Genomic DNA, 66,191 nt, shown 5'->3' with positions numbered 1-66,191 from the left:
AAACAGAGGAGGGAGAGAAAGAGAGAAAAACAAAAAGACAAAGGAGAGAAAGGGAGATAGAAATACAGAGAGAGACCAAGAGACAGAGACAAAAACACACAAAGAGACAGACAAACAGACAGAGACAGAGAAAGAGACTGAGATAGAGACAGAGATACAGAGAGAGAAAAAAGAGAGAGAAATGGGAGGAAGAGAGAGACAGAGGCAGAGAGACAGAGGCAGAGAGACAGACAGACAGACAGACAAAGACAGAGGCAGAGAAGAAGAGAAAACAGATAGCTAATATGGAAATTTGTTTTCCCTGGACTATGCAGCTATGTGCTGAGGACTTTATTTTTCTATATTTTTTATTTTATTTGTTCAGTGGGGAGTTGGATGGTAGCAGAGACAGATTAATTTTTTTAATGCTTAATTGAAAAAAAAACACAATAATAAACTAAAAAAGAAAAAGGAAGATACATAGTTGAAAAAAAAAAGTGGCTAAGTGGCACAGTGGATAAAGTTCCAGGCCTGGAATATGGAAGACTCACCTTTCTGAGATCATAACTGACCTCCGACATGTACTAGCTGTGTGACCCTGGGCAAGTCACTGAACCCCAATTGCCTCAAAAATATAAAGAAATTGCAAACCACTCCTGCATCTTTGTCAAGAAAACCCCGAATGGGATCAAGAAGAGGCTAACCATTCTATGAGATATGTCTCTAAACTATTCATATTGTTTGATCCAATGGTCCCATTAATGGGCATATATATCCCAAGAATGTCAAAGACCAAAATATTTACAGCCCAAATTTTTTATAGGATACCAAAAGCCCAGAAATAAAATGATTGATCACTGGGTGAGTGGCTGAAGGAATCTGTCATAGCAATGATGGAATAGGAATGCCATTGTACAAATATTGGTATATTAAGTATAGAATACTATTGTACAAATATGATAAATGACGTGAGACAACATGGGATGATATATATGAACTGATGTAACTGTCATAGGTGCTCTTTCTCCAACCCAACCTCCCCCAGCATTCCTAGGGCACCTTGGAGCTTGGCTTATTGGGCTAGAGAAGAACAAAAATGACTTCCCTCTTAGCTTGGGACCTTGGAAGGAAAAATAGCGGCAGCTAAAAGGGCTGGAAAAGGCCTCTTGATGACAGCCAAAGCCACAGTTATGGGAGATGGAGCATTGGGTGCAGGGACCGGTAACTACGACGGATTATGCCATGAAACAGTCAAACGATCTTTGAGTAAATCACCAAGCATTTATTAATCGCCCAGTACATGATGGGCACTGTGTTAGGTGGTGGAGACAGATACAAGGAAACCAATTCTGTTTTCAGAGAAGTTGTGTTCTAACAGGGAAATCAAAAACTCCATAAATACACAAATACAGATGAAATACAAACCAGTTAAAGAGAGGGAAGTTTGGGAAGGAGTGTGCCAACATTCAACAACAAAATTTGCAGGAGCTCCTGGAGGAGCTTCCTTTCTCTCTCTCTCTTTTTTTTTTTTTTTTTCAGTGACTCTCTATAGGAAAAAAAGCACCGTGCCTTGAAGTCTTCTGGCTCAGGGATAGATAATTAAACCAATATCACTATTACTGCTGCTGGGATTGTGAATTGCTGGCTGTTAAGGGCAAGTGTGCTTCCCAGGTCCCCACTCTGCTCATCAAACCTGCCCACACCAATTCCATCTGGACAGCATCCCTGTCCCATGTTTCCATTAGAAGGACACATGGGTGTCCTTTAGAATCACCCTCCTCCCCTGTCTATTGCTTATGTTCAAATGCATTCTACTCATAGAAATGACTCGAGATGGATTGGATATTTCATTTTCTCTCTAGAAATTATTTCTTCTGTCTGTATCAATTTCATCTAGACAGCATCCCCGTCCCATGTTTCCATTAGAACGCTCCTCCTCCCCTGCCTATTGCTTTTGTTCAAATGCATTCTACTCACAGAAATGATTTGAGTTGCATTGGATATTTCATTTTCTCTCTAGAAATTATTTCTTCTCTAATAGTACTGGAAGAGGAGGAATATTTTATTTCTGACCCCAGTGCCTCATTAGACAGCACTTAATAATGTGCTTTCTGAATTAAATTAGCTATTACTAACTGTTACATTCTATCTTCCCACCCCCCATAAAAATAAAGGATAAACACATATTTCAAAAGAGCCCATTTTAGCCTCCAAATGAATGACAGAGGTTATTAAGTGTGTAAAATTTTAGGAAACAATGGAGGGTATTAAGCTGACACAAAAGACCTCAAGTCAAAGGAAAAAAATGGAGGGATATTGCCTGAACCAATGAGCCCAGCTAGTCCTAACCTCTCCCTGGGGGTTTAGCCACATCCATCCCAGGGAATATGACCACTCTAGAGTAACAGAGAAATTTATCCATTCTGGACCCAGAGAGGGATCTACCCATCCTTCATCCAAGGAGGGATCTGTACCCCGATAGGGGTAAGTCTGCCCAGAAGAGTCTACCCACCTAGGAGCCAGGGAAGGGTCTGCCCATGCCAAACCTGACAAGTTGTCTGGCCAATACTGCAACCAGGCTGGGCCCTGGGAGTAAACTAACCATGCTGGGGGTGGTGAATAGCCTAACCAGGCTGAATTCAGTGGATATCCTGCCCCAGCAGGGTTGACTGGGTTTGTTGGGCACTCTGGCTGGGATCGGTGGGGCGACGCATCTGACCAAGCCTGGCCAGGCGGGCAGTCTGAAGAGGTCTGGTCCGATGAACGGTTTGGCCCGGTCTGATCTGATGGGTTGTCTTGGCATGTAGAATGTAATGAGGAGTCTGTTGCAGCCTTGTTTGGGATGGAGTCTGGCCAAGTCTGGCCCGGGATAAACTCTGGCCAAGTTTTGTTCTCAGAGGAATCTGGCCAGGATTGGCCCTGCATGGAGTCTGGACGGTCCACGGCCGAAGAGGAGTCACGCCAAACCTGTCTTAAAGAGAAATCTGGCCAGTCCTGGCTTGGATTAGAGTCACGCCAAATCTGTGTTGGAGAGAAGTCTGGCCAGGCTGGTACTGGACTGGAATCTGGACAGTCTGGTACTGGGCTGGAATCTGCATCGACTGAACCTGAAGCAAAGTCAAGCCAAACCTGTGTTGGAGAGAAGTCTAACCGAGCCTCGCCTGGATTGGAGTCTGGCCAGATCAGGACTGGACTGGAATCTCGAGGGGCTGCACCTGCCGAAGAGGAGTCACGCCAAACCTGTGTAGGAGACAAGTCTGGCCAGGCTGGGTCTAGACCGGAGTCTGGATGGGCTGCGCCTGGAGAGGAGTAATGTAAAAGCTTTCTTAAAAAGAAGTCTGGCCAGGCTGCACCTGGAGAAAAGTTATGCCAAACCTGTGTTGGAAATAAGTCTGACCAGGTAAAGGCTGGCTTGGAGTCTGGACAGATCTGGCACAGAGATGAGTCACACCACACCTGTTTTAGAGAGTACTCTGGCCAGGCCGGGGATGGAATGGAATCTGAACAGATTAGGCACAGAGATGAGTCGCACCAAACCTGTCTTGGAGAGGAGTTTGGACAGGCTGAGCCTAGGTTGGAGTCTGGCCAGGCCTGGCCTCGTTTGGGGTCTGAAGAAGAGTTTGCACAGACCTGGCACATAGATGAGGCACACCAAGCCAGTGTTGGAGAGGAATCTGGACAGGCTGGGTCTGGGTTGGGGTCTGAATAGATCTGGCACAGAGATGAGTCACACCAAATCTGTCTTAAAGAAGTTTCTGGCCAGCCTGGGGCCAGATTGGGGTCTGACCTTGTCACATCTGAAGAGGACTTTGGACAGATCTGACACAGAGAACATTCACACCAAACTTGTCTTGGAGAAAAGTCTGGACAGGCTGAGGCTGGTGTGAGGTATGAACAGATCTGGCACAGAGACGAGTCACACCAAACCGGTCTTGGAGAGGATTCCAGCCAGGTTGGGGCTGGATTGGAGTCTGGACAGGCTGTGCCTAGGTTGGAGTCTGGCCAAGCCTGGCCTGGATTGGGGTCTGACCGTGTCAGATCTGAAGAGATGTTTGGACAGACTCGGCACAGAGATGAGTCACACCAAAACTTTCTAGGAGAGGAGTCTGAACAGGCTGTGCCTAGTTTGGAGTCTGGCCAAGCCTGGCCTGGATTGGGGTCTGACCGTGTCAGGTCTGAAGAGGTGTTTGGACAGACCCGACATAGAGATGAGTCACACCAAAACTTTCTAGGAGAGGAGTCTGGACAGACTGAGGCTGGGTTGGAGTCTGGCCAGGCCTGGCCTGAATTGGGGTCTGACCGTGTCAGGTCTGAAGAGGTGTTTGGACAGACCCGGCACAGAGATGAGTCACACCAAAACTGTCTTGGTGAGGAGTCTGGGACTGGATTGGTGACTGAACAGGCTGGGCCTGGATTGGTAACTGAACAGGCTGGGCCTGGATTGGTGACTGAACAGGTTGGGCCTGGATTGGTGACTGAACAAGCTGGACCTGGTTTGGAGTCTGTTGATGTTGTTCCTGGAGAGGAGTGTGAACAGGCCTGATCAGGGGAGGATTCAGGACAGACCTGCTCTGATGAGGAATCTTTGGAGCATGGCCAGGCCTGATCTTTTGATGAATTTTGCCACAGTAAGTATGGGGAGAAGTTTGGCCAAGTAGGGCTTGAAAAGAATTGAGACCAGGTCAAAGGTGAGGAGCTCGATGATGAAGTGGGCTCCATGTGGCTTACTAAAGAGTCTGGCCTCTCAGGGCCCCGGGATATTGGTCTCTCCAGATTGAAGGAGGATACTGGATGAAGAGTCTGACCACATTGGCCCAGTGAATCTAAAATAGTTTGAATTAAAAAAAAAAAAAAAAAAGATTCAGAATAGCAATAGCGGAAAAAAGGAATATCTCTATTCCGCCTTTCAGAGAAGGGACACACCCAGATCAGGGCTGATGGAAGTGACAAAATGGCGGACGGATGTGACAAAATGGCAGATGGAAGTGTCAAAATGGCGGACGGAAGTGACAAAATGGCGGACGGGAGGGGAGGGGAGGAGCAGAGGGAAGGGAAAGGGAGATAGTTTCATAGCTAAAGCCTGAGGATGCTGGGAAAACACTAGAGGAAATTATGGGTATGGCTTCTGGAAGGCAGGAATGGGAGACAACAGGCCCTTCCCAAGAGAATCTTTCCCCGTGGGATTCAACTCACCAGAACCCTTTCTTGAAAATCCCCTCTCACTGGAAGGTGCAGTACTGGAGCAGAAACGTCTTTTTCAATCAGTTGACGAAGTCAAAAAATGTCTTAATCACCTCACAGTCAAAAAAAAAAAAAAAAAAAAAAAACGGGAAAGAGAGCAAGGGTGCGACAAGGACACTTTCCCCCACTCTTTTAACTGGCTCACTCTTTCCTTATCCCTCTAATTTGTTTGAGAGGGATCTAATCTTTATGGTCCCTTCCCTCTAAAGGCTTGCTGTCTATTATGCTTCTGGTCCTCCCTTTCCTACTCTACCCTATCCCCTACCTTTCTCATTCCACCAATCACACTTAAACACCATAACAACTCAGTCAAGGAAGGGGGGGGGGGGAAGACAGGGAAGTAGACCTGAGGAAAAAAAGGTGAGAGGTCAAGTATTACGCAACATCCCCCAACTATTCACACTATATTACGCTTACTTCCGGTCTTCTTTGTCCTCCCTTTCCCCCATCTCTCTCATGCCCCCAACTCATACTTACCGAAACTAACCAGTCAAGGAAGAAAGTGGGGGAGAGAGGGAAGTAGGCCTGAGGTAAATAAGGTGAGAGGTCAAGTATTAGGCAACATCCCCCAATAGTCACCATTTGTCCTCACGTTAGATTACGCTTACTTCCGGTCCTCACGTTAGATTACGCTTATTTCCGGTCTTCACGTTAGATTACGCTTATTTCCGGCCCTCACATTATATTATTCTTACTTCCGGTCCTCACATTCTATTATGCTTATTTCCGGTCCTCAGGTTATTATGATTACTTCCGGCCTTTATGTTATAGTATGCTTAGTTCTGGTCTTCCTTGTACACCCCCTTCCCCTCCCCCCCAACTTTCTCATGCCCGCATCCCATACTTACCAAAACAAGCCAGTCAAGGAAGAAAGAGGGGGGAAGAAAAAGAGTTAATAGGCCTAAGGAAAAAATGTTGAGAAGTCAAGTATTACACTGTGTCCCCCAATTACTCACATTACTTCCGGTTCTCCTTGTCCTCCCCTCTACTCCCCCACCTCTCTCATGCCCCCAACCCATACTTACCAAAGCAAGCCAGTCGAGGAAGAAGGTGGGGGAGGGGGGAAAGAAGGGAAAGTAGGCCTGAGGAAAAAAAAAAAAGAAAACGATGAGATGTCAAGTATTATGCTGTGTCCCCCAATTAGTCACATTATTTCGGGTCCTCCTTGTCCTCCCCTCCCCCCCATCTCTCTCATGCCCTCAACCTACACTTACCAAAACAAGCCAGTTAAAGAAGAAGGTGGGGGGGAGGGGAGAGAAGGGAAAGTAGGCCTGAGGAAAAAAACGATGAGATGTCAAGTATTACGCTGTGTCCCCCAATTAGTCACATTACTTCCAGTCTTCCTTGTCCTCCCCGCCTCTCTCCCCACCTTTCTCATGCCCCCCATCCACACTTACAAAACAAGCCAGTCAAGGAAGAAATGGGGGATGAGGGGGAGAGGCCTGAGGAAAAAAGAGTGAGAAGTCAATTATTACGCAACATCCCCCAACTAGTCATATTATATTATGATTACTTCCGGTCCTTCTTTCCCCTTCCTCCCCTCCCCCCACCTCTTTTATACCCTCAAACCACACTTACAAAACAAGCCAGTCAAGGTAGAAAGGGGGGAAGAAGGGGAAGAGGGAGATGTAGGCCTGAGGAAAAAATGGTGAGAGGTCAAGTATTATGCTACATTTCCCAACAAGTCATGTTATATTACTCGGTCCTCCTAGTCTTCCCCTACACTCCCCCCATCTCTCTTATGCCCCCTACCTACACTTTCACATCAAACAAGCCAGTCAAGGGGGGAAGGAAATAGGAGGAAGTAGACCTAAGGGGAAAAAAAGGTGAGAGATCAAGTATTATGCAACATTCTCCAACTAGTCACATAGTCTTTCCTCAGATTAATTCTCCTTGCATGATACTCCCAATCAGTCCATTTTTCTGTTCATGGACCTTCCACAGGTCATCATTGACAACCAAATTATTATATTCATTATCATTCTGATGTCCCAGACTCTCCACAATGACTTTTACCTTTCTCTCCATATTTATCTACAACTCCTTCTAAGTGTGCTTCATCCCCATCCCTCTACTCCAACCACATGACTCACTGTTCTCTGCACATTAGCCATGATTTACCATTTCCTTCAGTGTTGGCTTAGGTTTCTCTGCCCACCTGGAACAACCTTTGTTTTGTTTTGTTTTGTTTTTTTAATTTCCATCACTAAAGCCCTTCAAAGCTCATTTCGAACAAAATCCTTCAAGACTCATATCAAAGAGCTTATAATATAGGGGTTGGAAAGAGAAACACCAAAAAGGAATGAAATGTGTGCAGATCATGGTAATACGAGTTGAAAGTAGCTTCAGTGTATAGGAATGGCCAGGATAATAGAAGAGATTCAAAAAGGAATTTATGAATTCCAGCTATAGGAATTAAGGAAGGCTTTATAAAGAAAATAACCCTGACAGAAGGACATTGAAAGAGAAATTTCAATAATCAGAAATGTAGAAAGGCTTTTCTCACAAAGTGGCACATTCTGTGTAAATGTACAAAAGGAAAAAAATAGTTCAGTTTGGGGAAACTATAAAGTTTGAGAAGAGGAATTTTAGGCTGGTAAAGCTGGGAAAATTGATAGGAACCAAATAGTAGAGAGTGTGGAATGCTTATCTAAGGAGCTGCTATAATCATGTGGTAACTCTCTTTTCCACTCCAGGGATGCAAATAAAACATATATTCAAATATTCTTTTCAGATTCAAAAATTTTCTTAATATCCTTGACCTTTTGTTCTTCCAGATGATTTTTTTTTTTACTGTTTTTTCCAGCTCTATATAATGAGATCTTGGGTAACTAGGTAGGGTTGGCAAAGAAAGCCTGAAGTATTGATATTTTATTTCCTGAAGCAAACAGGGAAGGGCACTGATGGAGATCAGTTCAACCTTACAGGCCCACCCCCTGTGGAAACTTAGGTAAACCCATCTTACCATATCCAATAATAAAAGCCAAATGATGTTAAACCCCTGGGTGATAAATTCTCCTTACAAATCTGCTCATGAATATGACATCTTTGCTGAATCCTTTTGGGGTTAGCCCACCGTGGCATTCTGTCTCATGATGTCTTTCTTCCCACACCCTTTCCCATGCCTCATAGTGTCTTTCCTGTCGCTCTTTCCCATGCCACATGCCTTCTTGTAGCTACCACCAAAAAAAGGTGAAAATACTATGTTGTGATTTACATTCAGTCTCCATAGTTCTTCACTCAGCACCAGTTCATGCAAGCTTTTCCAGATTTTTCTGAAATTAATGTCCTCTTCATTTCTTAGAGAACAATAATATTCCATTACATTCTTATATCACAATTTATTTAGTCATTTCCCAACTGATGGGCATCCACTCAATTTGCAGTTCCTTGCCACTACAAAAATAGCTGCTACAAACATTTTTGTGCATTCATTAACCTTTATTAAAAAAATTTTATTTGTAAAAATTTAAAAAAAAAGAACCAAGGACCAATAATAAACAAGTCTATATCTTTACAATCTTTTGAAATAATGATAAAAAAAATTTTTAAATGTTTCCTTTATTGCACAACACTCTACATTTCATTACATCTGTAAGTAGAACATGGTTTCTATTGAAGGATAAATAGTGTCCATGTTTTCTTACCAATCATGAGCAGCTTGCTCAAAATAACAAGCTCCATTTCTAGGAGTTCAAAAAGTATGGAAATTATCACATTTTAATCTTGTAATGTAGCAGTTGTTACAGTATTGTGTGGCAATCATTAAAAAATTATTTTGTTGACAGTTGACATGGTACAGTCCTTAGGAATAACCCCAAGGCTACTTGGCCTTTGAAATAATGTAGTTAAGAATGATGTATTTCTTCCCTTAGGCTATCTTACCTTATATGTTTTCATTTTACCTTATATTGCCAGGACGTTGAGCTCAAAAGATTACTAGCTGTCAGATACCAGCCTGTTGGTCAGTGATAATGGGGTTTATGAGCTTAATGAACAACAATAATAATGTGTTTAAAGTTAATGAATAATATAAAATAATATATGATTATATACATATTACATATTATATATAATTAATGTGTTATAATAGGGATAATCACATTATCTATTATATTATATATAACAATAATATATATATAATAAAACTAAATAATATATAATATAAAATCAGGCACTCACTACTTGACCTAGTGACATATCAGGCATAAAAACACACTTCTGGAAGATTCCCTCTTCCACCATCCTTCTCCCTTTCTCTTCACTACCCCACCTCCACCCCCATGGCAGTTCTATCCAGGGAACAATTGGTATTACACTTGTGTGTGCATTAATCTTTATTATTATAGTATTACTACTGAAAATTTAAATCTGTATTTAAACAAAATTTTCTGATAACTTAGTCAAATTAAAGAGGACACATGTTTGTATCTCCCTTAATTAGATTAAATGTATTTGAGGTGTTATGTTGCTTTCTAAATTATTTATTGTATAATTTGTATAATTGTATGACATATTTTAAAATTCTGTCAGCTCTGCTGGACATGTGCTATAAGTTTTATGAAGTTTCACCCAAAACTATTTAGCTATACTCTATGCTCTGAATTTTTAAAAAAATCATTATGTTTTCTACCTTAAACAAAGAAATTTATTTAAAGGGACAGTAGGGGGAAAAATAGTCCTGAGAGTTACAATTTGATTATCCCTTCTGAAAATTCTTGATTAAAATTTTTGTTAGTTATATTCATTTGGGGATTGAAAAGTGTAGAAGTTGAGCTGGCTTTATCCAATGTGATTGAAAGAGTTACTCAAAAACCCTTGGAAATATCAGTTTTTGCTGCAAAAGAAGTGACCACAGCAATCCTTCATCAAGGACATAGTGTGGTCAAGTGGGTGACCCTCCTAACACAACCAGACCAAAGCCTTACTCCTTACCCAGTGCTTGTGGCTAGAATCTTATTAAAGGGCATTAAGTGAGTAGTACAATTATCTGGGATAAGACCCGACAAGATATACACCTTTTATACCAATGCACAAATTAATGCATGCTATGAAACCATCCCAGAGTGGCAAATTTTATTGGCCACGGCTCCAAATTTTACACATGGGTCTCCTTTAAAAATAACCCAACTATTACATAATTGCAATGGATTTTTTGAAGAAGAGGTTTCCTTTGAAGAAAAGGTAACCTTGTTAGGACTTTTACTTCCTCTAGATAGTCAGGTTCGACTGACTTCTCAGCGCTCCGCCAGGGCTGTGGGCCGACCAGCGGGGCCAATCCGAGGACCTCACTAAACCATCCAATCAGTAGTAGCGACGGGCAGTGTGTACAAAGGGCAGGGACTAATCAACGGAAGTTTATGGCCCGCACTTAGTGGGAATTCCTCATTCATGGGGAATAATTGCAATCCCCTATTCCCATCATGAATGGGGTTCAATGGGTTACCCGTGCCTGCCGTTGTAGGGTAGACACACGCTGAGCCAGTCAGTGTAGCCTGCGAGCAGCCCGGGACATCTAAGGGCATCACAGACCTGTTATTGCTCAATCTCTGGTGGCTGAACGCCACTTGTCCCTCTAAGAAGTTGGGACGCTGACCAACTAAGGTTTTTAAGGTTTTAAGGTTTCTCTTAAAGGACCAATTATCTTTACAGATGCATCCAAACCTGATATTTGTGCTGTATACACTTGTGACTTAACTATAAAGAGTAGTCAGAACTTCCTTTCAGTCAATTCAGAAGAATGAATTGTATGCAATCATTCTAGCTCTTATTTATTATCCAAGAGATGTAAATATATTTGATTGGGCCTCTTCAGTAGGTGTGGTACAAAGAATTGCCACCGCCCAAATAAAATTCGTAGCTTCTAAAATATATCAGCTCTTTCAGGAACTTCAAGAGCAAGTGAGAAAATGTGCAGGTATTATATCTTGCATGTCCACTCTCATAGTGGACTTCCAGGTACTGTTTTTTTATGAAAATTCAAAGGCAGATAGCCTTGTAACCATGTTAGCCAATACTCCTTTATTTCAGGCAGCCCAAGAATCTCATTCTAAATATCATCAGACTGCTCAAGCTTTACATCTGCAATTTGGGATAACAAAAGAGGAAACTAGGAGCATAGTAAAAGCCTATACAGCTTGCTGTCCTTTCTATGCTCCTACACTCCCTCCAAGGAAGAACCCTCATGGTTTGAGACTCAATGAAATTTGGCAAATGGATGTCACCCATGTTAAGAGGCAGAGCATCCATGTAGCCATGGATACATGTTCTCAATTCTTCATGGCTTCACTCCAATCTAGGGAAGCAGTAGGATGCTATTAGCCATCTTTATCATTGTTTTTCCATTGCGGTAGTCCCATGTGCACTTAAGACAGAAAATAGGCTAGCTTATCCATCTTCTGTCTTTTGGTCCTTCTGCACTGAATTTGGCATTGCCCATTCCATTGGCATCCCATATAATGGGAAATCAAGAAGAGAAGGATCAGATGATAACACTGTCCCCGACGCCGGCCCCAAAGGATCAGCCAGATGTCAGGAGCCCTTCAGACACTGATGACTTGTCTCTCCTGACCATGACACCAAAAACGACAAACACAGCACCAGTGTCACAGATGAATTGGACTGCCCTGGTTGATGCACAATGCCTAGAGGCTGACAAAACTGGATAATGGACTTAGGCACTTCTCCCACGGCCTCCCACTATTCATGTGGTGGGCTGGGGGGAAGCTATGCCCCACTTTTCACTTGTTGGCAACGCCTCCAAAGTAGTGGTTGAAAAACCAACAGACCCACCTGCCAAAATTAGTGAGGCAGTGGTACAGAATATGACCTTTCTTGTATTACCCCCCCCCACCTTTGTGCCTTACTTTGCTGGATGTCAACGAGTGTATACAATTGAAACCACAGAACTTTACCTTTTTTTGGGTTTAGTCACTGTTGAGCCCAGCTCTTACTATTTTAATTTTTGTATGCCTATTTTTATATACCTTGTAATCTCACTAATTAAGCGAGCCATTGTTGATGTTAAAGCCAGTTCGATGCTATGAGCAGACCCACTAAACAAGAAAAGGTAGTTGTAAGAGTCTGAAGAGGAACCTAACATGGTGCAACAAGGAAGCAAAAAAGGCCTTAGTGCCTGAGGCACCTGGAAGTGATCTCTGTAGCTAGCAGGAACTGCCAGAAGTGTGAAAACTCTGGCTGCATGGAGGATGCATCATTAACAGGACATGAATCTTTCTCTTTTTGGCTGTGCATGTGATCTCATAGATCCAATATAAGTAGTGGGGACCAGGAAGTAGAGTAGTGCAGGCTGTGATCACATACAATAGACTTGTGCTAGAAAGCTCCTATGTCCAGGTGCTCTGTTGAACAAAGAACTACTACTCAATGAGGCAGTGGCCACACATGTCTGAGACCTGGGATAAGGTAAGACTGGCAATCAGTGACCTGGGTGGTTACACAGGCCCACCCCATAGGATCTTGGGCAACCCTACCTTACTGTATCCAATAAGAAAGCCAAATTATGTCAGACCCCTAGGGTTAAATTTCCACTATAAATCTACCCATGGCCTATGCCATCTTTGCTGAATCCCTTTTGGCTTAGCCTGCCATGACATTCTGCCTCATAGTATCTTTCCTTCCATCCCTTCCTCATGCTTCATGGTGTCTTTCTCCTTCTTGGAGCTCACAACTCTCTTAGGGTACTAAACTGCTCTATGGATCTAGCCTGCTATTCAGTGGTGTACTCGTACCTCATGAAATATTCCCTTTCTCCTGATTAATTGTGAGTTCTACTGGGAACTTGTCTTTTCCTTTGTTAATTATTTAAAAAACAACAACTCTTTCCTTGCTAATTATATGCTCCCCCAAATCCATTTCATATTTACTACTCCCAGTGCCTGTTTTACCTCTTCATTTTGTCTGGAATCTCTTCTCATAAATAAATAAATAAATGTGCCTTTTGGCAAGGAGAAAGTTCTATGAGTTCTTCAAATCAGAATTACTACTGAACCCCATCATTTGGTGCCATGTCCCAATATTTGCTACAAATTGCTTCCCTGAATCTCATCATATAAAACAATTTTTGGTCATTTGATTACTATGACACTGAATAAATAAATTCATTTAGGTAGAATTGTCATTTTTATTATAACGGCTCAGCCTACCCATGAGTAATTAATATTTCTCCAGTTGTTCATATTTGGCTTTGAAAAGGTTTAGTAATTCTGTTCATATATTTCCTGGGTTTGCTTGGCATTAAACTCCCAAATGCTTTATATTGATTTCCATTACTTTAAATGGAGTTTCCCTTTCTATCTCTTCTTGTTGGACTTTGTTGGTAATATTAGAAAATGCCCATGATTTATGTGGATTTGTTTTATGTCCTTTATATACTTGCTAAAATTGTTAATTATTTCAATTGGTTTTTAGTTGATTCTCTAAGTATATCATGATACCTTCTGCAGAATGATAGTTTTGCTTCCTCTTTGCTTATTTTAATTACTTCAATTTCATTTTCATCTTACTGCTATGGATAGCACTTCTAGTACAATATTAAATGATAATAATGATAATGGGCACCCTTGTAGAGGGCTAGTATTGAATAAGTCCATGAACAGGAAGAGTCCAGTCGAAGTATTATTTGAGACCTGCTCTCTATAAGGGCTCAACTCAAAGCATTGGTTCACCACCTTCTTAACAATGTATGAAAGACATTTAATTTAGAATAATTTTCATGGAGAATGCATGTGACAGGAACAAGGCATCACAACTATGCTATTTATAATAATGTTTTGATAAATACCTTGTTATTGATAATTTCTGCTATTTACAACTCTTTTTGACAAATGCTTTGTTATTGATAATTTCTGATATTTACAACTGTTTTGAAGAAATACCTTGTTATTGATAATTTTTGTTTTGATGACCCTGTTACAATAGACATCTTGTTATTGCTAGTTAAGGTGGAATTGAAACATCAAAGTATGGTCTATGCATTCATCCTGGAATATATATAACATCACCTGGAGGTAGCTGGTGTTAATATAACACTAGTTTAGAGAGTATATAAACCTTGGCTCTCAGATTAATAAATAGAGATTGCAAAGCATATCTTCCACGTGGCCTCAGATACTCATTTCAGCTCAGGGGTTTTCACTGGAGCTGGACTCTGACAGTTGGTGCCTGAAGAGGAACTTGAGTGACACAGCAGGAAAGTGTCCTCTTTCTTGGTGAGCTCAATGATTAAGATGAGTAAGAGGTAAAAATAACTTATCACCAGACTGACACAAGGAATAAGATATTGATGAGGAGTAAACTGAGGTTCTAAACCGAGATGGGTCAGTTCCTTTTCTCTCTCTCCTTCCTTCCCCAAAGTAACCAAGGGTGGGTTCGGCAGCAAAGGAATTTGCTACTTAATGCTGTAGGGAAACATAGTCTTTATTGATTAGAATGGAAACACCGGAGAGCCGGTGGGCAAAATGGCTGCATGGTACAAGGCCCATTTTGCAAAGAATACATTTTTGAGGACTCTGTTTTATACAAGAGCACAATCATTCAGATGCAGTGATGTAAGGAGGTTCCTGAGAGTGATGTAAATAAGATAAGGATTCTCTTGTTACCTTTTGGGGACAGACAGAAGTCTCTTCCCAAAAGGAATTTCCTGATGCCATTTGGTCTATCTGAGCAGATTAGAATGGGGGCTGTAAAACCCCGGCCAGCTCAGATAGCCCAAACTAGTTTGACCAGATCTTGTATCAAAGGTCCAAGTCCCAAAGGAAGTTGGAGATCAAACAAGGAATACCAGGGGCTACCGCCCTCAACAATATCACATAGAAAATATAAGATAAAATATAAGTTATAAGATATTATGCAGAGGGCTGGGAAGTAAGTTCAAAAAACAGTAAGAGTCTATTTCAGGTTTTGAGACCAGCTCTGTTAGGACACTACAGAATCTTGGCCAACCAGTTCCTTCCAGTAAACAATCGCAGAGATAGACCTGTTCAAAGTTTGATGCCTGTGTCTGTAACATGTCTCTGATATACAATAGATCAAAGGCATACCTGTTGAACTTAGGAGAGGAAAAGACATTTCACTATCCAATAGATCAAAGACATTTAGGATAGGAATGAATCAAAGACATACTTGAGGTAAATACATTGGTATGATCATTTCTGCTCTGTAGTGATAAATATCCCAACTGCTGAAACCCAGAACTGGCTATTTGTATTTCAGTGGATAAGTTTTGATTGTAATAGTGGATACAGAAATATCAAAGTGTGGATTGTGTATTGACAGTGAAAGACAAAGGATGCCAGTGACCAGAGATTGTAAGATATGTAACCCTGACCTTCAGATTAACAAAATTGAAGACTGCACAGCATATCTCCTGCCTGGTTCTCATTTTTTTTCATTCACACCCTTGGTCACTCACTGGAACTAGACCCCAACAATATTAGATATCAGATAAAAAATATGAGGTATAAAATATAAGATATATTAAAATATAAGATATAGAAATATAAAAGATAAAATTTATAAGATAATTCTTGTCCAGCTGCTATCAATACAGTACACATATTGAAATGGAAAAGACCAAAATCAATCAGGTGGTAGGGACAGAAGAACATCTTTTACAAAAATAAGGCAAGGGCCTAGTGAGACTTTTGGTAATTTTGTTAATTGCTTAACAATGGCAATTCAGCATTCTGTTAATGACGGGGAAGCAGCTTAAATTTTATTGAAACAATTTGCCTTTGAAAATGCTAATGCCAATTGTAAGGAAGCATCAGCTGGGGAAAAACAAAAAATGTCTTTAGTAGAAATGATTCAAAGTTGACAGAATAGTGAGGCTTCTACTTCTCAAGATGCAGTAAAGATTGCTGTGTGAAATAGGGGCAAATCCCAATCTCAGAATTTTTTAAATGCTCATAGATGCTATAATTGTGGACAATCGGGTCATTTGAAGAAAAACTATTACTCAAAAGGTTGTGTACTTCATCACAATTCAACAGATAAACCTTTGACTTTAAGTCCAAAATGCAAAAAGGGCAGACTTTGGGCTTCTCAATGTCACTCTCAGAATGATAGGGATCTGATAGAATGGTAGATCTGATTTTGGGAAACCATTCCCAGCAGCTGCTCCATCCGGGTCAAACAATGGGAGCTGTACTTTGTTTTATTGTTCCCCCAAGCAGTGCCTGCAAACAATATCTTAAATCCGACTTGTGGGACAGTACAAGATTTAATGCATGCTGCTCTGGGAAGTGCTGGCCTTAATTTGTCCCCCTCAGTGTCATAACGAATTAATGAAATTATGGGGATATGTTCTCCTCACAGGCAGCTATGCCAAGGGAGATTCCTTGGCCTGGCATGATACCTGCTTTAGGCCTCTGCAAGGAAGTGCCCGAAGTTGCCCCTTTTTATAATTTGAAATTTTGGCTTGGGGCTAGGGGCAGTTTGAGTTGAAATTAGGGGAAGATCTTCACAATTTGAATAGAAATTTTCCAATTGAATGAGTAGTCCTAGACTAATCTCCAACTCAAAGAATGGTGTAATCAATAGTGAATGTTATCAATGGGGGGTGTGCCAGTCTCCCCCCCCCCCATAACAGAATGAAACTACTTATCTTGATTCCCTAGGGCAGGTCTTTCTCAGGGGAGAGCTTCTCAGAGGGTTCAAGGAGTTTCTCAAGCATTCCCCCCAAAGTCAGAGAGAGACAATTTTAGGGTTTCAGGTTTCACTACTAATACACAATTAGCCTCTTTATATATATATATATATATATATATATATATATATATATATATATATATATATATATATATATATATATTCCACCTACTACTAAATATGTTTTTAACACCCTGTTTGATTATTCACAGTAGAACGAGTTATGGATAATTATAACTATTGTACACTGTACAAGAACCTCTTCAGATTTTTTTTCTGATAGAAAATATGCTGTTTATGTGGCTAACACATAACAGAAACAGCCCCAGCTCTAGACACTCTGATGGTTAAATCACATTCCTTTAACATTAATTATTTCCATTGTTTAAAAGAATGGCTTATGTTTGCACCATGTTAATAATTGAGTAGTTGTTTTTATTTTTCACCTTTATGGCTTTTGGCAGTCTTCTTCCATGTCATTTTTGTCTGTGTCTGTCTGTGTCTTGTTTGTACTGTGAGCTACATTTTGTTACCTGGAAAGATTTAATATCCTTGTGTAATACCAGAGAAACTGAGGCAAGATAGAGATTAGAGAGTTTTTAATATTTTATTAATTGGAGAGTTTAATTGACTGGACAGGACTCTTGTCTCAAAGTATCCAGTAATGAATGGGGGAATGAAAAACCCTTTTATAGCTCTCAAACAAAGAACAGAAGAGCGGGGAAAGTTCTTACACAACCTTTTGGTTCTGTCAGGATGGGGAGAACAATAAAAGCCTTCCTGAAAACCAGAGTCAGGAAGGATGTCAATTGAAGTATCCGGGATGATCTTATCTTTTTAGAGGGACAGTGTTACAAATTCTTTGAAGGCAGAGGGAGCTAGGAGCCAGGATGTCTGATCTGCTCCTCATCTCCCACTGACAATTTATACTCTTAGAGCAAATGGTCCTCAGTCTTAATGAAAGGGGGGGAGGGGAGTTTTACAACTTAAGAGGACTGAGGCAGAACAGTTAAGGAAACTGAGATAGAACAATTCAGGGAAACTCAGTCAGGACAATAAGGGAAACTAGTGCAGGGAAACTGAGGTAGAACAGCTCAAGGAGACTGTGGCATAACACTTGATTCCCATTTAAAATAAAAAGAGAAATAGCATAACTTTTTTTTCTGTGGACCCCAGTTCTGGCCAAACTGGGGGCTGTAGAAAATGAATTAATTAATTAAAATTATAGAACTGCAAAAAAGACAGCAGATCCTCAAGGTTTTGAGAGAAATCTGTCAATGAGTCGAAACAAAAACTAGGAAAATAGCAACTTTTTGCTAATCTCTCTGATTTCTATCTTGTCTGGAGACTCCTCCTATTCCATTGGGAAAACACCCCAGATAGGATTAAGATTAGACCCTCTCAGCAGCCCTGATCATTCAGCTGCTCCCCTCCAGAGTACTGAATGCATATCAGTTGAAAGGGTTGCTAACAAAATCAATATAGACCAAATCGCTCTATTTTGCTAATTTCTCTCATCTCAGATCAAAATAAGAAAAGAGAATGATAAAGTAAAGTAGGAAAGCAGCAACAGCCATATAGACCCCACACAATGCCCAACACATTGCCTACCCAGCTTGGGGGAATGGAGATAGAGTTGGGGTCAGGCTCAATGGTCAGCATTCCCTGAGCCCTGATGTCTTAAATCTACCATCAAAGTAGATCCTGGCACCAATGACCTTTATCAGATTCTGTCCATCAACTGCCTGGGAAGGATCTGGGGACTCCTGGCAGCACACAGCATGGCAGTGCAAGGTGAAAAAGCCAGTCAGTCTCTGCATTTGGAAAGCCCACCATTCTCTATTTCAGTTACAGAAATGTATTACCTATGCAACTTACAGCAAGTTATTTTTTATCTCTGCCCAGTTTTCTCATTTGTAAAGATATCTATTAATGATTGTTGTTGTGAAGATCACGTTTGCAAAAGTGCTTAGCATAAAACAAATGCTATATGTTAATTGCTTTATTGGATAAAATTGCTTCATATTTGATAACTTCATATGGGTTTTTAGATGTGACCAATGTACAATGATAACGTTGAGATAAATAATTTTGGGGTGTGTATAAATTAAATTAAGCAAATGCAATTAAATTAAGGCCTCATCAGGACTAGGAAGATGGTGCATATAATCTCTTTGTTCCTTTTTCCCTCCTTCCTTGACCAGAAGAAGGGATAAGAGGGAGAGAAAGAAAATATACCTAGTTCATTGAAATTTGTAATTTGAGAGATGATAGTAAAAGCAGTTTTAAAGGAGCTCTAATCAAAGCCCACTAAAGGAATATGCAAATTGCAATCCATCTCCACTAACTGTATCTAAAGATTTAAGACTTTGGAAATTTAGGAAAACAGAAGCAGTTTTAAAAAACTATTTAAAAAACTGCCAACAAACAGCCTGCTTTTCAGTTATTGAGAATCAGGCTTCTCAGAGCCCAGTCACAAAAAATTGACATCCTAACTCTTTCTTGGCTCAAAAAAGAGAAATGATTAGAAAATATCCAAATGGCAATTGTGAGTTTGTCTAAAACTTTTAATTAGAATTAAGGAAATCTCATGAACTATAGTTAAGTAAATTTTAAAATCTGTTCTATCTCAAAAAAAAAAAAAGTCTTATTTTCTCCCTAAAACAAAAGGTAAATCCTTTAAGGGAAAGGAAATCTTTCCTGAGAATGTCTGAGTATGAAACAGATTTGTCAACTAAAAGAAAGTGGAAAGTTTAGTTAGCATTTCTGTTTTATATTATTTTGTAAATGTAATTTGGGGAATAAGGTATTTTCACCATCTCTAGAATATTAAGAGGAAATTACAACTAAGACTATTTGGCTATTACTTAGGAAAAATCCAAGATTGTTCAAGTTATTTGAAGCTTACTGTCATCATGTTAAATCTAAAACTGATAATTACTGTGTATGGAACAAGAGGGAGGAGGTGACAGCTTTATCAGTTCAATTTCAAGTATGAAGGTATCAAGAAGCATAGCTGACAAACACTAAGAATGTTTGTAGTTGGTAATAAGGTCAGTCCCTTCACTGGGGCCTCTTAACAACTCACCTTAATTTGTAAACTTGGCAGTTTTCTTGCTTCAGGGTAAGAAAGCTCATAATCCCTGAGAAATGAGCCTGTTTATGAGGCATAGTTCCTTTTTTTAATGTGTTAGATCAATATATGTAAATTATTACTACAATTGCTTTGCTGCACATGAAAGATCTAAAATGATTAAGTAAACAAAATGCAAATGAACAACAAAAAAAAGAATGTTATGATCCACATTCAGTTCCCACTGTCCTCTCTCTGGGTGTAGACAGCTCTCTTCATCACAAGATCATTGGAATTGGCCTCAATCATCTCCTTGTTGGAAAGAGTCACATCCATCAGAATTGATAATCGTATAATATTAGGAGGTAGAGTTCATTAACAAGGAAAGTATTTACTAAGAATCTATAAGCTTGTTTAATGATTAATCCTTTGCACTAGGATAAATTTAAACATATAAAACAAGTCAAACAAAATCTCCTAAATTCTGATAAACCTAAAAAAAATTATCTAGCCTGAAGCTGCAATTAGTAGAATTTTCTATTAGAGATAAAATCTCTTGGAATTGATAACAGATATTCTTTTGAGTTTTGAATCTGATTGCCTGATCATTAAGTCAGTAACCCACCACTTGAAAGAAATACCAAAAGCTACTCAGAAAAATGTGACCCTGAACTATTATAGGTCAAGGTCTGTATCTAGACAAGAGTTGGGAGGACAACCTTGGCTTCTGATCAAGATGGGATCCTTCTGACTCAGTTCCTAAGTTGTGTCTCCTTAAATAAAAACCCTAAAAATAAAAAATAAAAAATTATTCCTGGGTGGCTATAAGGTACAATTGTTCTAATTGGATATCAAACCAAGCTAAGGATACTTTAGCTTGTTATGTGTATGCTCCTAGGCTGAGGCCTAAAGAACCAGTTCTTATAGTATTATAACCATAGCCCTGTATTTTCCTTCTATAGCAAATTTCTATAAATACAGTAAATGGTCAGTAGAAGCCATGAACACAATTAAATTATTTACCTTGTTGTTTTCAATCTGAAAATATATAGTCATTATATCCTAAATAACTTGAAGAATAACTATTTGGCCTAGTCATCTATTTATGAAAAGTCCTTAAAGGCTTACAAAATAATGTAAGAATAATTAACATGATTATCTGTAAGACCTAACTTTATTTCCTAGATTTTTCATTCTAGATTGTGGTCAGTTAGAACTGCATTGATCAGCTTCAAGAAGCTGAATGCTTCAATCGCTTCCAGTTTACTACCCTCCTCCATAAAAACATGGGACCCTGCAGGTGACTCAGCTTTATGCCCACTTTCAGCAGAAAATAGTTTCAGAAGATGAGATCATCACCCCTGCCCCCAGAAAACTTTGGGGCCCATCAGTTTGGGGAAGAACTGGAACTGGTTGATGAATGGACCCCAAATTATCCAATGTCTGGATGGGTCTCCTGTTACAATGTATTTGGAACTTAAAATGGTACAAATTTTCATATCTCAGATATGGGATTCCATGATGTTTCAGGGCCCTCAGAAATATATTATACAAGCATGTTTAAAGTATCCACAGATGCTTCTAACTACAGATACTATTTTAAGAAATGGCATTGGAATTCAAATCATGAATGTGTCAGGAAAATATATTGTAAAATGTTAAAACTGTATTTTATCCCAATGTCTTACTTCTAATTCTCTACTTATAGTTGTAATTATTGAACACCCATCCAATGTGATAGTGCCTGCTAAAATTAATCACCATTGGTACAGCTCAAAAGGTGAACAGGCTTGAGATAATATAAAAAAAAAATAATCAGAAAACAGAAGTAGGAAAAGGAGATTTGTTGGATTACCCAATTATTGGAGTTCCAGCAGCTATAGCTATTATTATTTCACTTGCCATTTCAGTGACAATGCTAACAGAAACTATTCAGACTGCCCAATTTGCAAATGAATTAGTACAACATGTATCACAAATTTTCTTTAAAAAATTAATATACATAACGAATTAAAGCAAGGACTAAAGTGGATGGAACAATCATTAATATGGTTAGTGGATCAAGTATACAATTTGGAATCTCAATTACAACTTATATTTATAGTTTCATTCATGTAGAAGTAACTTCATAGGGATGGGATAATGAAAATACCACCAAGATATGATTTCAAATAAGGAAAAGAATAAATGAAGCAATACATAATTGCACATACAAAGTTCCATTTATTACTTGGCAACAATAATCCAATAAATTGTTCACGACCCCCAACTTCCAAGGGGAGACTCCATTAAGTAGCTTTATAATTCAGACTTATAAAGTCATGCAGAGTACCTTTCTAGCAGACATACCACCCTGACGTGGATTTTTTTTTTAAGGGCTATAAACATTTGTGACAGGAAAAAGACAAACCCCACTAAGTAATCCAAGCCTCCACAGCTCCCAAACAGTCCTTTAAGGCTGAACTAACTTCTACCTGAAGTTAATTCTGAAGGGCTGTAAAAAATTCTGTAAGAGCAATGAAGAACTTATAATCTGCAGCCCACTTCAATAAAAGTGTCCAGTGACTCAGAGAAGTGACCATCAAGCCTCTGGAGAAGGATAGCTTTGGAAAACTGAGAAGTGTCCATGCTGGGTGTTTTCTGAATCAGAAATAGTGCAAGCAGATCTGTAAAGAAAGGATTGAAATATTAAGACACTATAGTTTTCTTCTTTTTAAGCAATAAACCTCTCTTTAAGGGATGCTATACTCTTTTTAAAGCCCAAACTGATCTCAAAATTTTACCTTTTCTTTCACCTATAAAGTTTGAAGCTAACAGTGAGATGATGATACCTCCTTTTCCCCACTGCCCAACCCTGTGTGGGTCTGTCTTGACCACATTCATTTCAAGCTTATTTTATTCCCCTTCCTCCTCCCCTTCAGCACTAGCACAAGGCCTGGGAACCCCCAACTCCACCTGACCCCCAGACCCCAAAAAGAGCAGTTTGCAGAGTTCTCTAGCTATGGTGCTGCATTTTGATATATATCCAGGAAAAACCATAATATTGAATGAAAAAAAAAAATTCAACAAATTCAGATTTTCAGGATTTCATCTCAACCAAACCCAAACTCAATAGAAAATTTAACATATAAAAGCAAACAACAGAGATTAATGTCAAGGAACTCAACGAGAACAAATTGTTTCTGTTTTTCCCATGGAAAGGTAAGCGATATATCTAAGATGGACATCAGTAATGGGGTAGTTCATAAGACTGGAGCAGAGTTCCACATGATCTGCCTTTAAAAAGCAAAACTGTCTAAGAAAAGGCAAATCTAGTGGTGACGCTCCAAAATTAGGTGAAGAGAAAGAACCAATACAGGAGCATGAGAAGTAGGGTGGTTAGTAGTTCTGAAAACCTATTCACAATGAGAAGGGGTTAAATAGGAAACAATATATACATGCATATATATATGGGGTGTGTGTATGTGTGTGTAAGGCAGGAAGTGTATAGCATCCTCCAAAATATATAAATAAACAAGGGGACAGAATAGGTTAAGGTGCGGTACAGAAGGGTGTTTATATTAATGGGAATGGGATAAAGTGCAAATTCATGGGAAGAGGTTAAAGAGGGGGAGAAATGATGGGAAAAGAAGATAAAGAAGGGATCCAGGAAACGAGGGGCTTAAGAAATAGCAAGGCAAAGCTAAGGAGTATAACTAAAGTAGAAGAGTTAGCAGGGACGGGAAATAACACACACACACACACATACATATATATAAACACTATACTAAGGACTAGGAATAGAATTTCTTAGAAAGAAAACAAGTAGGGTCAATAAACATTGCTCTTAAGACAAAATGAAACATAAAGATTCAATTAAAAGAAAAATCTATGTCAGCCATACTAATCATACATATTTTTACATATGCATAAATGCCTATGTATATGTGGGAATTAATATATATATTTCTTCATATTCACACATCACCCTCCCATATATGTATGTATGTGTATACATGTCTATGTTTGTGTACATATATCTGTGTTTACCTGAAGTAGGCTTGGGGGGGGGGGGGATAAAAGGAGCAAAAAAATAAAGTAAAAAATGCACAGCAGAGACCAAAACAGTAACCTACAAGGAGGCAGAAATGGACAGTCATGAATATAATCTCTTCTATTATAGATACTTTCTGAAATGGAAATTTATTATTTTGAATCCTTCCTCATTTTTTGCTGGGCACATAATGTTTGATTTTCTATTTCACTTTTTCTTATTTTCTATTTAGTTTTAATTAAATATTTTTTAAATGTGGAAAAAAAAAAAAAACCAGAAATACTTAATACATTGGAATAGGCCATACAAAAGTCCCCCATAAGGTTACTGGGTATCATGAAGCTTTTTAAACTTATCAAAAAGTGTGTTACTGTGTTGAGGCAGAAAAGTAGCAATCTCAGTAGTCCAAATGGTACTTAAACTCAAAGCCTGGGTCTGAACCACCTCATATCCTGATTGATCAAAGTTATTTGTGGTAATCATCTTCAAGACCCTATTTTATTCTATACAATCCAAGTACGTAGCATGGCACACAGTAGGTGCTGCTGTGGGCTCCAAGAAAACAAATAAGACTTCATGTGTGCTGATTCAAAGTACAAGAGATAGGTAAAGGCAAATGTGAGATAGATAGGAAGACTTCTCAACTAATGGGAGGAGAAAAAAGAGGAAGAAAGACACTGAGAGAGGCTATTTGTACAGGCACAAGAAGACCTACCTTAACAATGATCCTTGGAAGCAAGCACTAGATCCTGGAGGCTGATGGGAGTTAGAGGAAGCCCACAAATGCACAATAAGAAATTTGTGTAACATCAAGCTTCAGGAAGTTCTTTTGTGGACTTGGCAAGAGGAAGCCAAAAAATCGTTCAGGTCCCTCAACTTTCAAGGCGAGACCCCATTAAGTAGCTTTATAATTCTGAATTATAAAGCCACCCAGAGCACCTTTGTAACAGACACCTACCACTCTGATGTGGATTTTTCAAGGGTCGTAAAAAATTCTGTAAGAGCAATGAAGAGTTTAAGAACTAGTCTATTTATCTCCTGCAGCCCACTTCAATAAAAGTGTCCAGTGATTCAGAGAAGTGACCTTCAAGCCTCTGGAGAAGGATAGCTCTGGAAAACTGAGAAGTGTCCATGCTGGGTGTAACTTGAACAAGTTACTGTCTAGTTTTCTCAATCAGAAATACTGCAGGTAGATCTGTAAAGAAAGGATTGAAATATTAAAACACTATAGTTTTCTTCTTTTTAAGCAATAAACCTATCTTTAAGGGAAGCGATATTCTTTTTAAAGTCCAAACTTATCTCAAAACTTTACCTTTTCTTTCACCCATAAAGTTTGAAGCTAAAAGTGAGGTGATGATACCTCCTTTTCCCCACTGCCCAACCCTGTGTGGATCTGTCTTGACCACATTCATTTCAAACTTATTTTATTCCCCTTCCTCCTCCCCTTCAGCACCAGCACAAGGCCTGGGAACCCCCAACTTCACCTGACCCCCAGACCCCAAAAGGAGCTTGACATTCAGCAATTTTGCAGAGTTCTCTAGCTATGGTGCTACACTTTGATATATATCCAGGAAAATATATCCAGAAAAAAACATAATATTGAATGAAAAAAAAAAATTCAACAAATTCAGATTTTCAGGATTTCATCTCAACCAAACCCAAACTCAATAGAAAATTTAACATATAAAAGCAAACAACAGAGATTAATGTCAAGGAACTCAACAAGAACAAATTGTTTCTGTTTTTCCCATGAAAAGGTAAGCGACGTGTCTAAGATGGACATCAGTAATGGGGTAGTTCATAAGACTGGAGCAGAGCTGCATATGATCTGCCTTTCAAAAGCAAAACTGTCTAAGAAAAAGTAAAGATAGTGATTATGCTCCACAAATTAGGTGAAGAGAAAGAACCAACACAGGGGCATGAGAAGTAGAGTGGTTAACAGAGTGTGTGTGTGTGTGTGTGTGTGTGTGTGTGTGTGTGTGTGTGTGTAACCAAGGAAGTGTATAGCATCCTCTAAAATTTATAAATAAAAAAGGGGGACAGAATAGGTTATGGTGTGGTACAGAAGGGTGTTTATATAATGGGAATGGGACAAAATGCAAATTAACTGGAAGAGGATAAAGAGGGAGAGAAATGATGGGAAGAGAAGATAAAGGAGGGATCCGTGGCAAAGAGGGGCTTAAGAAATAGCAAGGCAAAGCTAAGGAGTATAACTACAGTAGAAGAGTTAAAAGGGACAGGAAATAACACACACACACAAACACACATATACATATATACAGACACACACACACACACATATATAAATAAACAATATACTAAGGACCAGGAATAGAATTTCTTAGAAAGAAAACAAGTAGGGCCAATACACATTGCTCTTAAGACAAAATGAAACATAAAGATTCAATTAAAAGAAAAATCTATGTCAGCCATACTAATCATACATATTTTTACATATGTATACATGCCTATGTATATGTCTAAGTATATACATATAAGTAAATATGTTTACATAGCTAGATGTATATGTGGGAATGAATATATATATTTCTTCATATTCACACATCACCCTCCCACATATGTACACATGTGTATACATGTCTATGTTTGTGTACATATACCTGTGTTTATCTGACACAGGCTTGGGAGGGGGAGGGATGAAAGGATCAAAAAATAAAGTAAAAAACGCACAGCAGAGACCAAAATAGTAACCTACAAGGTGGGAGAGATGGACAGTCATGAATAGAATCTCTTATACTTTCTGAAATGGAAATTTATTATTTTGAATTCTTCCTCATTTTTTGCTGGGCACATAACAATGTTGGATTTTCTGTTTCAGTGTCTTTCTATTTCATTTTTTCTTATTTTCTATTTAGTTTTAATTAAATATTTTTTACATTTAAAAAAAAAAAAAAAAAAAAAAACAAATACTTAACACATTGGAATAGGCCATACAAAAGTCCCCCATAAGGTTACTGGGTATCATGAAGCTTTTTAAACTTATCAAGAAGTGTGTTACTGTGTTGAGGCAGAAAAGTAGCAATCTCAGTAGTCCAAATGGGACTTAAACTCAAAGCCTGGGTCTGAACCACCTCATATCCTGATTGATCAAACTTATTTGCGGCAATTATCTTCAAGACCCTATTTGATTCTATATAATCCAAGTACCTAGCATGGCACACAGTAGGTGCTGCTGTGGGCTCCAAGAAAACAAATAAGACTTCATGTGTGCTGATTCAAAGTACAAGAGATAGGTAAAGGCAAATGTGAGATAGATAGGAAGACTTCTCAACTAATGGGAGGAGAAAAAAGAGGAAGAAAGACACTGAGAGAGGCTATTTGTACAGGCACAAGAAGACCTACCTTAACAATGATCCTTGGAAGCAAGCACTAGATCCTGGAGGCTGATGGGAGTTAGAGGAAGCCCACAAATGCACAATAAGAAATTTGTGTAACATCAAGCTTCAGGAAGTTCTTTTGTGGACTTGGCAAGAGGAAGCCAAAAAATCGTTCAGGTCCCTCAACTTTCAAGGTGAGACCCCATTAAGTAGCTTTATAATTCTGAATTATAAAGCCACCCAGAGCACCTTTGTAACAGACACCTACCACTCTGATGTGGATTTTTCAAGGGTCGTAAAAAATTCTGTAAGAGCAATGAAGAGTTTAAGAACTAGTCTATTTATCTCCTGCAGCCCACTTCAATAAAAGTGTCCAGTGATTCAGAGAAGTGACCTTCAAGCCTCTGGAGAAGGATAGCTCTGGAAAACTGAGAAGTGTCCATGCTGGGTATAACTTGAACAAGTTACTGTCTAGTTTTCTCAATCAGAAATACTGCAGGTAGATCTGTAAAGAAAGGATTGAAATGTTAAGACACTATAGTTTTCTTCTTTTTAAGCAATAAACCTATCTTTAAGGGAAGCGATATTCTTTTTAAAGTCCAAACTTATCTCAAAACTTTACCTTTTCTTTCACCCATAAAGTTTGAAGCTAAAAGTGAGGTGATGATACCTCCTTTTCCCCACTGCCCAACCCTGTGTGGATCTGTCTTGACCACATTCATTTCAAACTTATTTTATTCCCCTTCCTCCTCCCCTTCAGCACCAGCACAAGGCCTGGGAACCCCCAACTCCACCTGACCCCCAGGCCCCAAAAGGAGCTTGACATTCAGCAATTTTGCAGAGTTCTCTAGCTATGGTGCTGCATTTTGATATATATCCAGGAAAAACCATAATATTGAATGAAAAAAAAAAAATTCAACAAATTCAGATTTTCAGGATTTCATCTCAACCAAACCCAAACTCAATAGAAAATTTAACATATAAAAGCAAACACCAGAGATTAATGTCAAGGAACTCAACGAGAACAAATTGTTTCTATTTTTCCCATGGAAAGGTAAGCGATATATCTAAGATGGACATCAGTAATGAGGTAGTTCATAAGACTGGAGCAGAGCTGCATATGATCTGCCTTTAAAAAGCAAAACTGTCTAAGAAAAGGTAAATCTAGTGATTATACTCCAAAAATTAGGTGAAGAGAAAGAAACAACACGGGGACATGTGAAGTAGGGTGGTTAGTAGTTCTGAAAACCTACTCACAATGAGAAGGGGTTAAATAGGAAACTATATATACATGCATATATATACACCATGAAGTGTGTATCATACATTCATGCATTCATGAATATATGGGTGTGTGTGTGTGTGTGTGTGTGTGTGTGTGTGTGTGTAAGCCAGGAAGTCTATAGCATCCTCCAAAATATATAAACAAACAAGAGGGACAGACTAGGTTAAAGCAAGGCAAAGCTAAGGAGTATAACTAAAGTAGGAGAGTTAGCAAGGACAGGAAATAACACACACACACACATATATATATATATATATCACACACACACACACACACACACATATATATATATATATATAAATAAACAATATACTAAGGACCAGGAATAGAATTTCTTAGAAAGAAAACAAGTAGGGCCAATAAACATTGCTCTTAAGACAAAATGAAACATAAAGATTCAATTAAAAGAAAAATCTAGTCAGCCATACTAATCATACATATTTTTACATATGTATAAATGCCTATGTATATGTCTAAGTATATACATATTTATTCATATTCACACATCACCCTTCCATATATGTATGCATGTGTATGCATATCTATATTTGTGTACATAGACCTGTGTTTGTCTAAAGCAGGCTGGGGGGGGAGGGGGCAGAGGGGATGAAAGGAGAAAAAAAAAAAGTAAAAAATGCACAACAGAGACCAAAACAGTAACCTACAAGGAGGCAGAGATGGACAGTCATGAATATAATCTCTTCTATTATAGATACTTTCTGAAATGGAAATTTATTATTTTGAATCCTTCCTCATTTTTTGCTGGGCACATAACCATGTTTGATTTTCTGTTTCAGTTTTTTCCTATTTCACTTTTTCTTATTTTCTATTTAGTTTTAATTAAATATTTTTTACTTGTAAAAAAAATAAATAAATAACCAGAAATACTTTGGAATAGGCCACATGAAAGTCTCCCTTAAGGTTACTGGGTAGCATGAAGCTTTTTAAACTTATCAAAAAGTGTGCTACTGTGTTGAGGCAGAAAAGTAGCAATCTCAGTAGTCCAAATGGGACTTAAACTCAAAGCCTGGGTCTGAACCACCTCATATCCTGATTGATCAAAGTTATTTGTGGTAATCATCTTCAAGACCCTTTGATTCTATATAATCCAAGTACCTAGCATGGCACACAGTAGGTGCTGCTGTGGGCTCCAGGAAAGCAAATAAGACCTCATGTGTGCTGATTCAAAGTACAAGAGATAGGCAAAGGCAAATGGGAGATAGATAGGAAGACTTCTCAACTAATGGGAGGAGAAAAAAGAGGAAGAAAGACACTGAGAGAGGCTATTTGTACAGACACAAGAAGACCTACCTTAACAATGATCCTTGGAAGCAAGCACTAGATCCTGGAGGCTAATGGGAGTTAGAGGAAGCCCACAAATGCACAATAAGAAATTTGTGTAACATCAAGCTTCAGGAAGTTCTTTTGTGGACTTGGCAAGAGGAAGCCAAAAAATCGTTCAGGTCCCTCAACTCTCAAAGCAAGACCTCATTAAGTAGCTTTATAATTCAGAATTATAAAGCCACCCAGAGTACCTTTGTGACAGACACCTACCACTCTGATGTGGATTTTTAAGGGCCATAAACATTTGTGAGAGGAAAAAGAGAAAATCCACCAACTAACCCAAGCCTTCACAGCTTGCAAATAGTCCCTTCAGGCTGAACTAACTACTACCTGAAGGTAGTTCTCAAGGGCCGTAAAACATTCTGTAAGAACAATGAGGAATTTAAGAAATAGTCTATTTATCTCCTGAAGCCCACTTCAATAAAAGTGTCTAGTGACTCAGAGAAGTGACCTTCAAGCCTCTGGAGAAGGATAGCTCTGGAAAACTGAGAAGTGTCCATGCTGGGTGTTTTCTGAATCAGAAATAATGCAAGCAGATCTGTAAAGAAAGGATTGAAATGTTAAGACACTATAGTTTTCTTCTTTTTAAGCAATAAACCTCTCTTTAAGGGATGCTATACTCTTTTTAAAGCCCAAACTTATCTCAAAACTTTACCTTTTCTTTCACCCATAAAGTTTGAAGCTAAAAGTGAGGTGATGATACCTCCTTTTCCCCACTGCCCAACCCTGTGTGGGTCTGTCTTGACCACATTCATTTCAAGCTTATTTTATTCCCCTTCCTCCTCCCCTTCAGCACTAGCACAAGGCCTGGGAACCCCCAACTCCACCTGACCCCCAGACCCCAAAAGGAGCTTGACATTCAGCACTTTTGCAGAGTTCTCTAGCTATGGTGCTGCACTTTGAGGTATGAACTGAAGCGTGAAGCATCCTTTTTAAAGGACTATGTGATGAAGAAGCCAAGCTGTTGTGTACATCTGGCTAATTTTACCAAATCAATGTCAATTAAATGGTTCCTTAGATGCCTGAAGACACCCAAGGCAGTTCCTAGTAAAGTCAGAAGCTGTCAACTTGACAATCTACTTGTGTTTGGAAACCTCCTGGTTAACTAGCCAACAAAAGAGATGGGCCTGTAGATCACAGTACTGAGGTAAGGTTAGCAGCAGCTATGGCAAAGGGGAACTCAACAGGATCAGACACAATCTGTTATTCAAGGTAAAATGTTTTTCAATGACTGTTAAGGGGCAACTATGATCATATTATAATATGAGATTATATAGGGAAAGCACTTGGTACACCTTAAAGCTAACCTTATATGTTAGCTATTATTATTACACTTATTTCATCCCTTGCATCTTATACTCCTCTGTAGCTGTATCCATTAGGCCTTTCCCATTTGTAAAAAGCATGGACCTTTACCCCCCAGATGACATAGGACAAGTGGGCCGCCAACTGAGCTACAACACACCAAGGGACTGGGACTTGCCATCTATCAAATGGGGACCAAGTACTCTAATCCACTCCCCCCCACCTTTAGCCTGGCTTTCCCATTTGAGGGTCCCACTGGCCATTCCTCAGCTCAAACCTCACTTCTAGCACCATAGACCTAAAAAAGGTCAGAAAGATGCTGACTGTGTCAGATATACCTAGTAGGATTTTCCTTGACCCAAGCTCACCACTTGATCAGAGCTGTTTATAAGCTAAGACACTCACCACAAAAAGGCAAAGTTCAATGGGTAGAAACTTTTAGTCTCAAGAATTCCTCAGTACCTGAAATATAAAACAACAAAAAAAGGATATAAGAAAATTGTCTTGGAGTGATAAAACTAAAGGGGAAAGTAGGAAAAAAAAAATCCACTGATCAACTCAGATCCTACAAGGAAAACACATAAGAATGGAACTAATTTAAAAAATCCTAGCTCAAACCTGTATGTGCCAAAATGTTTGTAGCAGCTCTTTTTGTAGTGGCTAGAAACTGGAAGATGAATAGATGTCCATCAATTAGAGAATGGTTAGGTAAATTATGGTATATGAATGTTATGGAATATTACTGCTCTGTAAGAAATGACCAACAGGAGAAATACAGAGAGGCTTGCAGAGACTTACATCAACTGATGCTAAGTGAAATGAGCAGAACCAGAAGATCATTATACACTTCAACAATGATACTGTACTGTACGAGGATGTATTCTGATGGAAGTAGATATCTTCAACATAGAGAAGAGCTAATCCAATTCCAATTGATCAATGATGGACAGAAACAGCTACACCCAGAGAAGGAACACTGGGAAATGAGTGTAAACTGTTTGCACTATTGTCTTTCTACCCAGGTTATTTATATCTTCGGAATCCAATTCTTACCGTGCAACAAGAAATTTGATTTTACACACATATATTGTATCTAGGATATACTGTAACACATTTAACATGTATGGGATTACCTGTCATCTAGGGGAGGGGGAAGAGGAAGGGAGGGGAAAATTTGGAAAAGTGAATATAAGGGATATTCATATTCACACATCACCCTTCCATATATGTATGCATGTGTATGCATGTCTACGTTTGTGTACATATACCTGTGCTTGTCTGAAGCAAGCTTTTGTGGGAGAGGGGGCAGAGGGGATGAAAGGAGAAAAAAAATAAAGTAAAAAATACACAACAAAGACCAAAACAGTAACCTACAAGGAGGCAGAGATGGACAGTCATGAATATAATCTCTTCTATTACAGATACTTTCTGAAATGGAAATTTATTATTTTGAATCCTTCCTCATTTTTTGCTGGGCACATAACAACGTTTGATTTTCTGTTTCAGTGTTTTTCTATTTCATTTTTTATTATTTTCTATTTAGTTTTAATTAAATATTTTTTAATTGTTAAAAAAAAAAAAAATACTTAACACATTGGAATAGGCCATACGAAAGTCTCCTTTAAGGTTACTGGGCAGCATGAAGTTTTTTAAACTTAAACTTATCAAGAAGTGTGTTATTGTGTTGAGGCAGAAAAGTAGCAATCTCAGTAGTCCAAATGGGACTTAAACTCAAAGCCTGTGTCTGAACCACTTCATATCCTGATTGATCAAACTTATTTGTGGCAATTATCTTCAAGACCCTTTGATTCTATATAATCCAAGTACCTAGCATGGCACACAGTAGGTGCTGCTGTGGGCTCCAGGAAAGCAAATAAGACCTCATGTGTACTGATTCAAAGTACAAGAGATAGGCAAAGGCAAATGGGAGATAGTTAGGAAGACTTCTCAACCAATGGGAGGAGAAAAAAGAGGAAGAAAGACACTGAGAGAGGCTATTTGTACAGGCACAAGAAGACCTACCTTAACAATGATCCTTGGAAGCAAGCACTAGATCCTGGAGGCTGATGGGAGTTAGAGGAAGCCCACAAATGCACAATAAGAAATTTGTGTAACATCAAGTTTCAGGGAGTTCTTTTGTGGACTTGGCAAGAGGAAGCCAAAAAATTGTTCAGGTCCCTCAACTTTCAAGGCCAGACCCCATTAAGTAGCTTTATAATTCAGAATTATAAAGCCACCCAGAGAACCTTTGTAACAGACACCTACCACTCTGATGTGGATTTTTTTTAAAGGCCATAAATATTTGTGAGAGGAAAAAGAGAAAATCCACCAACTAACCCAAGCCTTCACAGCTTGCAAATAGTCCCTTCAGGCTGAACTAACTACTACCTGAAGGTAGTTCTCAAGGGCCGTAAAACATTCTGTAAGAACAATGAAGAATTTAGGAAATAGTCTATTTATCTCCTGCAGCCCACTTAAATAAATGTGTCCAGTGATTCAGAGAAGTGACCTTCAAGCCTCTGGAGAAGAATAGCTCTGGAAAACTGAGAAGTGTCCATGCTGGGTGTAACTTGAACAAGTTACTGTCTAGTTTTCTCAATCAGAAATAGTGCAGGTAGATCTGTAAAGAAAGGATTGAAATGTTAAGACACTATAGTTTTCTTCTTTTTAAGCAATAACCTCTCTTTAAGGGATGCTATACTCTTTTTAATGCCCAAACTGATCTCAAAACTTTGCCTTTTCTTTCACCTATAAAGTTTGAAGCTAGAAGTGAGATGATGATACCTCCTTTTCCCCACTGCCCAACCCTGTGTGGGTCTGCTTGACCACATTCATTTCAAGCTTATTTTATTCCCCTTCCTCCTCCCCTTCAACACTAGCACAAGGCCTGGGAACCCCCAACTCCACCTGACCCCCAGACCCCAAAAGGAGCTTGACATTCAGCACTTTTGCAGAGTTCTCTAGCTATGGTGCTGCACTTTGAGGTATGAACTGAAGCGTGAAGCATCCTTTTTAAAAGACTATGTGATGAAGAAGCCCAGCTGTTGTGTACATCTGGCTAATTTTACAAAATCGATGTTGACTAAATGGCTCCTTAGATGCCTGAAGACACCCAAGGCAGTTCCTAAAAAAGTCAGAGGCTGTCAACTTGACAATCTACTTATGTTTGGAAACTTCCTGGTTAACTAGCCAACAAAGAAATGGGCCTGTAGATCACAATACTGTGGCAAGGTTATCAACAGCTAGGGCAAAGGGGAACTCAACAGGTTCAGACACAATCTGTTCTTCAGAGTAAAATGCAAAGAGTCAGACTGCTTGCCTTCTCAATGAGGAGGGAGGGAAATGGAAGGGAGACAACTTGCAATTCAAAAAGTTTTTCAATGAATGTTAAGGGGCACCTGTGCTCATATTATACGATTACATAATATTAATGTACTCATATTATGAGATTATATAAGTAAAGCACTTGGTACACTACATGAATAAAACCAGGTAAAACAATGCACACAATGACTATATAACATAAACACAAAACACAAAGAAAATAAACAATGTATAATGACCAGATTTGGCTATGGAAAAGAGATTTTAAAACGGATCTTCTATTTTTTACAGAGCACTCTGGACATGGAATACTGTATACGCTATCATACATGATAGTGTTCCTTGATTAGGACATGATAACACACTTACAAGTTATGAGACCTTGAGCACTTAACCTCTGCTTCAGTTTCTTTGTCTATAAAATGGGAATGATAATAGTATCTACCCCCAAGCCTATTTTGAAAAACAAAGGAGATAATATTTGTAAAGTGCTTATGTGCTAGCTCATAAGTGCTGAACATAAGTTAGCTTTCTGTTCTGCTAAACTGTTTTCATTCTTTGTTCTACTGAAATCTTTATAAATAATAACAGAGAAAAACAACTTTGGAAGACTATGTAGTGAGAAATCATGATTCCAGAGGACCATTTAGCCCCATGTCTGACACACAGTAGGTGGCATATAAGTGCTACCTCAGAATCAGAGATGGAAAATGATAACCACTCTCTTTCTGCCACACAGATAATTTTCTGACCTGGCCAATATAGAAAATTGCTGGGATTAAGACTGCGTGTTTGTTTTTTGGTTTTGCTTTTTTAAAAAAACTGTCTTAAATTTATTCTAAATTTCTATGGATATCTACAATTATTTTTCTTTTTATTTTTTATTAATTTTTATAATTATAACATTTTCTTTGACAGTACATATGCATAGGTAAAAAAAATTTTTTTTGCAACATTATCCCTTGTACTACCTTCTGTTCCGAGTTTTTCCCCTCCTTCCCTCCACTCCCTACCCTAGATGGCAGGCATTTCCATACATATTAAATATCTTATAGTATATCCTAGGTACACTATATATGTGCAGAACCGAATTTTGTTGTTGTTGTTACAAAGGAAGGATTGTATTCACAAGGTAAAAATAATCTGGCAAGAGAAACAAAACAAAAAAAAAAACAATGCTCACAGTTTACACTCATTTCCCAGTGTTCCTTTTCTGGGTGTAGCTGATTCTGTCCATCATTGATCAATTGAAATTGGATTAGCTCTTCTCTATGTCAAAGATATCCACTTCCACCAGAATACATCCTCATACAGTATCATTGTTGAAGTGCATAATGATTTCCTAGTTCTGCTCGTTTCACTCAGCATCAGTTGATGTAAGTCTCTCCAAGCCTCTCTGTATTTCTCCTGTTGGTCATTTCTTACAGAACAATAATATTCCATAACCTTCATATACCATAATTTACCCAACCATTCTCCAATGGATGGGCATCCATTCATTTTCTAGTTTCTAGCCACTACGAAAAGGGCTGCCACAAACATTTTGGCACATACAGGTCCCTTTCCCTTCTTTAGTATTTCCTTGGGATATAAGCCCAGTAGTAGTACAGTTGGGTCAAAGGGTATGCACATTTTGATAACTTTTTGGGCATAATTCCAGATTGCTCTCCAGAATTACAATTATTTTTCTTAACAATATTTTATATTTCTGAATATATGTAAAGAGAGTTTTCAACATTAATTTTTCTAAGACTTTTGTGTTCCAAATTTTTCTCCCTCACTCCCTTACCTTTCCTCTTCCCCATGGCAACATGTAGCCTAACATAAGTTAAATAGGTGCAATTCTTTTAAACACATTTCTCTATCTGTTATGCAAGTAAAATCAGGTCAAGGGGGGGGGGATATAGGAAAGAAAAAATGAACAAAAGATGAAAATATTGTGCTTCATTTTACATTCACTCTCCATAGTTTTCTGTCTAGATGTGGATGGCATTTTCTATCCCAAGCATACTGGAATTGCCTTGAACCACCACAGACAATACATATGTGTTACAAGGATTTTTCAAATTCTGAAATTGGGGACAGTAGTGAAAATGGGACAGAGAGAAAAATACTTGCTAAAAATAGAGCTAATGTACAAACCAGAAACACTAGAAAAAGGGAGAGAGCTGAGTATGAAGATAAAAATGGTTCCAAAAATTTTGAAGGAATTGAAGAAGAATCTCTACAGATGAGATTATTCAAGTGAAATGAATGAAAAGTCACAAAAACATAAATTCTTCCAATTGACATTACAAGAAATAGACAGCTTAAATAAATCTATTTACAATAATGAAATATGGCAAATAATTTATGAATGGTATATCTGGGCTTATTGGGTTCAAAGGTGAATTTTTCCTAATTTTTACAAGAAACAATTCTATTACATAAATTGTCTTAAAATATAGAAAATGGTGTTATAATATCCAATTTATTTTAATCAGATAAATAGTTTGGATTTTAAAACAAAAGATAACATTGAAAAAAAAAAAACAAAAGATAGGCCCAAGCTCACTAACAAATAAAATATAAAAATACATCAAAAAATATTCACCATAATCAGTAAGGATTATTCCACAAATTGGAGATGGTTCAATATTAGAAAAAATGGACAATATAGAGCACAGTATTTCAATAAGAAAACTTTTAAATTATGAAATCCTAACAGGAAATATTTGATAAAATATAGCATGCATTTATGATTTCTAAAAAATTCTTCAAAAGAAAAAGAGAAATGTTTTTCTTAACATGATAAATACCATCTACATTATAGGCAAAAGAGAGACATTCCCATGAAAAACTGGAACAAAGAAATGGTGAAAGGTGGACTAATGAAAATGTAAACAATAAACTCATATATTGCTAGTGCAATTTTTGAGGAGAAAACCTGCTGTGACCCTATAACCTCACAACTATAAAAGTTTCCCAAAAGAAGTAATGAAAAAGAAAAAAATATTCATAAAACAACAATTATATAGCACACCTTGATAAAAATTGAACATGCAATTTTTTAAAATCTCACAAATTTATTCCTATAGAGAAGGATCCAGCCATCTCCACCATCTATCAACTAACACACACAGGGCAGGCAAGCTAGCATTAAAGACACAGGGAGCAGCCAGCATATGACAGGCAAATCAAAATACCAACCACCCTGCTGAAGACAGTCCAGGACCCAAGATCAGTGGGTACAACCATGGTTGCCCAATGCCTTCAGTCACCCATCCTGGAAAGCAGCTCCTGTGGTCCACTATTCATGCTAATGCTACAATCAATGAAAACCCAGCAAGCAAACTTCTTGCCACCCAAATCCTTGGCACTGTTGAACAGAAATTGGTAAGATTGTATCAGTGGAGGGAGAACTAGAGACCATTATTGATCACAAAATAGAAAATTTTGATTACACCAAATTAAAAAGTTTCTGCACAAACAAAACTAATGCAAACAAGATTAGAAGGGAAGTAACAAATTGGTAAAACATTTTTACAGTTAAAGGTTCTGATAAAGGCCTCATCTCCAAAATATACAGAGAACTAACTTTAATTTATAAGAAATCAAGCCATTCTCCAATTGATAAATGGTCAAAGGATATGAACAGACAATTTTCAGATGATGAAATTAAAACTATTTCCATTCATATGAAAGAGTGTTCCAAATCACTATTGATCAGAGAAATGCAAATTAAGACAACTCTGAGATACCACTACACACCTGTCAGATTGACTAAGATGACAGGAACAAATAATGATGAATGTTGGAGGGGATGTGGGAACACTGGGACACTGATGCATTGTTGGTGGAGTTGTGAAAGAATCCAACCATTCTGGAGAGCAATCTGGAATTATGCCCAAAAAGTTATCAAAATGTGCATACCCTTTGATCCAGCAGTGCTACTACTGGGCTTATATCCCAAGGAAATACTAAAGAAGGGAAAGAGACCTGTATGTGCCAAAATGTTTGTGGCAGCCCTTTTCATAGTGGCTAGAAGCTGGAAAATGAATGGATGTCCATCAATTAGAGAATGGTTGGGTAAATTGTGGTATATGAAGGTTATGGAATATTATTGTTCTGTAGGAAATGACCAACAGGAGAAATACAGAGAGGCCTGGAGAGACTTACATCAACTGATGCTGAGTGAAACGAGCAGAACCAGAAGATCATTATACACTTCAACAATGATACTGTATGAGGATGTATGCTGATGGAAGTGGATATCTTCAACGTAGAGAAGAGCTAATGCAATTCCAATTGATCAATGATGGACAGAATCAGCTACATCCAGAAAAGGAACACTGGGAAATGAGTGTAAACTGTTAATTTTACCTTCTGAATCCAATTTTTCTTGTGCAACAAGAGAACTGCATACATATATTGTATCTAGGAAATACTTTAACATGTTTAACATGTATATGACTACCTGCCATCTAGGGGAGGGGGTGGAGCTAGGGATGGGAAAAGTTGTAACAGAAGTGAATGCAAGGAACAACGGTGTAAAAATTACCCATGATTTTGTTCTGTCAATAAAATGCTATAATTAAAATTTTTTTAAAAATGCAATTAAAAAAAAAAAAAGATTTTATCAGTGGAAAATGCATTAAAGCAGCAATACCACCTTGCTTTGCCTCTGTCCCCTATGGAACATGGGAGTTTCCCAGCTGACTTGGAGCTGAAACCTTCCCTAGGTATTGTCTCCCCCATTAGAATAAGAGCTCCTTGAGAACCTGGATTATCTTATCTTTCCGTAGTGCTTAGCACAGTGCTTGGTACATGATAATTGCTTAATAATTTGTTTCCATTCATTTGAAAACAGAATTAATGAACATATTCTTTCCTTATCACATTCAAAAAATATATTCAATTAAGGACCTATTAAAAAAAAATCTATGGGAGGCAGCTAGGTGGCGCAGTGGATAGAGCACCAGCCTTGAATTCAGGAGGACCCAAGTTCAAATCTGATCTCAGACACTTAACACTTCCTAGCTGTGACCCTGAGCAAGTCACTTAACCCCAGCCTCAGGGAAAAAAAAATCTTTGTTATAACAGATGGTACACAGAGAAGAAATGTGAGGATATGTTGGGAAATGAAGGTGTTATTGAAACAAAATGTATTAATAAAAGATTTAAAAGAAGTCCCAATAGAATCTTTTAAAAAATAATCAGATCATTAAAGAGAATGACAATAATGAGATGCAGGAAAAGCAGTAATCAGAAACAATAATAACACAGATAAGGAGCAAACCAATGAGAATGCAATTTAAAAAAAAACTAGAAAAAGAACAAACAAAAAATCCCCAATTAAACATCAAATTGGAAATCTTAATAAATTAAGGCAAGATTAATAAAATTGAGCATAAGAAAACCCTGAATTAATAAATAAAACTAGGGCTTGATTTTATGAAAAAAAAAATAATAAATAAATAAAATAAATATACCATTGGTTAATATGATTTAAAAAAAAAAAAAAAAGAAAACCAAATTACTAGTATTAAAAATGAAAAGGGTGAAGATCCCACCAACAAAGAGCAAATCAAAGCAACCATAAAAAGTTTTTACCCAATTATATGCTAATAAATTTAGCAGTTTAAATGAAATGAAAGAACATTTACAAATACATAAAGTACCTAGATTAGAAGAGAAAATAATATATCTAAATAAATCTATTTTAGAAAAAAAAATTAAACAGGCCATAAATGAGCTTCCTGAGAAAAAAGCACCAAGACCAGATATTTACAAGTGAATTCCATTTAAAGGCCAACTAATTCCAAAATTAAATAAATTATTTAGAATAATAGGCAAAGAAGAGGTCCTGTCAAAATCCTTTTACAAAACATAATGATACCTAAAACCAGGAAGAGTAAAAAAAGAGAAAGAAAATTATAGATCAGTTTCCTTCATGAATATAGATGCAAAAATCATAAATAAAAAATACTAGCTATAAGATTAAAGCAACATACCATAAAGATTGTATGTTGCGACTAAGTGAGATTACACCAAGAATTCAAAGATGGTTTAAAACAAGGAAAACTAGTAATATAATTGATTATAAAAAAAGTAACAAAAAAATCACGATTATATCAATTGATACAGAAAAGGTTTTTTCTGTACAACATTCATTCCTATTAAAAACAACTTGAAAGTACTGGTACAAATGGATTTTCCCTTAAGTTGATAAGTTTACTTAAAACCATCATCAAGCATTATTTGTAACAGGAATAAGCTAGAAGCCTTCCCAATAAAATCTAATGTGAAACAAGGATGCCCACTGTCAACAATATTATTCATTATTTTACCAGAAATCCTAGCAATAACAATCAGAGAAGAAAAAAAAAAAAAAAAAGGAATCAGAATGGGCAATAAAGTACTATTATCTCTTTTTGCAGACAACATGATGAGGTGCTTGGAAAATCCTAAAACCTCTACTAAAATTAAACACTAACTTTAGTTAAGTATTAGTATATAAAGAAATCACATAAGTCATCAGCTTTTCTGTAGTATCACCAACAAAACCTTGCATTGAGATAAATAGTAAGAGATACCCTATTTAAAATAAACTGCAGAGTATAAAATACCCAGCAGTATGCCTGCCAAAACAAATCCAGCAACTATGTTAACAAAATTATTTTTAAAAACCTTTTTAAACAAATAAAATCAGATTTAAATAATTGCAGAAATATTATTTATGGGTAGGCAGGGTCCATATAATAAAATATATACATATTTATTACATATACATATAATTATATTTATATAATCTATATATAAATATATAATTTTATCTATTACATATACATAATACATATAATTTTAGCTAAATTAATCTATATATTCAATGCCATCCCAAACCCTTTTTAATTTAGTACAATGGAAATTAAACATTTTAAACCTCACAATGCTATCTATTGTTTATTCATAAATTTTCTACTTTCCTTCTAATCTTGGCTACAAATAAATTAAACCAATGTAGCCAAGATTAGAAGGAAAGTAGAAAATGGAAGAAAAAATTTTATGGAGAATTTCTCAGATAAAGGTCTTCTATCTCAAATATATAATGAACTTTGTAAAATCTCTAAGAATATGAGTGATTCCTCATGATCAAAGGATATAACAGGTAGTTTTCAAAAAACAATATCAAAACAATTTAGTCACATCAAAATACTCCAAATTACTAATGATAACAGAAGTACTAATTGAAACAATCTTGAGATAACACCTCTAAGACTGACTAAAATGATAGAAGGGGAAAACAACAGGAATTGAAGGGGATGTGGAGAAACTTGGATACTGTGAACTAATCTAACCATTTTGGAGAACAAACTGGAATGATGCCCAAAGAATTATTAAACTGTCTATACCCTTTGACCCAGCAATGCAACTATTAGGTTTGCTTCCAAAGATGATCAGGGAAAAAGAAAAATAACTTATATGTCCTAAAATATTTATAGGAGCTCTTTTGTGGTGGCAACGAATTGGAAATTTAGGGAATGCCCATCATTTGGAGAGAATGGCTTTGAGGGAATGCCATCATTTAGAGAATGGCTGAATAAGTTGTGGTATATGGTTCTGATGGAATACTACTATAAGAAATGATGAGCTCATTGATTTTAAGAAAACATGTTAAGACTTACATAAAATAATGAAGAGCAAAATGAGCATCGCCAAGAGAACATAATATACAGTAACAGCAATTTTGTTTTAAGAACAGCTCTGAATGATTAAGTCATTTTATGCCCAAATTAACTAAAAAGGACCTACAAAAGAATATGCTATCTGCCTCCAGAGAAAGAACTGATAAACAGAAGTACAGATAGCATGGTTTTACATGTATGTGTGTGTATACACATATATGTACATACATATACACACACGCCATCTATATATATTTACACATACATACCTACCTCTATTTGTTTCTAATGGCAGCCATTTCTAGTCAGGAGGTAGGGAGGAAAAGAGAGAGAAAAATTATAAAAAGTGCACAGAAGAAAATAAAAGAAAATGTAGAAGGAAGCATAGAAAGCAGAGTAGCTTTGAAAGCTATGAATAGAACACTGGTGGGTGGGGGTGGGGGTGGTTTTTTTGTTTTTGTTTGTTTTTTTTTTTTTTTTTACAAAAAGTAAAGTGAAATATAAATTCATAAATTTATAAAGTAAATTCTTTTTTAAGGTTGTGCTGTTTACATGGAAATGTTCTTTCCTCCTGCTGCCTTTTATGTATTTAAGTTCAAAATGAATAAATTTTTTTTAATGATCAGAAAACTGTTTTTTACTCTATGGCAGGCCCCAGTCATAAAACACTTGCTTCTCTGAATGTTCTTTCAGAATGCTATTTCTATAAGGGCCAAACTTCCAGGAAGTTAATGTACTTTGTTTTTTCAAGCGGAATTTCTCTTTCTATCCTTACCCAGGGTTTTGTTAGTAATAGCTTACTTATGGCTTCTGTGAATTACTTTTGTATTTAACTTTGCTGAAATTTTTAAATAATATTTAAAATAATATAAAAAAAATTAAAATTTTTTCCAATTTACAAAGTATGCCATCATATTAATCAAAAAGAAATAATTTTGGTTGTACTTAATACTCCAATTTTTCTTGTATCACACTATAGTTTAGCATTTCTAATTTCTAATCTGTAATAGGAACAGAGACTGAGGAAACTTCCTCCAGCAATGCAGGCCACCACCCCTGCCACACCTTTGAGTGTCTATTGCCTAGATTACTGAGAAATTAAGCTATTTGCCCAAGGTCACAGAAACTGGGTATTTGAAGCAGAAGTTGAACTTCATTCTCCCTGGCTCAAAGCCCAACTTGCGCTATCATTATGCTATTTTTTTAATGTTTATGAGTATAATAATTTCCAATATCAAAAATACTGGTGTAGACAAGCAGGCATCTCAAGTTTAGGACATTTCCAGTGGTTTATTCTATCACAAATAATCTTCATTATTGCTTTTAGATAAATAGTCATATTTCCCCAATTTACCCAAGTTCTCATTTCTAGGGTATTTTGATTTTTTTTTTTTTTAACATAAGCAGATATTCTATTTTGTCAAAAGTGGGGTGGGGGTTTTTTTTGCAGTTACTGATAGAATCATGTAATTTTTACTCTATTTTTGATATAATTTATTAGGTTATGATTTTTCCTAACTATCTTTGCATGCCTAACATAAATATAACTTAATTATAATGAATCCTTTGTTTTCTTATTGCTATAATCTTTGTACTAATTTTTTAAAATGTTATAAGCACATTTATTCAAGATAGCATATTTCTTTCTGAGATTTACCCCTCCCTTGAATGGGGTATCAGGACCATATTTTTGAAAAGTTTGTTTATATATAATTTAAGAATAATTTGTTCTTTAAATATTTAGTACAATTCACTTTCAAATGCTGGTCCAGGATTTTTTTTTCTTTCTGATTTCATAAATAGCTTCATCAAATTCTGTTCCTAAAATCAGCCTTTATATATTCTCTAACACTCCCTTTTGTTAAATTAACTTAATTTACACTTCCCTATTTATTCCTCCATTTTGCTGGGGGTAATCATTTCGGGTTATTTTCTTTTTCTCTTCTCCAGAGTGGTTTCTCCTTCTCTCTTTTTGATCAAATTAACTATTAGTCTATCAGTCTTGTTATTCTTTTCTTTCAGGAGAGAATGGCTAATTTTTATTAATCTAAAAACATTTCTTTTGATTTATATTTTGTATACTTCTAGATTCAGTGGTGATCATGACTTCTGTGGTAAAAGTAAAAGTGATACTAAAAAAAAGGAAAAAAAAAAAACTTCATACAAGAGTACTTATATGAAAATACCTAGAGCTGGTCTACAGCAAAGCTTCTTAAAACTGTGGGCTGCAATGCCATATAGGGTCACAAAATTAAGACTTAATTACCAGTAGTTTGCTCTGTATATCTATTTTATATACCAATATACCTGAATTCAAGTTAAAATTTCTTGGTTGAAAAGGGGATGGCAAGTGGAAAAAGTTTAAGCCCTGCTCTATAGAACATGGTATCTTTCCCTTTCCTATGATTCTTTTCAAAAATGTTTCTATAGATCCTATTTCAAAAAGAGATAGCTAGATACCATATGTATAAATCTAAAGGATATCTCCAGAAGTCCTGGAGTCCTTTCTCTAGGCAGAAATGCATTCAAATTATCCTTGAAATTTACCTTAATATGATATCTTCATAAATGTTGACTGTGTATTAATACGGGAATAAAAATCATACAACAAAATAAAATATTAAATGCATCCTTTTCAAACCATAATGCAATAAAAATTATATTGAATAAAGGGCAGGAGAAATATAGATTAAGATTAATTAGAAACTAAATAATCCTAAAGAATGAGTGGGTAGGGGCAGTTAGGTGGCGCAGTGGATAGAGCACCAGCCCTGAATTCAGGAGGACCTCAATTTAAATCTGGTCTCAGACATTTAGCACTTCCTAGATGTGTAACTCTGGGCAAGTCACTTAATCCCTATTGCCTCAGGGGGAAAAGTAAAAAGAGTGTGTCAAAGAACAAATGATAGAAAGTTTCTTTATAGAAAATAAAAACAAACCAAAAAAAACTTTCCTTAGGAGAAAATTTATATCTCCAAACACACCACTGAAACATAAAGAGCAGATCAATGAACAATAGGTTTGTATGGTCATAAATGGCTGTGTCTTATGTATCTAATCTATTCCAGTGATCCATTACTTTATTTCTTATTCAGTATCAATTAGTTCTGATGATTACTGCTTTATAATAATATAGTTTGAGATGTAGTATTGCTAGGCCACCTTCCTATGTATTTTTTTTTCATTATTGGTATTCTTAAACTTTTCTTCTTCCAGATAAATTTAATTTTTTCTAGCTCTATGAAATTATTTTTTGATAGTTTGGTATGACACTATATAAGTAAATTAATTTAGGCATAATCATTATTTTTATTGTATTAACTTAGCCTACCCTTGAGCAAAGTGTTTTATAATTATGTTCATATAATTCCTGGGCTTGTCTTAGCAGGTAGACACTCAATATTTTATATTGTCTATAGTTACTTTAAATGGAATTTCTCTCTTTCTGTGTCTTGCTGCTGGGCTCTGTTGGTGATATATGTGTATGTAAAGATATATAAATGCTGATGACTTATATGGTTTTATTTTATATCCTGCAAATTTGCTAAAGTTGTTAATCATTTCAAAAAGATTTTTAATTGATTCTCTAAATATACTATTTTAACATCTATAAATAGTGACAGCTTTGTTTCCTCATTGTGTATCCTAATTTGTTCGATTTTTTTTTCTTCTTTTACTACTATGGCCAACATTTGCAGTACAATATTGGGAAGAATATACTTAGAAAATCCTAGGGAAGCAATTTTAAAAGTAGTTTAAATAATTAACCTTAGCAAAATTACAGGATATAAAATAAACACACATACATATATACACACACAGATTCTTTACTCAACTGACTCCTCTGCACTGGAGAGTACTACCCTCCTTATCACTGTCCTTCCTAAACTGTGGGACTCAGGATGGAACATAATATTACAGATTAGATCAGATAATCAATCAGATTATACTAATGTTACCTGAGAATTGGTTCATCTCACATAAACTCATCAACAGAGTTGGATCTCCAAATGCCTCTTTACAAATGCTGGTTACCAAATTCCCATTAATCATTTTTGTTCTGCTATTTCCACGACAAAGATAATTCTTCTTGGCTGGGAAAAAAAATTTAGGAAAATATAATTGGTCACAAGTAGTCTGTCTCTTATTTGAGCATTCTCTTACTGTCCCCCCCTCCCCAAAGAGCTTAAAACAACCTTCTTTATTTTTATGGGACCATACCACAATCTTAAATTCATCTTTATTTACCTGTCCTTTTTTTTTTATCTTGTGTAAATATTTTTTGTGAATATAAAGGGAGAAGTTCCCTAGGCATCCATCTTGATTTCTTCAGATGCCTGAGTTCTCATTATAGGAATTCTATGTTCAAAATTTCTTTCTTGTGGGTTCCTATTTGTCCTAGGCTGACTTCAAAAGAAAAACTTAGCAGAAACAGATGATTTCCTGTAAAAATATAAATTACCCAAAATTTACTAAAAAATATTCTTTATTTCACTGGATGGTTCTGAAAGGAGGGAAGGGGAGAAATACAGAGAGAAAGTTAGAGAATGTAAAAATAGCAATAACACTTATTTTTAAAATAATATCTTATTTTTCCAAAAACTTGCAAAAATAATTTTCAATATTCACCTTTGCAAAAACTTGTCTTCCAAAATTTTGACTGTCCCTCTGCCCCTCCCCCCTCCCCAACATGGCAAGCAATCCAAACACGTGCAGTTCTTCTAAACATAAGCGTGCTGCTGCTGCACAAAAGAAATCAGATTAAAAGGGGGAAAAAAAACACAAGGAAAAAAACAAGCAAACAAACAATAACACATTCAGTTTCCATCATCCTCTCTCTGGGTGCAGATGGCTTTTTCTATCACAAATCTATTGGAATTGCCTTGAAACGCCAAAATGAATAACATTTTTTTAAAAAAGGAAAAAAAAAAAGAAAAGAAACAACAGATATGAAGAATTTACAATAAGGATGGATGAACTATTTGAAGTGCAATAGAGGAAAATAAGCAGAATTTTAAAAAAACAATAACTAAAATAACCTAAACAAAAACCATAGCTGAATAATGAAACAAAATAAATTAACTGTTAAATGGAATAATGGTGATTAAAAGAACAGCCAAATTCTCCTTCAATGTAAAAACGAAAATTAGTCCAAGTAGAACACACAGATGAGAGCGCAAAAGAATCTTGGATAAATTCTCGTCCGACTTTCCCCGCCCCCCCCCTTTCCAGAAAAAACCGAAGTCCATACCGTCAGTTATAAAGCCTAAAATCAAGCCCATTCTCCGAATTCAAATTCTGCTTTCTATATTCTATTGGACACTATACATATGATACAACAAGCTCTCAAGGTGAGAAACTACAGATATAGGAAACTTCAGGTATTCTTTTCATTTTTTTTTTAAGTTAAAATGCCTTCTTTTAATCTACTTATTAATACATGTGCTTTATCTTTTTCCTTTAACCACCAGTAGCTAACTTTACTCCCAACCAGAGGCCATATTAATACAAAAGCCTGGATGTAATTAACCCAGAGGCACATATAAGGTCTCACCAAAACTGGAATATATGGATAATACGTTAAGAGAGCCCTTTGTAATCCCATACATTCTTTGATTATAGGTTGATAGTACAAATCTTTTTACCAAGACTTAAGGCGGGTAAACTCAAGCTGGAGCCCAGTACTTGACGCCGAACGAATGAGAGTCAAATCCCAATGGGCCCAGGCTTAGGCTGAAACTGGAGTAGGTTGGTAAAAAAAAAAGGTTGGACGACATAACTAAGTTACAAATCGGGAGAATCAAGGGATTCTCTCCCTCCTGTAAAATGTGCCTCCCAACCCCAAGCCCAAATGCCCAGGGCCTGCAAAAGATTTTTCTGGGGAAAAAAAACCTACCTTAAGGCCTACCTTGGCTGGTGAGGCCTCAAGGCCTCCAGGCCTCCTGGGACGCCAGGCTCACGCCAGCCCCGCGATTACCGGAAATGCTAAAGGCCCAAGCACGATTACCGGAAGTGCTAAGGGCCAAACCACGAGGCGCTCATCCCCCACCCAGGAAGTTCCCCCTCCTGTAGCCTGCTGCCCATCTAGATCCCGGAGGTCTTTGAGATGAAACCTCGGTGGTTCCTCCTCACCCTTCTGACCCCCTCCTCTTCCAGCTTTAGGACAGGCCCTAAAAAAAAAGAAGAGCGATGAGGAGGGAAAGCAGCAGAGATTGGGTAGGAGGCAGGGGAAAGAGATCTAGAAGGCAATGGGTACCAGCTGGGTGACCACTAGCAAGGGCCTTGTTCCTTCTGGGCTGCCCCACTCTTCCCCATCTGTAAACAGAGGTGGAAGGATGAACTGGTCTCCAAGATGATCCTCTTACTACTTTGGTCTCATCATCCCTCTCTCTCCTCCATTTCCCATCCCATTCTGGTCCAAACCCCAACCCAATTTTGTATTGCTGATATAAGGAGGCTGAACTGCCCCATTTTAGCTCTGATAACTTGAACACTTCGAATAAATCAGTGTTCTTAATCAGTTAAGATACCAAAGCAAAAATGGGCCAGTTCAGCCCATTATGTACTTAAATGTACATAAATTATGTACATTTAACTTTATGTACATAAAGACATGATGGATGACCTTAAATCAGTGATGTCATTTTGGTCTTCTTGGAGAATGAAAGACCACCATCAGCCACAGGGTAGGAAGGGTGGTGGGAGCACATGGCCAGGGGAAGGTGAGCAGTCCGCTTTGTCATATAATACATCCAGTTCCTGGAATTCCCTGCTCCTATGATTAAAGTAGGAAAGGTGAAGGCAACATTAAAGTAGGTACTAATCTTCCAATTTGGGGATATCTGAGTTGTGGAAACTGAGGCAGGCAACAGTTAAGTGACTTGCCAAGGGTCCCAGTTACTGTGTGGGACAGGATTTGAAGTCCTCTTCTGACTCCAGGTTCTGTCCACAGCACAGCCTTAGCTGCTTCCATTTGATACCACACCACATTCAATTCAAACAGGTTAAGTGACGTGCCCTGTGGATGTGCAGGTTAATAAATTGATAGATGTCAGAGTGGATAGTGCTAGACTGAGCAATCAGTAAGAACAGAGTTCAAATCCTATTTATTAACTGAAATCTTGAGCAAATCATTTAACAGATTTAATTTCCTTATCTGCAAAATGGAGCAATACTTCACAGGGATTTTTGTGTAGATGGCGTAATTTGCAAAATGTGCATTGCAAGTTTTAAAGGTTAATTTTCATTAACCAAGGCTTGGAGAGGGTAACATTGACCCCTCTTGATAGCCAGAGGACTATAATTGAGCTCAAAGCAAAATATCTCAGACCTCAATACAAATACTTGTTTTGAAAAGCCTAAGAGATTATAAATAAGTCCATTTCAGTCAGATTTCTATGGCCACACTTATGACTACTAGATCAGGTAGCCCGCAAACTACCAAGGGATTCTCTATATATACCAACCAGGTAATTCTCCAATATCAAACTACAGACTCCTAACAAGCATTGCCTTCATGCAACCCCAAGCCCTCTCTGCCATTCAGGATTCAACTCCAAAAAGGGCTTTTGTTATTGTCCCAGAAACATCTGTGGGGACCCCTCCCATCGCAAGACTCTCAAAAGGACACTGGAAAGCATAAAATTAAAGTATCATTAGCATTAAGACCACAGCCCTTTCTTGAAAAGTGCAGTTTTTCCTGATTAAGTTTTATCAGGTCAACTTTGTTCTAATTTCTCATAGATGGACAGTGATGTGTGGTGAGAACTATCACAGTGAAACTTAGGTATGGATGCCCAAGTTTTAGAGAGCCCAATGGACTACCAACAAAGTAATTTCACTTTCTTAGAGGTGTTAAGCAGCTAGAGATGCCAAATCCTCCTTTTTTGTGGCAGAATAGTCACTCCCACCCTCCTAGTTTCAAGTCAACTACTCCCACTAAATGGGCTTAAAGTCACCTCAAGCCCCCTGGAGCTCAGTGTTTGATTTGCAAGGCTTGCCTTAACAGACACTTCAAGAAAGACAGAGTCAATTTTTTTTAAATGCTGAAACAGTCAATACTTTTATTTTTATACACCACAAATACAAATATAAGCTGCATTTCTGCCCCCACTCTTCCTTTTTAAATTGTTTCTTTCAACAAAAAGTGGGAAGTATTCTTTCATGTCGGGAAACTACCGCTGGGGCAGTTTGCAAAAAGAAAAACTGCAAGCTAACAATCATGACAAAATGCTCTAGCTCTCTAAAAAAAAGAGAACAAACTAAACAATTCCAGAAGTTTCACTTTACACTCAAGATTGAGAAAGATGAAAATGGTCATTGATGGAGAGACTGTGGAAAGATAGGCACACTAATGCACTTTTGGTGGAGCTGTGAATTTTGTCCAACAGTTCTGAAAAATGACTTGGAATTACTCTAAAAAGTCACTAAACACACATATCTTTGACTCAGCGATACCACTATTGGCATATAACCCAAGAAGGGCAAAGATAAAGGGAAAGGTCCCATATATACAAAAATATTCATAGCAGCACTTTTTATAGTAGCAAAGAACTGCAAGCAAACAATACTCATCAATTGAGAAACATCAAATGAACAACATATGGGATATGAAAGCAATGAAATATTATTGTGCTGTAAGAAATGAAGTCAGAGAAATTGGGAGAATCATATGGACTAACAGTACAGGGAAAGTAAGCAAAAACAAGAAAACAATTTACACGACTACCACAATATATAGGAACACAACACTGATAGACTTCAAAACTCTGATCAATGCATTATGCAACTGTGACTTCAGAGGACTGGTAAAGTGTTTCCTTTCCTTTGGCAGAGAGGTGTTTTTAAACTATAGGTGAAAAGGAGGAATAATTTTGAGAGATATCCAATGTGTAATTTTTTTTTCACTGTGCTTATTTATCACAGGGGAGGGATATACCAGGGGAGGAAGGGATATATTGGTAAGGGAAGGGAAATCAGGGGAAAGTGACAGTGATGTAAAAGTGTCAATTTTAAAAGGGAAAGGAGGGGGAAAAAAAAAACCAAACAAACCCATGTCTGAGACCCAGCACCATGATGTTCTGGTGAAATAGAACAAAGAATAGAAAACTGAGAAATGGGTTTCTTTATATTTTTTGCTATTTTATCTGTCTGGTCTGGGCATTGCTGGGCGTGTGGGCACCATCATGGGATGAGGAAGGGGCCTCATCATTGGAGGACCAGGCATCATGGGCATATGGCCTCCCATGGGCATCCTCATACCAGGAGGTGGCCCCACAGGCATCATTCCAGGAGGTGGGGGCCCCATCATGCTAGGGTGAGGAGGTGGGATCATAGGCCCTCCTAGTGGAGGAGCAGAGAACAGGTTGGGAGGAATTCTGCCTTGCTGAAATGCAGTAGTTGTTTTATCAATCAGGCTCTGGGCTTGCTCTTCCATCCATTTTTGATAATAGTCTCTCACATTCTCTTTGTGCTTCCTTCCACTGCAGTGTGTCTTCCTCACAGATGGAGAATCATGGGTAAGATACGTATCGCAGTAATCGCAGTAGAACTTGGGCATGATTTCCCCACAATGGTGCCTTGCTCCAAGGTATCTTCAGAACACACTGGATGAGTTGCTTTTCCTCTATCTCTTAAGGAGTTGTCCACATATAATGGTCAGAATGCTCTTATCTAATAAAAGAAGAGGTCAAAGACAAGGGGGGAAAAAAGTTCCCCATATGCCTAAATTAGTCAAAGCAACATTTTATCTGAGTGTTGTTAAAAATTGAGTGACATAATAAATACCCATCAATTAGAGAACACTGAAAAGAAGGAATTCAGGAGAAGCAGAAAACAGAAACAGAAGTATTTCGGAATAAGGAAAATGCCACAATTAAAATAACAAATGCAAACAAAGCAAAAAAGACCTGACCCCCAATTACAACCACTAATTTAGGTCCCAAAGGATGAAAGAACCCATTTCCCTCTTTTCTAGTAGAGATGGAAGGGCTACATAAGAGTAAAGTGCTATAGACTGACAGATGTAGTGGTCACTTTTGCTCAAAAGGAAACCTGAGGGGCAGCTAGGTGCACCAGCCCTGAATTCAGGAGGACCTGAGTTCAAATCTGGTCTCAGACACTTAATTAACACTTCCTAGCTATGTGACCCTGGGCAAGTCATTTAACCCCAGCCTCAGAAAAAGAAAAAGAAAAAAAAAAAAAGGAAACCTGAGTAACATTCTATGTATGCTTTCCAGAAAACAAGAAATTTATACATAGGCATTGTAGATGTACTCTAAGAAGGGGTCTAGCAAGAGTTAAGACCTCCCTGGTTTAAATTATATTATAGAAATAATTACTTAAATTTAGTGAATTGATCAAGGCCTGCAGGCAGACTAACCTAATTTCTTCTATATCAAGTTTTCTTAGAAATTTAGCATTAGCCATTAACATGAGTTGCATTTTCTTTGTAACTATATACATTTAAATTATCTTCAACACATGCCAAACCACTTTATAGTCAATCAAATCTTTCTGCTGGTTCTGCCTTTTTTTTTTTTTTAATCTTGCCATATTTCATAAAGATCTTTCCATATTTCGTTTCTATTGTTTTGTAAGTTAATTTCCCCCCCCCAGGCAATTGGGGTTAAGTGACTTGCCCAAGGTCACATAGCCAGAAGTGTCTGAGGCCACATTTGAACTCAGGTCCTCCTGACTTCAGGGCTGGTGCTCTATGGGCTGTGCCACCTGGCTGCCCCTTCAATTGTTTGTGTGTCAGTCTGAATTGCATCTTTTTTCTTTTTTTCTCCTAAACCCAGGGCTGCCTATGTATTTCTTTATTACCAGGCACCAATTCAGCCACTTACCTCCTAGTAGTTTGTTTTTTCTCTCTCCCAGTTTGGATTTATTAAAATAGCAACAATATAATATAATGTTATGAAAATCCCTGGACATGTTTGGTTTTGACTATTTCCAGGATCTTTCCTCGGTAGCAAGAGTAATGGACCAAAAGTTGTAATTATTTTTTGAACTCAAGTCTAGAACGTTGTACATATCCTTATGTCTCATTAGATCTGGACTGAAGCATTGACTAACCTGTCAAGATCTGTTTGAAGGACTCTTAAATCTCTTCTCAAATGAAAAGTGACACCCCTCCTAATAGCAAAGATTATAAAATTTGAAACAGACTGAGGAGTAGCTAAACTGTGGTATCTGAATGTTAACAGAAAACTATTGCTTTGTGGAAAGCAGCAAATAAGAGTTAATCAGACAAACCCAAGAGCCAATATAGCTGAAGTAGAAAGGTGGTGATGCTTTGCATCTCTTCTATGTTCCTTTCTTTCCAACATTCTATTTAACTATACCTTTATCCTTCTCCCTAAACTTATATGGATGTAATTTCTTCCTCAAATTCAACTCTCAATTAGGACATTAGACATCTAGGAATATTACAGAAAAAAAAATTCAAAAGCATTCACATAAAGGGCTGAAGTAGAAGCTTCAAGTAGCTTCCTACTTTTTGAGGCTTATTTGCTGTACTCAGACTCAAATGTTTTTTAAAAGCAGAGATGGTTCTATTTGTATTTCTCTAGAAAAGTATCTAATAAATAATGGGTCTTTTTTTTTTTTTTTTTTTTAATGGGATGGTGACATACCTTTGTCCAGCTGTAAACTCCCCAGAGGTCATGGCCCTTTTCAAGAACAAAAGACAAAACAATAAACAAAACCAAAAAACAACTGATAACATCCAAACAAACTTACCCAGACAAAATGGGTCTCAGCTCTTCAGACAGATACTCAGCAGGGATCCTACAGGATACTTCAACTAACAGATAAAAACAGACATTATGGTAACAGGTGACATCTGGATCAAGTTTTGCAATCCCTTCTTTCACCAGAATGAATCCTAGGAATTATACTGACAAAATGAGCAAAAAGCCACAGGAGAGAAGTTTGGCAATACTAAATTTAGGGTTGGAATGAGGTTTTCTGTCCACAGAAATAATCAGTCTAAACAAATATTTAGAGGAGAATGATTCTAAGTTCCTTCCTCAATCTTTGACCCCTCTCCCAAGCCTCTTGTCTTTCATTTATTCTTTCACATAACAAGCATCCATTAAGCATCTACTATAATACAGGCAGTGGATTAAATAGTCTAGATACCAAAAACAAACAACCCCCAAAACAAAATAGTCCCGGCTCTCCTAAATATAGGAAAGGAAAGAAAGCAATTATAAGCACAGATAAATACAAAATACCAAACTTTTTTTTTTTTTTGAGGGAACAGAAAAGGCAATCAGGCTGAGCCTCTGATAGCAGATGGTGCTTCAACAAAGTGTGGAAGGAAAATACAAGATTGTACAAAGCAGCAGCGAGGAGGCAGTGGATTGTAGGCTTGAAACAGTTTTAGAGCTAGAAGGCCTGTTAGAGGTCACTGAGCTATGTCCCCCTACTCTAAGGCTCACACTAAGATTACTTGTTCAGGTTCACACAAGTGGTAGAGACCAGGTTCTGACTAAATCCAGTGACCTCTACTACTTTACCTGCTGTTCTCACAAGGGTCCTGAGATATGGAATTTATCTCCTGCTCAAGCCTTCATGGCTAGCTCTACCTCTTTATCCTTCTATACTTTCCTTCCCTCTCACAAGCCAGGTTCTAGAAAAAGTTGTCTTTTCCCCTTGCTTCCATTTAATTTTTCCACTTCATAATCTAGTTTCATTACTTTATTGAAAGCAGACATGCCAAACCCCACTTAAATTAGCTGAGGATGTAAGTCTGTGTATTTTGGCTTTCTTCTCCCCTTCTATATAGATTAAGTTGGCAGCTGATGTAGAATCCCATCAGAAAAAGCCCAGATCCTTAAGTAACATTCTTTAACCAGCCTCTTTGTCCCAGCCCCCAATTACAATCTGGAACCAAAAAGGCAGGAAAATCCCTAGCATACCTCGATACAAGAACGTTCACTCCACTACAAAGGGAAGGCTGGGAAGCCATCTTGTAAACTGCCACTCAGGACTCGGAGGACTGCAGTGCCCCTCCCCCTTCTAGCCCTCCAGGAGACTAGACCTTAGAAATACATTGCAATTGGACCTATGAGTTTAGCATCTATTCTCCTTTTCCTTTCTTTAAGGCAGACGTTTATCACATAATCATTCACTTGGAAAGAATTTGACCACCAAGGGTAAAAAAATGAAATGAGAGATACTGATCAACGTAACTGATCACATTTCCTTATTTGAAAAATCCAGAGACCCCACAAAATGGTGCCTTGAATGGCCGTAACTTAATTTCTCACGTCAGCCAATTTTGTTTTATTTTTTTGGTGCTTTATTTTTTACAATGTTTCTCCTGACAATATAATTTTCTAGAAAAGGAACCTGAGGCTCATAGAGATTATGTGGACGTATCCAAAAGCTGCGGGAAAAACCAGACTGTCTAGTGATTCTGCCTTCAAATCCTGCTGCGGGAGAAAAAACAAAATTGATCGGCCAGTATTTCCTAAGCACCCACTCTGGGTGAGGAGCAAAAATAAGAATGTGTCACAGTATCAAACAAAGGGGAAGGAAGGGGGGGGACAGGAAGAGACGTGCCATCAACGAACATTACAAATCATTCAAGTCCAGAGCTTTAGGGGGCCATCTTTCCCGAGCCCTTCATTTTTACAGAGAAAGAAGTTAAGGCCTAAGGAGGTCACGGAATCGTTCAAGGTCACGTAAACAGAGTAAGAAGTAGCAAGGGCCAAATCTGAAGCCAGATCCACGGATTTTATTACCCCTTCTGACCGTAAACTGCAAAGGTTTTTTTTCTTTCTTTTTTCGGGGTGAGGAGGACGGGGTAATATATAATCGGGGATTCGAATCTATGAAGATCGGCCGTCAAAGAGCTTTGTTTGAGAATAAAAAAAAAGGGGGAAAGGTGCTCGAAGTATTGGCAAAGAAGAGACAAAGGCACGGTTGGCAAGGGTGAGCGCTGGAGCGAGCGCCATGCGGAGTCGCTCGGATTGCCGCAATGGACGCCACAAAGCACCACCCGGGTCCGCGCCCCTCACCCCACCCCCTCCCTTCCCCTTCTTTCTCTCTCTCCCTCCCTCCCTTCTTTCTCTTCGGACACGGGAGAAATAGGGCTAAGAGGAGACAATTCTCCGTGGAGAGGGGGCGAGAGCCTCTTGAAGCTCTTCGCCAAGTCTGCACTTACCCCTGCAACGAACCGACGAGGGCACACCGCTGCTGACTGCTGGAAGCGCCGGGCCGACCGTGGGAGGGAGAGGGGGAGAGAAAAGGAGCCAGGGACCGGGGAGAGAGGGAGGGAGAAATCGACAGAAAACGAGAGAGAACCGGCGACCAACCGCGCCCAGTTCGCTCACGGAGGGGAGGGGAGCAGTTGAGAGACTTCCGTCAGCGCGCAAGGCAATGCGCAAGTCCCGAATCGGGCGTTCTTTAAATCCAGAGGGTGAGGCCAGAAGAGATGATGAGGGGGCGGGCCTCATAGGGGGCGGAGAAATAAGAAAATGAGTACGGGAGGGGGAGGAGGAAAAGAAAGTGAGAAGCTACCTTAAACCTGGGAACGCAATCTTTTATTTATAGGTTCATTTCCCCTGTAAAGTCTTAGAGCACCACAGGATTATAGCTTGGAAAGATCTATAGAGACCGTCTTGTGTGATCACTGATTTTATAGACGAGAAAATCACTTCGGAGAAGGAAGTGATACCTAAATTCAAGTAAGGAGGTGGAATGGCTTTTGAATGGATTACCTTTTAATAATCACACCCCACTCCTTTGTATACTGGAGGAAACAGGCCCAGGGGACGGCAGCAACCTCTCACACTTAGTAGGTACTTAATGCTAAACTGAATTCATCTATAGGATCCCAGGTTTATGAACCCAAAGAACCTTTAGAAATTACCTTTCCCAATCCTTTTTTGAGGGAAACAAAATCTAAAAGCATCTTATATCCATTACCATTTCTTGATCCTCATTCCCAAAAGAGTTAAAAACCAACCCACCCTTTATATTACTCTTAGTTCCTCCAGTCAGCCCCAGATCATTTGGCCTGATACCATTTTTAAATGATTGTGCCGTGCTCATATTAATTATCTATTACCTCACTGTGGTTCCATCTCCTATACATTTCTTTCTAAAATATGTGCAAGTCAGTTCCCTATGTATCCAAATTAAAATCTAAAAGCAAATCCCACTTTCTTCGTGTATCTTTGGAATTTCATATATGCATATATGTGTGTCTTTTTATTGTATTGGCATGGTCCAATCACAAGGAGGGAATTTCCAATTATTCATCATCGTTTATTACTGTAGAGTGTTTTGTAGTTATATTGATATAAATATTGTAACTTAGTAGTTTAACTCCCATATCATGTCGAAATTTTATAGGTATTTCCTACATTTAGTGGAACCTGCAAAAATGTAAAATTAGTGAACCTGTAGCTTAGAAAAGTGATGGAACTTTCTAGAGTACGGGGCTATCAAATGAAAGAGTCTTTATAGATATCTCCAACAGCTTCATTTTATAGATTAGAAAACAGGTACTGAGAAATACAACAATTTATAGTATTGTAGAATTTTGAGCTGAGCTTTCTTCTGTCACATTTTTTCAAATGGGAAACTAAGGCTTAAAGAGGATAAGTGACTGCCTAAGAATGGCAAAAGACAGTCCCTATGCTCAAAGAAGTTACTAATTTATACAACATGTGAACACCTATGTACAAACAAGCTATTTACTGAATAAACTGGAGATAAACAGAGGGAAAACACTAGAATTAAAAGGGATCTGGAGAAACTCTCTGTAGAAGAGAAACCAGGAAAGCCTGGAGGCAAATCCAGTGCCTTTTCTCAATTCTCATCCTTCTTAATCTCTCTACCATCTTTGACACAATTTAAACACTACTTTCCTTAATACTGTCTTCTCTCTAGAGTTCCACTCCAACCTGATTCTCTTTCTGACCAATCCTTGTCACTATTCTTCACTGGCTCTTCTTCCAGGTCATGCCTACTAATTGTAGCCCTGTACACAGGGCTCTATCCTGGGCCTCTTTCTCTGTTCTCTCCATATTTTCACAGTTCCTGTGGATTCAATGATCATCTCTATGCTGATGATTTTCAAATCTACTCATCATTATCAACATCACCACTAATTACTTGTGAGACATCTGGAACTGGCTGTCCAGTAGACCTCTTAAATTTAATACATCCCAAAACTGAACTCCTTAGGTTTTCCTCAAAACCCTCCTTCCCTCCTACTCCTTTTTACTGTAGAGGACACCATCCTTCCATCCCCTGTGCTCACACTTAGTGTTCATCTTCTACTCTGCATTCTCTCTCACAGGGGAGTATGGTGGCAAATATTTACTAACAGGCTCTGGGGAGGGTCGGGCGGGGTATGTGTATTCTTAAAACTATCATATCCATCATTTAAAGTCAAGAAAATTAAACAAGTCAAGTCCTGATTTGTAGTTTTGTAGTCAGTTTGAGACATGAATGCTCACATTGCTTCAGTATACCCCTGAATCTCACCCCCTCATATCCAGTTGATTTTCTCTTCCTAATATCTCTTGTCTACATGACTTTCTGTCCTTTGAAAGTGCCCCCACTCTGGTGCAAGCCCACATCGCTTCCTGCCCCGATTATTTCGATTGTTGCTGCTGGGTCTCTCCCCAATCCTATCCATCTATTCAATAATCAAAGTAATTTCTGAAATAGCTCCTCCTTCCCCAAGGTTGCAACTTGATTTAATTAAAAAACAACAACCTGTAACCTGGTCTAAAATAGCTCCTCCTTCCCCAAGGTTGCAACTTGATTTAATTAAACAACAACCTGTAACCTGGTCTCTAGTTTTTAGATACATTCTTTTCATCGTACCATCTTTGGCTACAAATACTATAAAAAGTTAATAAGGTCTCCAGGGATCAGGTTGCTTAGCAACAAGCACATAGGTCTGGAAGAGGGATGGAGAGAAGAGGATACCCCTAGGTACCAAACAGCTGCTGGACATTTCCTCGTGGCTCAGTATTGTGATAAGTCACAGACTCCCCTTCATCTTCCCTTCTCCCTCCCTCTTTCCATCCTTAGGCTCCCTCCAAAAAGCTGTAAGCGAGTATACCACCGACATGCTGAGACCTAGAGAAGAAGCGGAAGTCCTCCGGAGAGAGCCTGACTTCCTGTCACTCCTCGGGCGCGCGCGCGCGGGCTTTTCTTATCGAGTCATCTGTTTCAGATCTTTGCTGAATGCGGGTGTCTGGGTGTCAGGAGCTTTGGCCCCGAGACCCCAGGGCCCGGATCATGTCCCAACACCTCTTTCCATCCCAAGGAGCGACTTTTCCAGCGAGCCCCTTGGGGCTAAGTTGCTCCCGGACAAGCGGGTGAAAAAGCTTCCAAACTACTCCGCTTAGCAACATCAGGAGAGTTCCTGAAATCCCAAAGCTTCCCAGCCACCCCCCCCAAATCCATAGAAGGAGCTCTAGAGAAGCTCCGTGGTGTGTTCATTCCAGTTCTATCGGCCAGAGTGAAATTAGTGACTTGCATTTCTTTAGCCTTGTTAAAACACCTCCAAGATCCAGGACCACAGGTCTAGAGCTGGAAGGGATTTAGAAGTTCCTCTAGGCTGAAGACTTCTCTTTTTCAAAGGTGGGAACTAAGGCCCAGAGAAGTGACTTACTCAATATCCCAAACATAAAAAGTGTCAGAAGTGGGACTTGGTCTCTGTTTCCAGATTCCCTATTAAACCTCATTTTCAAATGGAGTCATTTTAGGATCAGCTGAAACATTTTCTTGTGCATTGGGAACTGGCTTCCAAACAGTAAGGGAGAGGAGAGATAAATTGAAGGCTTCTCTAAACGAAAAATGTGGACCTAGATTCAGGCATTGGTTTTATTAAGCATTTTCTGTAAAATGATGAAGTTACATACTTAGACAATAAAGATTAAAATGGAAAAACTGTTCCTTATCCTAGGAGTTTATATTCCACTGGGGGAAACACCATATAAATAGAGGGAGAAGAGAGAGAGTACTGGGGTAGGGTACACTTTGGAGGTACATTTGAACTAAGCCTTGAAGAAAGGTAAAGTTTCAAAGAGGGAGGGCTTTATTAGGTGATGGTGTCAGATTCTTCAAGTAGAATTTCTCTACTTCCTCCACAGGTCAGCTCAGCAAGCATTAGCATCTACTATGTGCCAGCCACTTATAAAAAAATACTACTTATTATCTTAGTGGTAATCTGTCTTTTTATACTCATCTTAAGCTTTGTAAGATGAGATGACCAAGTATCCCAGGAAATTGGTTTTTTTGTTTTTTTGTTAATATGTATTGTTTCATTCTTTGTATTTCTATTCCCAGTACTTGGCAGATGCTTGTCTGCTGCTTGATTTGATTGATTCATTCCTTCATTTTTGTCTTGAGCGCATGATGAAATGAATGGCCACCAATTTTTTGGTTTTTCATAGGAGAAGCTGAGTCATCCTTCCATTTAGCTGTTTGAAAAAAACAAACCTAAAAAACCCCAATATTATCTAACTTCATAGTAGCAAGAATTCTCAAATAAGGTAATATTTGTAAAGTGCTTAGCACAGTTCCTGGCACATGGTAGGTACTTAATAAATGCTTGCTTTCTTCCCTCCCACCAAAAATGGCAATATAGATCTGCTTCAGTAATGTGTCATTAGACAAAAAGTCATACATTAAGAGTGCCAATTGTGGGACAGCTAGGTGGCATAGTGGATAGAACACCAGCCCTGAAATCAGGAAGACCTGAGTTCAAATCTGCTCTCAGCCACTTAATACTTCCTGGCTGTGTGACCCTAGGCAAGTCACTTAATCCCTGTTGCCCCAGCCAAAAAAAAAAAAAAGAGTACCAATTGTTAACTTGTGTTATATTGCCCAAGAACTGTGTGGTTCTTGGCACCCTTCGCCCCCTTTTCTGCCAATCTATAACTTTGCCAGGGGGCCCAAGTATACTAAGGAATTTTGTCTTTTTCATGTCTTAAAACATTCAATATCCAGTGGGCAATCTGCACATGATGAGCCTTTCTACACCTAGCTAAATTAATCCTTGTAGAAGAGATAAATTCTGGAGCCAGAATTTTCTTAGAATCCAGTTTCTTAGAATATACTTCATTGGTATAGCTTTGGGAAACCCTTGATCCCTTCCATGCTGCAATATGGTCAGATCCAAAGTATCCAGAAAAATAAATCTAAATGACCTGGGAGCCAAGATAGACTATTCCCAGAATATAACTAGTACAGTATGTATTATCCTAGTATCTTCTTATAATCATGGGACCAATAAATAATATGGTAGGTATCAGCAGAAATGTTACTTAAAATAAAAACTGAAAATATTATCTTACCTTCATGTATGAAACTAAGATGTGGCCATGTCTAATACATTTTAAAAAATAAAGTGTCTTATTGATGCTTTTAAAAATCTCCTTATCACTTCCCAATGACTTTCTCCCCATCTCCTTTCCAACATAACCCTCCCTTGTAACAAAGAAATATATATTTAAGCAAGACAAATAGACACACTGGATATTTTGTACAGTGTGTACTTTGGGAAGCACAATTTTCACTGAACCTCAAGGATAACAGAAGTGAATGTAGAACAAACAAGAACTAAAATGAATGAAGGCATTTAGCATTAAATTCTACTTACATAACTCTTGATTTGTAGAGGCTGGCGAGCTATTTATTTTGTAAAAGCTAAAGGGAATCTTTTCTAAAAAATGTTCTTGGAAACTCAGAATTTAACAATATCATTGAGCTATTTCTTTAAGGTATGCTAACATCTGAAGATACTCTGAATTTACCTTAAACCACTCTTTTGTTCTAGATGCACCAAAAATATTGTAACATTTCAGGATGAACAGGAGAAAGGTTTGGTATAACCCCTAAGTCAAAGCCTTGCACCAAAGGAGATTTTAGACTAAATGTTTCTACTTTCAATTTGAAATTTGAACTTTAAATCCTTTCAGTCACTTGGTGTTGTGGCCCACACAATACAAATGGGCTAGTGGCAGTTGAAAATAAAGAGACTGGGTTGCTGATAATTCAACAGAGCCATTTATTGAGAGAAATCATGTTGCTTATATATCTTAAAATAATGTTACTATGAAAGACATTGTTCTGTAATCAACCCTGGTTTCTGTTTTCTATGATCTAACTCTCTGAAGCATAGTGTTAGTTTCTAGGGACTCAATCTTATTTAAAGTGCACAATACCCCAGTAATTGTGCAAGGACCTTGTTTTCTCATGATTTCAAACTTAAATGCGTTCTTAATTAATCTCAGGAGGAGAGGAACATCCCAGTTACTGAAATTTCTAGCTTCCTTGGAGTTTTCTACAACTTGAAAATCATCCTTTTTTGTCAATCAGTCAATTTATATTTATTGAGCACCTATTAGCTAGATGCTGCAGTGGATAGAGTTCTGGGCCTGAAGTCAGGAAGACTCATCTTCCTTGAATTCAAATTTGGCTTCAGACACTACCTAGCTGTATGACCCTGGGCAAGTCACTTAACCCTATTCATCTCAGTTTCCTCATCTGTAAAATGAGCTAGAGAAGGGAATGGCAAGCCACCCTAATATCTTTGCCAAGAAAACCCCAAATGAGCTCAAGAAGAGTCGGACATAACTTAATACAACTACTATGTGCCAGGCCCTGAGCTGAGCCCTGGGGATACAAAAGACAGCCCTGCCCTGGAAGAGCTCTCATTCTAATGAGGAGCTCTGGCTCTTCCATTTCTCTACTTCTCTGCTTCTGTGTCTATTTCTGGCTTTATTTCTCTCACTCTCCTTTCTCCTTGAGAGTTACCCTGATTTATTAGTTTATAATAGCCCTTAAAGTATATTCACTTTTCTATCTCCCTTGTATTCACATTCTAAAATACATAGAAATATGTCTGGTGAATTTATGAAGAAAACAGGGGGAAAGAATAGGCAAAAGGGATGGAAGGGAGTGGTATTTACAGCTTCTTTTGGGGACTTTAAGCATTTTTGATCTAGGTGAGAGCTTCTTGGAATCTTGACCTCCCTCTTCAGGGTTCTGTGCATGGATTTCAGGGGTCTCTGATCTTAGATGAGTGGGGAGATGACTTTTATTTTCAATAACCCCTAATTTCCATTGTAATATTATGTATTTTATTTTACAAATTTAAAAATGTGATTCTGTATATTTTATATGATTACACATGTATAACTTATATCAAATTACTTTCCAGCTTGGGAGAGGAAAGGGAAAGAGGAAGAACAATTTGGAACTCAAAGTCTTTCAAAAAATGAATGTTGAAAATTATTATCTGTGATTAGGAAAAATAAAATACTATTAAATAAAACTGTAATTGGGAAATATTTACCAAAATAAACAAACATATAATAGAACACTTTGAAAAAAGATCCATAGATTTTCCCAGACTACCAAAGTGGTCCAGGGCCCAAAAAATGTTTAAGAATCACCCCCAGGAGTTAGTGAGTCGATATCTCTTTGCAGGTGCTTTGCTCTAAGACTGATACTTGTATTTACCACAGTTTACCACAGGACTGGCCTAAGCCTTAATTTAGTACTGTGCCTGTCATATTTGGTGCTGTAAGTTGAGTCATTTTAGCACATCAGGCCCTTCTTGTCATCTACTATCTTCCAAAATTCATCCAAGCTTTGTCCATATTTGCTATTTCCATGACATTGTCTATCCATCTCATCTGCTGACATCACCTTTTCCTTTTGCCTTTGATCTTTCCCAACATTGCGGTCTTTCCCAGTGTGTCCCATCTCATTATGTGGCCAGAGTATTTAGATTTCAGTTTCAGTATTTGTTAGTTTCAGTATTTGTCCTTACCATGAATAGTCTGAATTAATTTCTTTAGGTTTTGACTGATTTGATCTCCTTGCTGTCCAAGGGATTCTCAAAAGTCTTCTCCAGCCCCACAATTCAAAAGTACCAATTGATTCTGCAGCACTAAAGTTTCCTTATAGTCCAATTCTTACAGTCATGAATTGCTACTGGAAAAAACCATAGCTTTGATTCTATAGACCTTTGTCAGCAAAGTGATGCCTGTGCTTTTCAGTATGCTGTTCAGATTTACCATAGCTTTTCTTCCAAGGAGCAGCTGTCCTAATTGAATGGTCGCAGTGGCCATTTGAAATGATCTTTGGGCCCAAGAATATAAAATCTGACACTTCCTCCATTTCTTCTTCCTCTGCTTGTCAGGAAATGATGGAACCAGTTTCCAAGATCTCAGGGTTTTAGGTGGGGGGGGGGGGTTGATGTTAAGCTTCAAGCCAGCTTTTACACTTTCCTCTTTCACTCTCACCAAGAAGTTTCTTAATTTTTCTTCACTTTATGCCATCAGACAAGTATTGTCTGCATGTCTGAGATGGTTGATGTTTCTCCCGGCAACCTTAATTCTTGATTTTGATTCATTTAGCCTGGCATTTCTTTTTTTTTTTATTTATTTTCACAATATAAGCATAGATAATTTTCAACATTTACTCTTGTAAAACCTTATGTTTCAAATTTTTCTCCCTGCTTTCTCCTCACCGCCTCCCTTAGACATCAAGTAATCCAATATATCTTAAACATGTGTAATTCTTATGTACATATTTCCACAATTATCATGCTGCATGAGAAAAATCTGATCATAAAGGAAAAAATGAGAAAGAAAACAAAATGCAAGCAAACAACAACAAAAAGAAAGCAAATACTATATTGTGATCCACAGTCAGTCCCCACAGTCTTTTTTCTGGGTGCAGATGGCTCTCTTCATCACAAGACCATTGGAACTGGCCTCAATCATCTCATTGTTAAAGAGAGCCATACCATAACTTATTCAGCTCTTCCCCAACAGATGGGTATCCAATCAGTTTCCATTTCCTTGGTATTACAAAAAGGGTTGCCACAAATATTTTTGCACATGTGGGTCCCTTTCCCTCCTTTAAGATCTCTCTGGGATACAGGCCTAGTAAAGACACTGCAGGATCAAAGGTTATGCAGGGTTTGATAGCCCTTTAGGCATAGTTCCCAATTGTTCTCCAGAATGGTTGAATCAGTTCACAACTCCACCAACATTGTGTTAGTGTCCCACTTTTCCCATATCCCTCCAACATTTGTCATTATCTTTTCCTGTCATCTTAGCCAAGCTGAGAGGTGTGTAGTCAGCCTGTGACAATATACAGCCTTATCATATTTCTTTCTCTGTCCCAAAGATAGTAAGGACTTTAATAAATATTGATTGATTGATAGCCAAAAGCCCAGGGGAAGGCAAAGTCAATCAACAATTAGTATCTATTAAGCAGCTATTATGTGCCAGGTACTGTGCTGAGTATTCAAAGAGAGGCAAAAACCTCCAAAACAGACTCCGCCCTTATAGTCTATTGGGGGCTCCTGTGAACAAAACTTAGTTCAAATAAGGTACCTACAGGGTAAATTGGGGGGGGGGAAGTGATGCTGAGGGAAGGGACTCAGATTAATGAAGACTGGGAAAAGCTTCCTGAAGAAGGTGAGACTTTAACTGAGACTTGAAGGAACTCAGGAGGACGAGATGAGGAAAGAACATTCCAGGCATGGGGAATGGCCAGTCCAACAAAACAAGTAGGTATCAGAGATGGAGTGTCTTATATGAGGAATGGGAAGGAGGCCAGTGTAGCTATTGCACAGTGGGTGGAGGAGATAGTAATGTGACTGAAGAGGAATGGAAATGTAGGAAGGTCCCAGTCTGAAGGACTTTGAAAAGCAAAAAGAGGATTTTATATTTGATTGTGAAAACAATAGGAAGTCAGTAGAGTTCATTGAATAGAGGAATGACACTGGCAGAATTGCACTTTAGGAAGCCCACTGTGGCAGCTGAATGGAGTATGGAATGGAGTGGGGGAAAACTGGAGACAGGAACAGCCAGCAGAAGATATTAGGATAGGTCCAGTAGTGAGGTGATGAGGGCCTGGACCAAGATGGTGG

The 66,191-nt window shown here is 38.0% G+C and overlaps 1 protein-coding gene across 2 annotated transcripts; it reads right to left on the bottom strand.

The window, feature by feature from the left end:
- Nucleotides 1-22,243: 22,243 nt before the first annotated feature.
- Nucleotides 22,244-56,725, bottom strand: LOC141548590 (U1 small nuclear ribonucleoprotein C). Of its 2 annotated transcripts, XR_012484006.1 has the most exons (10): nucleotides 56,433-56,725; nucleotides 53,999-54,062; nucleotides 48,153-51,928; nucleotides 46,216-46,350; nucleotides 33,291-33,888; nucleotides 31,674-31,730; nucleotides 29,931-30,501; nucleotides 27,360-27,839; nucleotides 24,712-25,191; nucleotides 22,244-22,629 (listed from the first exon to the last, which is right to left on the bottom strand). XR_012484006.1 is itself a non-coding variant. In XM_074277600.1 (3 exons), exon 3 carries the CDS (start codon nucleotides 51,813-51,815, stop codon nucleotides 51,399-51,401), a length of 417 nt encoding a protein of 138 aa, XP_074133701.1. In that variant the 5' UTR covers nucleotides 51,816-51,928; nucleotides 53,999-54,062; nucleotides 56,433-56,663; the 3' UTR covers nucleotides 50,289-51,398. The 2 variants fall into 2 exon arrangements, 1 of the variants encoding a protein (XP_074133701.1); XM_074277600.1 differs by lacking the exons at nucleotides 22,244-22,629; nucleotides 24,712-25,191; nucleotides 27,360-27,839; ... (2 more) ...; nucleotides 33,291-33,888; nucleotides 46,216-46,350 and having other exon boundaries at nucleotides 50,289-51,928; nucleotides 56,433-56,663.
- Between the last annotated feature and the right edge of the window lie 9,466 nt (nucleotides 56,726-66,191).

Source organism: Sminthopsis crassicaudata, chromosome X, assembly GCF_048593235.1.
Source record: "Sminthopsis crassicaudata isolate SCR6 chromosome X, ASM4859323v1, whole genome shotgun sequence".
Taxonomy (NCBI): domain Eukaryota; kingdom Metazoa; phylum Chordata; class Mammalia; order Dasyuromorphia; family Dasyuridae; genus Sminthopsis; species Sminthopsis crassicaudata.
The sequence above is the reverse complement of the archived record's forward strand: the minus strand, read 5'-3'. Positions and strand labels throughout refer to the sequence as shown.

Excerpts from the sequence above, each read along its gene's own strand:
- LOC141548590 (XM_074277600.1), bottom strand. The coding sequence starts at position 51,815 with ATGCCCAAGTTCTACTGCGATTACTGCGATACGTATCTTACCCATGAT.